The sequence below is a fragment of the Osmerus mordax genome, chromosome 3 (assembly GCF_038355195.1).
Source record: "Osmerus mordax isolate fOsmMor3 chromosome 3, fOsmMor3.pri, whole genome shotgun sequence".
Lineage (NCBI taxonomy): Eukaryota > Metazoa > Chordata > Actinopteri > Osmeriformes > Osmeridae > Osmerus > Osmerus mordax.
In genome coordinates, this window is record NC_090052.1 from 9,130,903 (window position 1) to 9,202,507 (window position 71,605).

Consider the following 71,605-nt stretch of genomic DNA (forward strand, 5'->3'; position numbering starts at 1 on the left):
CTCATGTTTCTTGGACCTATGGTCACCTAAACTAACATAAAACTTCCTTCCTGTGATATATGATTTCAGCCAGTTCAATACACTATCCGTGAACCCAATAAGCTTTTCCAGTCTATTGATTAGGATGTCGTGATCAATTGTATCGAATGCTGCACTGAGATCTAACAGGATAAGGATAGAGACTTTATTTGCATTAGAGTTTAGTCTGAGGTCGCTAATTATTTTGGTGAGAGCAGTTTCAGTACTGTGATATTTCCTGAAACCTGACTGCGAGACTTCCAGGATGTTATTTTCTTCAAGAAAATAATTTAATTGGACTAAAACTATCTTTTCCAGTACTTTACTAATAAATGGAAGGTTTGATATTGGTCTGTAATTTGCAAGTAGACTGTTATCCAATTTGGATTTCTTTAATAGGGGCTTTACAACAGCTGTTTTGAAGGCATCTGGGAAGACGCCAGTTCTAAGGGATGTGTTTATAATCTCTAGCACCGGACCTGAGACACTATCAAACACTCGCTTAAAGAATGTTGTGGGTATAGGATCAATATCTGAGGTTGTGGAGTTAGATTCGCTGACAATTTTGGAAAGTTCACTAAGTGTGATACAGGTAAATATGCTCATGGTTATGTTGCAGAATCTACTGATGTCAGTTTCGACCCCACTATTAATAATACTCGCTCTGATCAAAGTTATTTTGTTCTTGAAGAACAAAGCAAGCTCTTCACATTTAACTGCTGAGGATGGAGGTGGGGCAGGGACAGTGTTTAGCAGCTGGTCAATGGTGGAGAAAAGAACTCTGGAATTTCTGGCATTTTCTGTAATAATGTTGGAGAAATATTCTCTCCTTGCTAGACGGATGGTTTTGTTATAGGTGGTTAGTGTATCCTTGTAGATATTGTAGTGGATAGTGATCTTTGTTTTCCTCCATTTTGTCTCTGCTGCACGGCATTTTCTTTTCGTTTCACTAACATTTTTATTTCTCAGCCATGGGGAGGTTCTGTTTGTGCACTTCTTTTTGGTTTTCAGTGGTGCAACATAGTCTAACACAGATAATAGTGCATCATTGAGGTTCTCTACCATTTCATTCAGAGAGCAATCATGGTTAGTCGGCTCATATAGAGCAAATTGTTCAGAAAATGTCATCATAGCTGTATCGTCTAAATATCTTCTATGGACTAAGAATTATTTTTTGGTTTTTGTTAGGATAATTTCCACATTAAAAAGTATATAATGATGGTCTGAGAGGGGTAGATCAGTTATTGAAATATTATTGATATTTAGTCCAGTTGTTATCACTAGATCTAGTGTGTTTCCGTGCCGGTGTGTTGGGTCTGTTATGTGTTGAGTTAGATTGAAACTGTCAAGGAGATTTAAGAGCTCAATAGTTCTTGGGTCTGCTTTTTTATTTACTTGGATATTTAAGTCTCCGTTTAAAACTACTTTGTCATATCTAGTGACACATAGTGATAATAGTTCAGAGAATTCTTGTATGAATATTGACGAGTGCTTGGGTGGCCGATATATAATAACAAAAAGTATTGATTCGGTTTTGAGCTCTATAGCAAGATATTCATATGATGTGAATTCACCTAGCTCAGTGATTTTGAACAACAGTTTAGAGGAGAAAATAGCTGCGACTCCTCCACCTTTTTTTGATGTCCTTGAAACTTGGTGAAAGCTGTAATCAGGCGGACACGCTTCTATCAAAGTTGCTGTTGCCGTGTCATTGTTTAGCCAGGTTTCTGTTAGACAGATGCAGTCTAAGTTGTTTTCTTTGACCAGATCATTAACTAGGAATGTTTTGTTATTTAGTGATCTAACATTTAGAAGGGCCAGTTTCATCTGTGGGGTATTAACAGATAAAACAGGGGTAGATAAATCTGTTGGAAGAATATGGATAGTTCTGTGACTTCTAACACTAGTTTCAGGTTTGTAACCATGCATTTTACCATGCCATTTTCTGTTTGTGATGATGACCGGTATGTCCAATGAAATAGCATGGTGGCTGTCCTAGCGTAGCTTTTCTTTGGGAAAGTCTCTGTCACTGAGCTGTTCCATCACAAGGGAATTCATCCTGGGGGTGCAGATCTGTGCAGGGCCCATGTCCTTGCAGGAGGCTGTTTGAATGTTCTGTTCTGTTCCATGGGAGGTTGTTTGGGATGCGTCAGTCAGCTTAGACACAACAGGGATAGGGAGGGAAGCTTGATTTGTGGTCAGGAGCACGTGATTGATGTTTGCTGTTAGTAGTCGAGATCCTCTACGGTTTGGGTGGAGTCCGTCAGCTTGAAAACGGTCTGCACAGTTCCAGAACACATTGAAGTTATCGATAAATCTCAGTTTGTGTGTCAGACAGACAGATGCCAACCATGTGTTGAAAGATAGTAGTCGACTGAAGGCTTCTTTTCCTCTGCGAAAGCATGCAATCGGTCCACTGATGAATACATCTTGATATCTGTTAAGTGTGTTTAGTAGCTGGGTGAAATGTTTTTTAAGTATCTCAGTGCCAGTTTTCTTGTGTAGGATATCAAACGAGCCAGTGTGGATGATAATCTTAGGGTTGTTTGGTTTATTGTTGAGGATTGTTTGTACCTCTGAGGACAGTTCCTCGACAGATGTGTTGCTAAGACAAATATTTTCTGTCTTTGCCAGTTTAACATGTGCTGTCATGGCATCTCCAATCAAGATAGTGGCCATATGTGGTGTTGTGTTTGCATTTCTAACGTTTGCCTTATCAGTAGCTGCGGGGCCAGTTCTTATCTTATTTGGGTTAGCAATGATAGGACCTTGTGCTAGACCAAGGTTAGACACTGCGTTAGTGCTAGCAGTAGATTCTATAGTGCTAGCAGTGTTAGCTCCTCTAAGTGTTGATGGGCTGTGGGTAGTCTTAGCATACCTTGGATCTTAATAATCCTGTGATATTGTTGTCTGATTAGGCTTGATAGGGGGTCGAACAGCGCCCCGAGTGGTCCGAGAGGGGCTTGGAGTGAAATGGGGGACTCCCGGTCGCAGCAGACGATGATGTGTTGGATTCGCATGTGTGTAGTAGCTACCATCATGGTGTGTCGGCGATCTGGGCCCTTCATGTTTGTTAGCTGCGTGGCTAGCACTCCTGTGCCTCTTCGCCTTGGATTCCACACACAAGGGAGAGAAAGTTCCCAGTGGTTCGAAACTGTTTCTGAGTGTGACAGGAGGAGAGGTGATGCGGGAAGAGTTTCTGCCTCGCTTTTTTTGCTGTTTATCCTTGGTGACAGTCACATCTCTGATGAAGGTAGAAGCGGCGCTAGGCCTCTTTGGTTTAGCGCCGAGAGCAGGCCATGACTCATCCGGTCCAACGGCCGGTGAAGAGAAAGCTGGTTCCAAGGGTGGCTCATTGGCAGGTAGCTTAGCCTCCGGGCTAGGTAGCATGGAATCTATGAAGTCTTCAGTCTCTCTGATATCTAAGAGGGTTCTGACTCTTAGCTCCAGTTCGACTATCCTCTGAGTAAGTTGTTTGCAGTCATTACAAGCCATAGTTCTACAGGGAACAAGCTTTAGTTTGCTTGCCTGTGGTCAGTCTTGGAGGGCAGCCCAAAATACTTCTGTTCTCCTTGGGCTTCAGTCCTCTCAGGTTGTTCCTTTTTGTAGTATTTGATTTTGAGTAATATCTTCAAAAACTATCCAAATGATTGAAACTTCAGAGCATTTCTCCGTGAATAACTAGACAATACGATAGAAGCCAAGCAGGGAAGCAAGCAGGGAAGGTCAGGGGGAGGAGAGGGAAAGAAAATGCGACTGCCTTCGTTGAGAGCGTACTGAAGGTCTGAGAGAACAATGGTTGTGCTCGCCGAAGGCGTGAGCATACCCAATAAATAAATACAATATTGGGATGAGGTAGATATATGGGCTGTTAACGGGTGGGCTATGTACAGGTGCAGTGATCTGAGAGCTGCTCTGACAGCTGGTGCTTAAAGCTGGTGAGGGAGGTAAGAGTCTCCAGCTTCAGAGACTTTTGTAGTTCGTTCCAGTCATTGGCAGCAGAGAATTGGAAGGAAAGTCGACCAAATGTGGAATTGGCATTGGGGGTGACCAGTGAGATATACCTGCTGGAGCGCGTGCTACGGGTGGGTGCTGCTATGGTGACCAGTGAGCTGAGATAAGGCGGGGTTTTACCTAACAGGGATTTATAGATAACCTGTAGCCAGTGGGTTAAGCGACAATTATGAAGCGAGGGCCAACCAATGAGAGTGTACAGGTCGCAGTGGTAGGTAGTGTATGGAGCTTTGGTGACAAAACGGATGGCACTGTGATAGACTGCATCCAATTTGTTGAGTAGACTGTTGGAGGCTATTTTGGTTGGGGAGTCAGATGGCTAAGCGGTTAGGGAATCGGGCTAGTAATCTGAAAGTTGCCAGTTCGATTCCCGGTCATGCAAACTGACGTTGTGTCCTTGGGCAAGGCACTTCACCCTACTTGCCTCGGGGGAACGTCCCTGTACTTACTGTAAGTCGCTCTGTATAAGAGTGTCTGCTAAATGACTAAATGTAAATGTAATTTTATAGATGACATCGCCAAAGTCTAGGATCGGTAGGATGGTCAGTTTAACGAGGGTATGTTTGGCAGCATGAGTGAAGGATGCTTTGTTGCGATATAAGAAGCCGATTCGAGATTTAATTTTGGATTGGAGATGCATAATGTGACAGTAAGCGTCAGAGATTGAAACGGGATGTAGAGCAAGGAAAAAAAGTATAAGATTAGTGATCTAAGTGAGTGAGGGAAACGTCATCTGCGTAAAAAGTGGAGGAAGCAGAACAAGAAGATAAAAGAGAAAGCAGAGGCTAGAAAGCACAGTCTGGACACCTTTCCTTTGAGTCCAGATCCTGTCCAACAGTCAAAGCAACAGTTAGGATCTTCAAGGTCAGGGTTGTGCGCAGTTAGGAATAAATAAATGAATTAATTAACTAAGACGGGCAGAGTAAGCTTCAAAATCAGAAAACCACTCCTCTTTCATGAAGCCTTGATTGAAGACATAAAGAATAAGTACTATAAAGCAAGAAAAACTAAAACAACTAATAGCAAAGGTTACAACGGGGAGGATAGTGAAGAAGTACAGGCTACAAGGTTTTGCCGAAAATGTCCTTGGATTTTCATAGAAGCGTCGCCATGTTCTGAGTGAAGACCTCTGTTCCACCAACAGAAATCCCACAAACAGGTTCACTGCTGCTTTCAAGTCCAAAGACAAAACCTTCTTCACTCAAGATGACAACAGTTGGATAACGACTGGACGAAAACAAGCAATTACCAAAAACAAGGTGAAGAAGCAGAAAAGGTTTCTGGCTGACAAGGAAAAATCTTCACAAAAACATTCTTACTGAAAACACAAACACCATATCATACTCCCTTTTCTGTAAGCTTCGCCCATTCTGTGTTGTACATCCCACTCTCTCTGAACGGAACACGTGTCTGTGCAAGATCCATGAAAATCTCAGATTTGTCATTGAGAAGTTGCATAATTTGGGGGGTCAGATGGCTGAGCGGAGTTGGGATATTAATCAGAAGGTTGTTGGTTTGATTCTTGGCCGTGCCAAATGACATTGTGTCCTTGGGCAAAGCACTTAACCCTACTTGCCCTGGGGAGAATGTCCCTGTACTTACTGTAAGTCGCTCTGGATAAGAGCGTCTGCTAAATGACTAAATGTAATTTGAGGCTCATAGATACTTCAGATCTCGAGAGTTTGACAAAAATTATAACCTGTGACACCTCCAGGAAAATGTGCATGTATGATGAGTGCGAGGAATGCAAAGGCAAGACTGTTAAGCTCTCCAGATTTGATGGCTCAGCAAAGGTTGCATTCACTCAATGGGCCACAGCAGAGAAAGCAAGGGAAGATGCGAGGGAGGGTCCAACCACTGTCAAGATCACAGTGAAGAAAACAATGGAGGACACACAAGACAATCTTGGGAGTTATTCCACACTCTTCTCCATAAATTCTAGACACACATTCAACATAAATCAACAGTATTCCTACTGCAGAGAGTTGAAGAAGAACTTGTCAAAAGAGAAGGCAGTGATCCACATTGACTTCTCTGAAAACTACACATGCAAATACAGCTCAGAAATCCAAGCGCTCCACTTTGGCTCCTCGCACCAACACGCTACTCTGCACACTGGTGTTTTCTACATAGATGGTGAAAAAGAGCCCGTCTGTTTTAGCATTGTCACCCTCCAGACACAAAAGCCCACCAGCTATATGGGAACACATGAATCCGGTGCTGAATTATCTACAAGCCACATACCCAGATGTACAGTTAGGTCCATAAGTATTTGGACATTGACACAATTTTCATCATTTTGGCTCTGTATACCACCACAATGGATTTGAAATGAAACAAGATGTGCTTTAAGTGCAGACTTTCAGCTTTAATTTCAGGGTATTTACATCCAAATCAGGTGAACGGTGTAGGAATTACAATACATTTTATATGTGGCCCCCCCCTTTTTAAGGGACCAAAAGTAATTGGACAATTGGCTGCTCAGCTGTTCCATGGCCAGGTGTATGTTATTCCCTCATAAAGGGAGTTCGTTATTTCATTGACAAGGAGCAGATAAAAGGTCTAGAGTTCATTTCAAGTATGGTATTTGTGTTTGGAATCTGTTGCTGTCAACTCTCAATATGAAGTCCAAAGAGCTGTCACCATCAGTGAAGCAAGCCATCATTAGGCTGAAAAATCAAAACAAACCTATCAGAGAGATAGCAAAAACATTAGGTGTGGCCAAATCAACTGTTTGGTACATTCTTAAAAAGAAAGAACGCACTGGTGAGCTCAGCAACACCAAAAGACCCGGAAGACCACGGAAAACAACTGTGGTGGATGACAGAAGAATTCTTTCCCTGGTGAAGAAAAACCACTTCACAACAGTTGGCCAGATCAAGAACACTCTCCAGGAGGTAGGCGTATCTGTGTCAAAGTCAACAATTAAGAGAAGACTTCACCAGAGTAAATACAGAGGGTTCACCACAAGATGTAAACCATTGGTGAGTCTCAAAAACAGGAAGACCAGATTAGAGTTTGCCAAAAAACATCTAAAAGAGCCTGTACAGTTCTGGAACAACATCCTATGGACAGATGAGACCAAGATCAACTTGTACCAGAATGATGGGAAGAGAAGAGTATGGAGAAGGGAAGGAACTGCTCATGATCCAAAGCATACCACCTCATCAGTGAAGCATGGTGGAGGTAGTGTTATGGCGTGGGCATGTATGGCTGCCAATGGAACTGGTTCCCTTGTATTTATCGATGATGTGACTGCTGACAAAAGCAGTAGGATGAATTCTGAAGTGTTTCGGGCAATATTATCTGCTCAAATTCAGCCAAATGCTTCAGAACTCATAGGACGGCGCTTCACAGTGCAGATGGACAATGACCCGAAGCATACTGCGAAAGCAACCAAAGGCAAAGAAGTGGAATGTTCTGCAATGGCCAAGTCAATCACCTGACCTAAATCCAATTGAGCATGCATTTCACTTGCTAAAGACAAAACTGAAGGGAAAATGCCCCAAGAACAAGCAGGAACTGAAGACAGTTGCAGTAGAGGCCTGGCAGAGCATCACCAGGGACGAAACCCAGCGTCTGGTGATGTCTATGGGTTCCAGACTTCAGGCTGTCATTGACTGCAAAGGATTTGCAACCAAGTATTAAAAGTGACAATTAGATTTATGATTGTTAGTTTGTCCAATAATTTTTGGTCCCTTAAAAAGGGGGGGGGGGCACATATAAAATGTGTTGTAATTCCTACACCGTTCACCTGATTTGGATGTAAATACCCTGAAATTAAAGCTGAAAGTCTGCACTTAAAGCACATCTTGATTGTTTCATTTCAAATCCATTGTGGTGGTATACAGAGCCAAAATGATGAAAATTGTGTCAATGTCCAAATACTTATGGACCTAACTGTATGACAATGACCTTTATCCTTGGATCATCATGGATACAGATGAAACACCTGCCCGTGTTCTGGCCTCCAGAAGACAACTTCCTGTGGTATCTCTTTGATGATGTGCTCAAAATCATTCAAGCACCACAGCCTGTGACATCCCGCCACATGGAAATCCAGAGGGATGTGTGGATGCGACTCTCCCTGTCACTGATATGATGCTCTTTTTTTTGTTTTTCAGACCAATGTTTTCCATGACCAATGTTTTCCATGAAATATCCAATGTTAATGTTTTCATCCCCAGTTTTATGAAGTTTAAAACAAGCATATCATATAGATAAACACTTTGTCCATACCAACCTGTCACAGTGAACCACTCCATCACATCATGGGGTCATCTTGTTAAAAATGTATGTAACATAAATGAAATTTTACTGAAATTAATGTTGATGAAATAACAGACTTTCCATTGATGGTTTCCAAAAAAGGGACATTTTACTATTAGGAAAACATTACATTTAAAAAATACATTTCTTGATTTACTACTCTACTGGCATACATATTGTCTGTGACGGGGTGGTACAAGAACGACTCCCTTGCCTGAATAAAAAGGATATTATTATTAAGGCTTGTGCCTGAAGTGGGAAAATATGTTTTATTTGAGGATTAACATACCTTTAAAGTTGTAAGTAAAAAAATAAAAAAATAATTGTTCTTAATGAAAATTTGAAGGTGGAAATGGCACCCGTCTGGTAGGCTACTTACAGATGTCTACAACAGTGAATTTGTAGGTACAAAAGTGGATACTAACCATTTTTATTTGTCTTTGCTGGTGCACGTGGATGCTGCTGTACAAAGAGTAGTAGAAAAGACCGCTCTTTTACAAAACAAAGTATATGTATTAAACAACCCAGCGGCTGGGTTAAAGTGAACCATTTAACCCAGCGGCTGGGTTCGTACTTGGTGGCGTGGATGTGTGTAACATAGGACAACAATCTGCATCAGTTTGACAAATAAACACCAAATAAACGCAAATTGTTTTCAGCAGTACATTTATTTCTTACACAAACATGGGATTTTACAGTAGAAATGTGGCTAGCTGCCTAGCAACTAAATTGACATACAGGCCAAAGTGAGTTGACAGCTAAAAGCTAGCCTCAACCTAGGATAATCTCACCATTCACAGTTGCTGCAAGAAGTTACGCTATTTCTGCTGTCGCTAATTCCTAACTTGGTTGGATAGAAACCTTTTAACCCTTGTGTTATCTTCGGGTCATTCTGACTCATCAGTCATTGTGACCCACCATCGTATTGCAACAACTTTACCGCATACAAAAACAAAGTGAAGCATTTTCTTTTAACCGTTCGGCTGTCTCAGACCCCCCACATTGCGACGGTTAAAAGAAAATTATTTTTATTTGTTTTTGTATTGGGTAAAATTGGGTAAACACAACGATGGTTCGTTATGAACCTTTGGGTCATGTGACCCGAAGGCAGCACAAGGGTTAATAAATGAACAAAATGTGTCCTGGAGTTGAAAAGACTGTTGACAGAGTTAGTCCATGTTTATATGGCGCAGATAAACCAGCAGTTGGGTTGAAGTGTCCCAGCCACTAACCCAGCGGCTGGGCTGCACAAAAACTACCCAACGCCATGTAAATAACCCAACAAAATGACCCAACAGGCTCAACCCAGCATTTGTGTAGAAAAAATAACGAAGCATTTTTTTGAGTTAAGTGAAAGGAAAACTATACAGTACTTATATCATTGATTTTCGTAAAGTTCTCATGATGCTGCTTCTTGATCAGACTTGCAGGCTACCCTATTCTGCAAGTTTTCTGACTCTACTGCAATCCCTTAGCTCACACGCTCGCGACTGGTTGTCGCAAAAGTATGACGTGTCCATCAATCGTGCATTAGCTAGGAGCATGGGGAGCAACTGTTCTGCGCAAGACCAGACAAGCCGCAAATGGAAAGATGGCGCAGTCCGTTTCGCGGACGCCATCTTTAAAAACCTCCGTAGCTTGGCCTAGTTATATAGGTCTATGAGTTGGACCCTATTGGTCCGTTGTGTAGCCTTTTTCATTGCCAATGTGTTGCCGATTTTAAAGTCCTTAGTTTTGGATATATTCATGCAGTGCCCGTGTGTATTTTAGACTGTGACACCGGTTCCTATTTAAAAAGACAATGTGCGTTCTCTAGAGGCTACATTTCCTTTGAAAAGATAATGAACTCTGCCAAATATAACCTTGTCAGTTGGCTAAAGTGGGCTGGCTAGCATAACGAGTTCGTAGCCTATGTGGGTGGCTCGCTACGTTACCCGCACTGTGCGGTGATGATGGATTAAAGTTAACCCACACTTTCGACCCTCTCGACGGTCTCCTCGACAGCTTACCCTTGATCTCTTTGCCCCGTGTTGCCTTCTTTCATGTCGATGCCCAGTCTACTTCCTGTGCCATAACGCATTTATTTATCACCATTAAGACCATCAACGTGCACGTTGCTGATAGACAGAAACAAAAGACAAACAGATTCCTGCCTTCATCGTAAAACACTTTATCTAACAAGCTCGTCGTCCATATTGTCTTGCAGTCTAACGATTTGCGTTTTAGCAGCAAACTACGTGGACAATTAAGGCCTAGGCCTATAGCATAATGTTATTATGCTAATAATAATAATGACACAATTACAACTACATTTCTTTTGTACATAGTTATCCTATCCTATCTGCAATTTTGCTAAATTTAAGTATTGTCTATGTAGTCATTTGCTTATTAGACATAAGTATCCCTGCCCACCCGCACGTAAAATGTCAAGCTAATTGCGTGTGCACCCTATTCTTAAGTGTTCTTAAGTATTCTTAACGTGACTTCTTCCAGAAAGAACGTTCCCTTTAAGCTGGGTACTATCACAGCTCCCTCATCCACCGCTTCATAAAAATAAAATGACACGCCATGATTGACCTGAACGATAGGCTACGTAGGTCAAGGTCCTTTTTTAGACCTTGACATCATTGATTAATAAACAGACACCCTCTAAACACATCTAAATTGACGTTTTTGCCATTGTTTTAAATAAATAGCCTACTATTAATGAATACATTATCCAGTAGCCTAACTTTTTAATATGGTTTTTGTGTCGGGAAAATAGGGAGGATAGATGTATGGATTTAGGTTTGTTTTGCAATTGTAGGCTACAGTTAACAATTATATAGCTATGATAATTATACATGGATAATTTAGATTGAGATATAGGCCTATGCCTGATGCCTAAACATTTGAAATCACTACCTTCACACAACTACCATATAGCCATATGTTTACCGTGGCTATGGTGTGTATCAAATCATTGTTCATCATTGTTTAATGCATTAGGCTAAGTGTTGTGTAGCCTATGTAGGCTATTTAAGTTGATTTTCTATAAATGTAGCCAGGGCTTGACATCAGCACCTGCCCACCCCGCCAAATGCGGGTAGAATTTGGCTGTGGCCGGTAAAGCAGTCACTCTTACTAGCCACTTTGGCGGGTGGAATTCTATATATCTCTCTCTATATTTTTTTTATTGTAGTCTTCTCAAAACACATCTAAAACAGGGCTCTCAAGCCTCATGCATTGACTGTGAGACACGCATTTCAACCAGTTCATACACTCACACGCCACACCTTGTATTTCTCACGCTGAGAAGGCAACGCCAACCACGTATCGCTTTCCTGTGTTAAACTGTCTCGGCCACCGTGCGTTCGTTACTAGGCAACAGATGCGCGAACACACGGAACAGTCTCGGCCACCGTATGTTCGTTACTAGGTAAGCAACATAGACGCGCGAACACACGTGACGGAGAAGGTAAGTTGAAAGAAAGCTTGTCTAACATTTTTTATATTTACTCCAGAGAGGCTAGAACATTGGTTAATATAGCTCATTTTTGGCTAATGAAATTGCTCAGTGGCTAATAACTTTGGAAAACCACTAGCAACAGTGGCTGGTGAGCAAAAATTTTAATGTCAAGCGCTGAGTGTAGCCTACATATTGAACTGATGAGAATAAGAAAATTAGAATGTCCGTGGTAAATCATCGTTTTCCCGTTGGGTCAGTGTTACAGGAACGTCTGATTAAGCAACAATACGGTCTAAGCCTGACAATTAGCCTGCCCCGGACCAGGCTAGTTTCGAAGCATAAGTTACCATAGTAACTGAGTTCGAACTACGTTGAGCTAGCTTTATGGAACCGAATGAACTAGAAATGAGTCCGACTAACTGACATAAGTCTGGCTTATTCAGTAAACTCGCTTTATGGAACAGGCCTCAGGTTTATAACGACAGTCTTATTTACAAGATTCGACTGGCAACACTAATTAATTTAACACTGCAAAATCCAAATTATATAAAGTTCCCCCTACATGTACACAATCTGAACCATGGTGTTTGTCATGAAGTACTCTTAGACAGAGAAAGGAGGAAAAAAGGTCTAATTGTCTTTATGGGTAATAAAAATAAATAAAAGGCTTTACCAGGTTCAATGAAAAGCCATTAGACTGATAATATGTACCAGGAACAAAATGGTTGCTGAGGATGATATGTGATTTAATGACTCGATAACCCATCTCAATTACCCCCCCCCCCCCCCCCCCCCCTTACAGTGTACCAAGAGGGTTGGATCCAATTCCAGCTAGTTCTGAATCAGTAGGAACGAAGGATCCAGAACCTGTTGAGATGGCCCGAACGGGTGTGGCGATAACTTTCCACAATTCCTGCAAAAAACAGCAGCCGCAGCAATTAGTTGGAAGGTTATGCGTCTTACAAGCTTTCGTGAGATGCATAGGGATAAACTCTCAACAGAAGCACTTTACAAATATGGCTTATGGACACATTTGATAGAGATATGAGATCACAGAAGGACTAAAGAAAAGTAATCATAACAATTCTGTGTCAAGCTAATTCCGAGATTTGTTTCTAAACACATTAGAAATGATAGAAATGTATTGCTTCAACACATTACAATACAACATTACGCTGATTTTTTGAAGAGCCAGCTCACAATCACCACGACTCTGCAATGAACATTTTACACTGGGTAGATTACAAACCTTCATCCATTTTTATTGTAGCGGTATTTGACAGATGAGAGAGGTGTAGCTTTCCTACGAGTGGCCATGGTTTCAACGCTCTCAGCGGACCAGTGTTAGATAGCAGAGAATACTGCTTATTTTTGAAGATTTTGATAACTTATTTTATTTACTTGGCGATCCTTCAAATTTGGCTGGGTGGTTAGTAACAAATTTTTTCTGTGGTGTGACTAACTCTTAACACATTAACTACCGGTCAAAAGGTTTATAACGCCCCCAGAAGGGGCAGCCAAATGATAAATCTTCCTCAGCCTTTGCTAGAAAGGAACCCAGGACTAGGGCTGGGCGGTATGGCCTAAAATGTTTATCCCGGTATAATTCGTAAGCACTGCCGGTAACGGTATATATCACGATATATTAGTTATTCTTAAAATGTCATGACAATGCAATCTGCACCGCAGTGGCTAATCTACCGCACTCGGACGGATTTGAATTGGGTAACTCCGTAAGGCATAAGTTTAATTTTCCAACTTTTGCAGTGCTTTGCCACGGAAGAGTGACTTTAGCGTTCAACAGTAGCCTACGTTTATGGGATCGCAAGAAAACTCTGTTAGATATATTCGCGCACATGCATGTCTTTCAGGTGGTGAAAAAGATTGCTAGTGTTCCCACCTTTGGCTAGCACAATTCAACGACACAACTTACAGAGTAGGCTACTGTTGGTCGATGTCGGATAACTTAAAACCAAATCATTTCCAAACGACAGAAGAGGCCCCCTTTTTATACCAATTTTTCATTCGGCAAATCAACCCCACTGGCTTTATTTTCAAAAATTGTTAACGCTTGCTTACACATGCCAACAATAGCAGTTTACTCCAATGAATGTTCCTCTGGAGTTGCGCTAGCTTGTTTGTTGACTTTCATTAGCTGGCACAGTGCGTGCAGCGTCCATGCTTAAATGTTTTCTTTAGTAAAAGATACAAATTTGAACTAGCCCACTAGGCTGTATCACTTGACTTATATTTTATACCAAACAGAAACACTTAATACATGTATTAATATATTGTGATATCCATGATATGGCAAAATCAACTCCCAAGCCAATGAACTGACCAATGAACTGCCTTACCTGTACGAAGACAGTCCCCTTTCTTTAGATTATAAAAACTAGCGACAAACGGTCGCAGACACTTCTCCTATGAATTAACTTGGCTGGTGTATTAAAGAATATATTGTGCTTATTAAAGTTCTGTCTTATGATCTGAAAAGTGTGCTCAGGCTTAAACATGGTGTCTCACACAGGGTGTGGGAAGCAGGCTGTTCTTTGTGTCTCTATCTCTTCATTTTCAGAAACAACCTTGAAACCGGGTGGAAACGTCACCCGAGCAGGTGGGACGCGTAGGCAAGAACAACTCCCTGATGCACGAGAGAACCAGCTCAACCCTCTTTTCATCTTTCTGTTTTAATTGCACTGTATAAATATATGCTGGGGAGGGACAGATAGCTAGTTTGACTTCGTGAACCAACCCAAACTCAAAACGTTGCGGGTAGGGAAACGTAAACCCCAGAGCTCTGTACTTGTTGATTTCAACTGCTGCATTAAAGCTGATATTATCGGACCTCTGCGACTCCAACCACTCTTTCTAGAACACAGATTTGTGTCATTGAATACTATCATTACATATTGGAATAGACACAAAATAATTCAAATACTTCAGTACGTACAACACTGCCAAATAGATTTTAACAAAAGGAAGAACTTCAAGACTGACTGAATAACCAACTCAGTCTCACTGAATTCAAAGGAATTCTTTGAGGAAAGGACTTTTGATCAAATTACACGGACACGTTTAAATACGGACTCCGCTTTGGACCCACAGCTTCAACACACCGACAAAAGTAATTGCGACTAGCCATATTTCTTACTCGTGACATTGGCATGAAGTGATTTGTGTGTGTTTGACTAGACCACACGTACAACTGACTATTTTTACCACTAGACTCTTCCAGTTATTAGTATTCCTATTATTAGTCTAGACTGGCAGGCCTGATTCGTCTTCCCTATTCCCGCTCTTTTCACCTTTCCATTGTTCAAATTGTTCATTTTGTTATCCCACTCTAAAACTAACAATAACGATATTTAGTACTATTCATAATATTTCCATTCACTTCAATAAATCATTGTGTATAATTTGTTCCTTCATGATATCTAATCTACTCTACTCTCAAAACGAATGAATTCCTTCAGAATACTGATTATTACATAAGAACCTTAAGATTTCCTTGGTTGCTAAACCAAATATCAAGGTGGTGCCTGGTGGTGGTGGTGTTGGGGGGATCAAATGGCTGAGCGGTTAGAGAAGCAGGCTATTAATCAGAAGGTTGCCGGTTCGATTCCCAGTCGTGCAAAAAACGGATTGTCCCTGTACTTACTGTAAGTCGCTCTGGATAAGAGCGTCTGCTAAATGACTAAATTTAAATGTGTCTGCGTGATGAACTGAAGATTTCAAATGGATTCATAGATCCATAAGATCTTCTTCCAGTCTTCATGAGTCCACTGGTGGTGCTTCATGGCCCAGGCAAGCCTCTTTGTCTCATTTTGCCACTGTAGCAATGGCTTTCTTACTACCATTCAACCTGTCAAACCTGCAGCTCAAAGTCTTCTCTTCACAGTTGAAACTGAGACTTGCTTACTTTGACCAGTGTTAAGCTGTGCTTAAAGCTGTTGTGGCTTTGGGTCTGCCAGAGGTCTGCCAAACATCTTACTCTCAGTATCCTCTAGTTTCCAAGTGCCTTTTGATGATGGAGGAGACTGTACTCACCAATACCCTGCAATTTCTCAAAAGGAAAGACCTACACTTTTAAGGGTTATTATGGTCCGTCTGTCTTCCTTTGATAATTGCCTTTTTTGCCATTACGATAAAGCAATATACTACTTCTGCAGTACAATATTGTCCAATCAATTCTTTAGAGTCACAGTTTGTTCCAACACTGCTTTTATACAGACTAAGAGTTTGTAAGTAATCAACAAAAATTGGAACACCTTTAGGAATTGTTAACATCAACTTTCACGGCTTTAATTTACTTCCACTTCTGCAGAAGAGCTGCAAGTTGATAACTCCATTACTTGTTCCCCTTTTTCTTTTTCGCATGACTATAATGAACATAATTTTTCAGTTTCTGGTGACCTAAACGTCTTTTTTCTGTCAGTTTACCATGTACTTTTCTACCATTTCAGGTTATTCACTGGACTTGAACTGCTTAAATCTCAATAAAAACTGGAAGAATTGGGTTGGCCTAAAACGTTTGACCGGTAGTGTATGTATTTTATACTTTACACAGACTTTCAGGGAAGACATGCATTTCAAAAGGAATGCAATGGGCCCCCTATCAATTAGGTTGAGGAATGACTCCTTATAACAGCTCTCTTTTTATGTGATGAATAAAGCCAAGTGTTAGGGTGTGTGTGTCCATGCATTCCTTGGGTTTGGGGCTAGCTGTAGTGTAAGTAAGTAAGTATGTAAGTAAGTTCTGTGTGTGTGTTTTGTTTCCCTCACCAGCTGCTCTATGCGTTCATACTGCAGGTGCTGTGGAAAGGCGGGAGCAACCTGCTGCACTTTGAAACTCGTCCGTCCACCCATCATTTCCTGCATCTTTGACAGACAGTGACGGAAGTGGTCGTAGGCCTCGCATGACACGTCCATGTGCCTCAGTGTGAAATTCAGCCTGGGTAAAGCATACACAGACATGCACGCGCACACACACACAATTGTACACCCACACAGTTTATAAAAAGATGTAGACATTACCACAGGGGACATAACTCATTAATCTTTGTACCTTGTATCTGTAAATCCAAAAGAATTATCTGAAATCTGTGAATTGTAAAATCAGTTGCTTTCACATTCTCTCTGGACTATTGTGGCTACAGTGACTGGACAAGAACGTCTTCCCACTGTTAGGAACTAGTTTTGCCTGAGGTTAGTATTTCACTGTCTACTGCCGTCTGATGTATCTAAAAGGTTTAGATAAGTACTATCCATTCAGTCTCTCGCTTTATGAAAGAGTAGTCAACAAAAGACAAGGAATGGTAAAGAAGTCAACTACCTTTTTACAGTCCTACTGACCTTTTCTCTATAGCCACGTAGACTGTGCAGGCTTGGTGGAAGTTATCACAGAGTCTGTAAACAGTCTTGAAAAACCCATCGGTCAGGTCATCATCGTAACACACTGAGGACAGGCAAGTAAAAAAACTAATCAAGGATCCCACAATACAATGCAATTGCGTCCACGCTTTCGGCAAAGGCAATCTGGACATCCAGTCTCCCTGATACCACTAAAAGATACTCATCTAGCTAAAAAACAGGATCTCTTTAGGATCTCCTTGTTCTGGAGGCCGGAAGACTGGTGTGTCAACTTTTGTTGGGCCCAGACTCCATCTCACCATCGGCAGCAATTATGAAGGTAGTATTGTCATAGAGATCAGCTACTTCCTCCTCTGTCCATCCGAATTCAGTGTCGCCATCTGAGACATAAGGGATGGAAAGAGGTGTTAAGGACAAGAGGATGAAATGTGTGTGTTTCCGAAGTAAGGGAGAAATGAAGTAAAAGAGAAAATGACAGTGTGCAAGAGACAGCGAGACATGTCTCTGTGTGTGTGCGTGGTGTGCCTGCGTATGTGTGTGTAATGGAGACTCCTGCCCACCTGTGCACAGATCGTGCCGGAGCCAGTCCAGCTCCCTCACTCTCATATCTCCACCTTTTCCAGAGTCAAGAAAGAGAAAAACACTGTCTCATGGGGAAAAAACATCACATCATCAGCAACAGTAATGATTATTTCAGTTTTAAACCCACAGTCCCATAAAGTAGGCTATATCCTGTACATTATGCATATATTCACTATTATACTTCTTTGCATCACCGTGTTACCTCTTCCCGATATTGCGGTACAAAAAGTTCAGTAACACTCCTAATCACTGCTGAACATTGCATGAACTGTCCTTTGACATTCACTTACCTGTTGGCTCTAAAAGGTGTTGGTTCAATGTCATATTCCTCTGACACATGCTCAGCAGGTCATCCCCGATATCTGCCGCACAAGGTTTGATGTGAGACATTTGGCCAAACAAGGGCTATACAACTAAAATAGTTAGTTGTTTAGTTAGTTTAAAATTGTATTTTGTTCGACAGTTTACAGTGATGTTTATTCTAGGTCAATATAAAATAACAAAATTGGTAAAGTCTTGTGAAATGTTATTAAAAATTACGAGAGGTTGGAGGAACCGCTTTCAGGGCTACATTGCCTGGACATAGTTAACAGGGCTGCGTTTCCCGAAAGCGTCGTAAGCCTAAGTTGATCGTAGAATCCATCGTACGACAAATCTTAGTTTTACGGGCCGTTCCCAAAGCCATCGTAGCTAAAGTGTCTCTTGAATATTCGTAGCTTTTAAAAGCGCATAGATTAGCCTACTTCTTACGAGCATGTTTGGGAAACGCACGTAAGAAATATCAATGGTTTCGTTTTTTGCTCGATCGTTGCTACGATCCATCGTTATCGGGAAACGCAGCCCTGGTCATTGCTTTTTATTTTCCTTTTAAAAAGACCATCTAGATTGATATTATGGGAAAATGTCTTTACGTGACTGAAAAGCATCTTATTATTCAGATCACCACATTCGACCGCTCAGCCAACACTTGCCTCTTTTGCCACAGTTGTTCGCTGAGGTGAGAACGTTATGCAAGATGTTAAAATGCCAACATCTCACCCTCTAACAAGCAGTGCAAGTTTTGGAGCGGTACACAGTCCCCCTTGTTTCAGGGGATCAAATATAATTGGACAAATTTACATAATAACGGATACAAGTTCCAAGCCTCCTATGTACTTCTTTCTTCTCATCATTCTCGTACAGGTGATTAGTTTAATCTGTCCAAAGAATGCTGTCCCAGTACTGGGGTGCCTTTAAAAAAAAATTGGGGGCAATGACACGATTCTGGCCTTTCCATTCTTGAGGCTTATGACTTGTTTGCACCTTGAGGTGAGCCCTCTGTATTTGCTCTCGTGAAGTCTTCTCTTTATGGTAGACTTGGATAATGACCACCTCCGGGAGAGTGTTCTTCACTTGGTTGGGTGATGTGATTTTTTCTTTTCTTCCCAATGGACAGGATCCTGTGATCATCCACCACTGTTGTCTTCTGTGGACGTGCAAGCCTTTTTGTGTTGCCGAGCTCATCAGTGCATTATTTTTTTCCTCAATGTACCAAACTGTTTGGCTACTCCTCATATTCCTGCTATCTATCTAATGGGTTTTCTTTGGTTGTTTGTTTTTTTGCAGCCTAAGGATGGCCTGTTTCACTTGCTTTGAGAGACCCTTTAACAAAGGAATAACCCAAACCAGTCCATGAAACAGCTTTTGAGTCTATTGTACAATTGCTTTTGGTCATTTGAAAAAGGCTACATACTAAAATTCTGTAATTGCTAAACCTTTCCTCCAATTTGGATGTGGATACCCTCAAATCAAAGCTCAGAGACTGCACGTCCATATGCATTGTTAAACTGTAACTTGAATCTTGATTCCGATTCCAATCATTTTTGTAGAGAAGAAATTTAAGACTATAATGTTCTGATTTTCTGATTCTGATATATCCATATCATCAATATCCATTGATATTTCTGTGAAAAACTAAACATGTCCCACTTTCTGTATTTATTCAACAACATTTGTAGGCCTATTATCTTATCCAGTACTATAACACTATATATGCAAACCAGGGATGGAAATTATCACCCGCCACCAGCCAAATGCGGGTGATTTTGTGTAAACTCGCTTCACCTACCGGCCACCGTGGCGGGTAAATAAAAATAGCATACTGTTTCACCCGGACACTTTAGAGGCGGCGCACCTTCAAAAATGCGTTACATCGCAGGCGTTAAGAGGTCCGCTGAGAAAACATCTCAGGAGGAGCCAGTGGACAAAGAGGCGAAAGTCAAAAAAAGTTTTTTTAAAGAACGATGGAGAAAAGCAGACAATGGGGAGTCCCGCAATTCATAGTTTTCACGTGACGTCACGTTCCAAGGGACACGCCCCCCTGGAGTGCAAAAAATACTTTCCGCTGCCCGCCACCCATTATAAAGTCATACATTTACGTTGAGTCTGCTGTTTTTGTTTAGGCATAATGCCGGATAGTTGTTGTGCTATCGGATGCACTAATTGCAGAGGAGACAAGCCTGGGCTGGGTTTCTACAGAATTCCGTCCGATAAAGAAAATATAGACAGGAGAACATTGTGGATTTGTGGCATTAAACAACACTACCTCTGTCTCCGGTGAGGGCATACAATGGCAGCCGTCCAAATATACACGTATTTGCAGCGAACACTTCATCAAAGCTAAGCACAAGTAAAGTTAAACGCAAGTATATTAATGATCGTATTTTTAGACATAAAACACATCTTTATGTAATCGTTTTGAGATAGTTTGTTGTGTTTCGAGGCGACCAACTGCATTGGTCGTAGTGAGATAAAGTTAGCTAGTTAGCTAAATAGTTGGGTTGTTGTGTTAGACGCCAACACTTGCAGTTTGTGTCTATATCTTTCCTTTTTTTTTAGCTGAGAGGTGATCCAAAGAAACGTGGGAAGGTAAATTTGACGGCTTTTGCTGCGTCTCAACGGTGTGAGCCGCTATCGCCAGCAGCTTTCTATAGCAGCTATATTTATTCTTGTAATATATCTCATGAACTCATGGGTAAAAAGTTTTGAAATTTGGCACATTGATACAACATGCCACAACTAACGCCCACACCAAGAATGGCCCACATCAGACCATAGGGGGCGCCACAGGCCACGCCCAAATGTCCACTTTTCAAAGTGATGGCATTGAAACCCCATCGCTCAAATTCTTCTGAAATTTGGTGTACATGCCTCACTTCTCATGAGGAACAAAAAAGCCTCAAGGACCCATAAGGTCCGCCGTGATGGATTTTCTTGAACAGTGATAATTTGGGAGAACCTTCAAAGTTCCTCTTCTCTTGATCAAAAAATCTAATTGACTTGACATTTTGTACAGATGTGTATAATTGATGCATTTCAAAACGTTACTTGGGACAATTGAATCAAATACAACATTGCTGAAAGGGGTGTATTTATGTAAATGTCCACATTGCCTCAATATGTTTGTGTCATAAATCAAATGCAATTTTGAAGGATGTTTCTTCAAACCTAGGCTTTAAGGTGACACCCCACTGAAGTAACCATGGAAAGTTTCACCTTGATATGTGAAAATATGACTGAACTTGAGAGGGTACTATTTCTGGGGAAATTGTAGGGTGTGCTTGCTTGCGTCGGTTGCACAGGGGTCCGTTTTTGAATGACATTTTTACAACTGATATTTCTGTATATTTTATATAAAAAAGCGTACTTATTATTTATAAATATTACATAGATTTAATGTTTTTTGCTGCTCATTTACAACTCAAAATACGAGTGAGGTGTACAATGAAATAGATGTCTTCTCATTTCCTCTGCAAGAGGCAGCCTCATAGTTGAATCAAAACATACATTTGGCAAACCTGTGTAAAAATTGACCTAATCTCTATGACTTAAACATCCTTTTAAGTTTTTCCCTATATTCTTTAACTTTTACTGTGTAGCTTAGTAGGATGAGACGCAGTGCTGATGTGCAAAGGGTGGTGGGTTTTAACCCAGTCAGTGGTATAAATATTTTTTTATTCTGACAGAAATTTGAGTTTCAAGTCTTCTGGTTAATCCCAGTGTAACTATCTATTATGTCAATTTCACAACATTTTGCAATTTTTAGGGAGGAATCCGCCATTGCTGCTTGCAGCTATATTCTATATTTGATATTGTACAGTATTGTTTAGAATTATTTAGAATTTGTAAATGTTCTAAAATTTATATCTAAGATTCTTATGTTTATTGTAAGCACCTGCCTGCCATAGTAAATTCCTTGTTTGTGTACACTTAACACACACACATAGCTGATTCTGATGCCCCTGTCAGAAGGATCTTCAACTCTCACCTCCGGGAGAGCTTCAATCATGTCCCGGGGGGGGCGGGGACATTGAGTCCGAATGGGCCATGTTCCGGGCCTCCATTGTTGAGGCGGCTGACCGTAGCTGCGGCCGCAAGGTGGTCGGTGCATGTCGCGGAGGTAACCCTCGAACCCGGTGGTGGACGCCGGGGGGTGAGGGATGCCGTCAAGCTGAAGAAGGAGGCCTATCGGACTTTATTGGCTGGCAGGACTCCAGAGGAAGCTGATGTGTACTGGCAGGCCAAGCGGAATGCGGAGGCAAAAACCCGGGCGTGGGAGGAGTTCGGCGAGGCCATGGAGAACGACATACGAACGGCTTCGAAAGGGTTCTGGACGACCATCCGGCGACTCAGGAGGGGGAAGCAGTGCACTGTCAACGCTGTATATGGTGGGGATGGTGCGCTGCTGACCTCGATGGGGGACGTCCTGGATCTGTGGAAGGAATACTTTGAAGACCTCCTTAATTCCACCAACACGCTTTCTGAAGTGGAGGCAGAGTCTGGGACATCGGGGGGGGCCTTTCTATCTCTGGGGCTAAGGTCGCCGAGGTGGTTAAAAAGCTCCGCGGTGGCAGGGCCCCTGGGGTGGATGAGGTCCGCCCAGAGTTCCTTAAGGCTCTGGATGTTGTAGGGCTGTCTTGGTTGACACGACTGCAACATCGTGTGGACATCGGGGACAGTGCCTCTGGACTGGTAGACCGGGGTGGTGGTTCCCCTCTTTAAAAAGGGGGACCAGAGGGTGTGCTCCAACTTTAGGGGGATCACACTCCTCAGCCTCCCTGGGAAAGTCTATTCAGGGGTTCTGGAAAGGAGGGTCCATCGGATTGTCGAACCTCGGATTCAGGAGGAGCAATGTGGTTTTCGTCCTGGCCGTGGAACTGTGGACCAGCTCTACACCCTCTACACATGTTTTGTGGATTTGGAAAAGGCGTTCGACCGTGTCCCTCGGGGGCTCATGTGGGGGGTGCTCCGGGAGTACGGGGTACCGGATTCCCTGATCGGGGCTGTCCGGTCCCTGTACGACCGGTGCCAGAGTTTGGTCTGCATTTCCGGCAGTAAGTCGAACTTGTTCCCGGTGAGGGTTGGACTCCGCCAGGGCTGCCCTTTGTCACCGATTCTGTTCATAACTTATATGGACAGAATTTCTAGGCGCAGCCAGGGCGTTGAGGGGGTCCGGTTTGGTGACCTCAGGATCGGGTCGCTGCTTTTTGCGGATGATGTGGTCCTGATGGCTTCATCGGGCCGTGACCTTCAGCTGTCACTGGAGCGGTTCGCAACCGAATGCGAAGCGGCTGGGATGGGAATCAGCACCTGCAAATCTGAGGCCATGGTTATCGACCGGAAAAGGGTGGAGGGCAATCTCCGGGTCGGGGAGGAGATCTTGACCCAAGGGGAGGAGTTCAAGTATCTCGGGGTCTTGTTCACGAGTGAGGGAAGAATGGAGCGCGAGATCGACAGGCGGATCGGTGCGCCTGCATGCGGGCTCTGCATTGGTCCGTCGTGGTGAAGAAGGAGCTGAGTCAAAAGGCGAAGCTCTCTATTTACTAGTCGATCTACGTTCCTACCCTCACCTATTGTCACGAACTGTGGGTAGTGACCGAAAGAACGAGATCGCAAATACAAGCGGCCAAAATGAGTTTTCTCCGCAGGGTGACCGGGCTCTCCCTTAGAGATAGGGTGAGAAGCTCGGTCATCCGGGAGAGGCTCAAAGTAGAACCGCTGCTAATCCGCGTCGAGAGGAGCCAGTTGAGGTGGCTCGGGCATCTGATCAGGATGCCTCCTGGACGCCTCCCTGGTGAGGTGTTCTGGGCACGTCCCACTGGGAAGAGGCCCCGGGGAAGACCCAGGACACGCTGGAGGGACTATGTCTCTTGGCTGGCCTGGGAACGCCTCAGGGTCCCCCAGGAAGAGCTGGTGGAAGTGGCCGGGGAGAGGGAAGTCTGGGCCTCCCTGCTTAGGTTGCTGCCCCCGCGACCCGACCCCCGGACAAGTGGCAGATGACGACAACGAAAATGTTGTTAGCACACAATATGTGCAACTGCTCATAAGTTACCTGAGATCCACACTGGGGACTGGAGTCCCAATGTCACAGTAATAAATAAAGGGATTTCAGTAGAAACTTTTTGAATTTACAAAGTAGTTACACTTGCCTCTCATATTTGCAATACTTGGACTGTGCCCTGACAATAAATAAAGAACAACACATATTTTGCTAGGACAACTGGATCTGTCAGACCTTTGCATGTCTATGATGTCCCTGTGTGTTTATACTTTTAACTGGGGACAACGTGATCATTGTCAGCTGAGGGTTTCGGGGCAAGATGGCAGACTGAGCGGATGCACTTTTGAGAGCACACGCTAAAGTTCCTTGAAAGTTTCCCCACAACCAGTATTGCACAGATGGAGTAGAGCATCATTTTCATCATATTTACAAACAGACACATTTTTGCTACACTAGGCCAACTAACTCCTCTCAAACAAAATCATCTTTCACAAACCCCTTTAAATTCCCATTGACTAGGGCAGGCATAGTGTTAAGCATAACAGTTGTCTAAGAGAAAGTCTTCTGTTATCGAGACAGCCTCAAGAAGGCATTTACACCCATTTACTGGCCTTAAAATATTTTTTTCTATGAAAACCCTGATAACATGTGTACACCAGACATCAAAGACAAGGTTAGGGTGACCATAAATGTTAAAAGGGACAACCTGTGCAGTAAACTGTTTTAGCCATTATTGCCATGACAATGCTTGTCAGCCCGGTCCCTGACCCCAGCTCGAGAACGGTAGTTTCCCGGAAGGTGGCAGGCTCAGACAGAATGAGGTCGGCCAACAGGAATGCCGCTCTCCAAACCTGGCAGAGAAGGGGATGGAGGATAACCATTGTTTATAGTAGGGTGATGATGAAAATGATATACTGAATCTTTTAAATGACTGTATGCCATCATCCAGAATTATGGCATAATTTATTGTTATAGCAATAAGTTCTGTTAAATTATAGAAATCTGCAGCTGGAATACTTTGCAGTACATTTTCTTCTATCGTAGGGGGGGACATCATTTTATTTAAAAAATGTTTTAGGTATAGCAGATGTGTGGCATGATAAACATGCAATTTTTAAGAAATTGTATTCATTTAGTAGAGGCTTTTATCCAAAGTGACGTAGAAATATTGACTATAAAAAGTACAGCAGAAGATCAAGGATCAGAAGTGAATCGCTCTACAGTATTTCAGTGGTCAGTCAAGGAACAGTCTGTATTTTCTATCCACAATAACCACATCTCAGCTACCAGGCATGGTGGAAACAATATAATATAATATAATATATAATAATTTAATATTATAATAATTAAATATTATATAATCGTTAACCTGTCCAGACAACTGGAAATCATGTCAAGTATACTAAGGCGCATTTCCGTAACAAAGACTGTTACATGGCACTAACCACTGTAATTAGAACTGTGAACTTCTAGTCCTTGTTTGCTGCAGTTACTGTATGCACGCTGCTTTTGAGATGTGTCTGCAAAATGAACAAATGTAAACATTAAAGGTTATGAGGGACAATAGAAAACTGGAAAATAAAATAAAAGAGGATAGTACAAGAAAGAAAGAGACGGAAGGAAGATACAAATAAAACCTTCACTTTATTTGAGCGTTTTCACATTGACAGAGGATGTAAACCATGATGGGTGTAGCTACAAATGTTAGCCTATAGGGGAAGGTAGCATTCTTAGAATATGTATGATGTTGAGATAAAATGTGGCTATGATTAGAGCCCGACCTGATTAGAGCATTTTCCAAACTATCGTATTTATAATGGCCGATAAATGAATATGAATGTTTAAAAATATATATATATAATTATTTTTGTATTTATTTTTATTATTGTGTTTTTGTTCAAAGGACTTTAAGTTTCATATCTTAAGTTTGTATTTTTATACATTTTATTTATCAGAACTAATATATTTTGATGTTCCTCTGTTCTGGTGTGACAATAAAACAAACACGTTTATTTTTAAACTGCATTATCATATTATTTTAGTGAGGAAATAATAACAGGAGTCAGATGGCTGAGTGGTTAACCCTGTAAAGGCCGAATTATACTTCTCCGACTCTGTTACGGACAGACAGACGGAGTCGGACGAATTGGTTCAATTTATAGTACTCCGAAGGCTGTGGGTGCTGAAAACAATTCACCGCCAGAAGAGTAGGTGGCGCAACGTTTTTTTGTAAGAAAAGGCTCAAGACGCACTTGTTCCGGGAGTACAACGGTACTTAGGAACGGTTCGCTTGACCCGATGTTAGTTTCCTCAAGGATCACAATGACTCTTGCTTAGAGACTTGTTGCTCTTGTGGTTAGTGGTAACTGATTAAAATTTTTGTTCTCGCTGTGATATATTGTTTAATTACTGTTGCTTGCTTTTTTCCACAGGTACACTTGCACTTATAGCTGTTCATGTTGTTTAATTGTAACTTGTTTAACTACATGCTCTTATGGTTCTTCCCTTTGGCACTTACTTTGGTTGTTCACAATGTGTGCTTCATGTTTTGGCTACTCGCGATGTTTTTTGGCTATCTTGTTGTTATGATCAGTGACCTATGCACTTTGTAAAGCTTTCTCTTGGAAGTCGCTTTGGATAAAAGCGTCTGCTAAATGAATAAATGTAAATGTAAGTCGTCGTCGAGTGTTTATTTACCTAGGTTATCGAGAAGTCGGAGCAAATTTACAAATTTGCCGTTTCATCAATAAAATACGCACATTTTCAGCAACTACACTGCCCATTTCTCGTCACATTTTAATTCAGATGCTGATTTACATGTACTGTTTAGCTGAAATATGAATTGTAAAAACTTACAGCAATGGCGGTCAAAGGATTCTGTTCGTCCTGTTTATCACGGCAACCCCGCCCCCGCCGCAAGCGGTTCTTAATACGGACCAATCACAGCCAAGGGGCAGCCGTAAAATGACGGACGGACAGACGGATAGTCAGGAAAATCAGGAGGTGCACGTAGGGCACGGAGGGGGGAATTCCTTGTCCCTGTGTCCGTCGCCGTAAAAACTGAGAAGTATAAATCGGCCTTTAGACCCAAACATAAAAATAATGTTTTTTTTTTTGTCAGATGAGTCTTCTGATGAAGATAATTAAGGATTAATTCAAAAAATATGTTTTTGTACGTTTTTAGGGAAACGTTGTAATAATGCAACGTTGGGCCTAGTTGGGAGCAGAATTTCAGCATTTGCTCTCAAACTGTCAGAACAAATACACAAAACAACTAATGGTTAATTTGGAGTGTGGATTGCTTACATAGCCCTATAACAGTACATTTCATTAATAATAATCACCCAAGTCATATTTTGATGAATCAGAATTTATAAAAAAAAATAAAAAATAAAAATGGACAAATATTATAAAAACAGAATGAAAACTTCAAAGACCCCGGGGTCCATTGTTCACGTGCAATGGTAGTCCCAAAAGCGGTTCCTTTCCTCTAAAAAGCAGAGACGGAGATTGCGCTTTCTGCAGAGCGTATTAGAATATCCATTAATGCAGTGTCTGCAGTGTCCTCTCGTTGTCTTCACCGGAAATGTGCGACCATGTCCCTGTGCACATCCGTTGGTGGTTCACATGCCCCATGTCCCACTGGCTGAAGATGGCCGCCCTCTACTTGGTGTTTTGACAACTATGTTTGTCAGGATGAGAGAGGAAGCTAGTTGCGCCTGAAACAGTCTCCTGTTCAACATCTTTTTCTTCGGAATATTGAGAGCCTTGCAGTCCCGTTTGTAGAGTAGACAGGCGTTGATCACAGCAATGATAATAGTGTGCCAGAAGATGTAACTGTATCAGCGGCGCAATTTCATGAGGAACTTGTATTTGGCTCCAAATGAGTCCAGCAAATCCACACCGCTGTATTTGTTGTATGCACCCACAATATGAGGTCTCTCAACTTCAATATAGGATTTTTTTTTTTTCGAGCGTTGAATCTTTTGCACAGGATCAATGCCAGCAAAGGATGACACAAGTGTGACTGCCCTGTTGTCATACCTCTTGACAGCGCATATGTTGTGGTTTGGTTGGTATGTGTTGGTTTGCTCGATGTCCTTACCATCATCATCATTAGTTGGACAATCAGTGGGTCTCTGATTCTCTTTTTCCACTCTCCACTCTTTCCACCCTTCCTCAACATTTTCAACCACCTCCTCATCACTCGAATCACTAGTCTGATTCCATGTCAATATCACTTTCTCCATTTTGGATAGCATCAATGAAATCATGCACACTGACGTAAACTCTCCTTGCTGGTGTCATTCTGAAATGGAAATAATAGAGTATGTTCAAGTATACCTAATTCCAATGCAAATAAATCTTATTCATGCAATACATTCCACTGAAGGCACACAATACTGTCTGGCTAGCCTAATGTGCTCTCTACTTAACATTCTAAAAGGAAGATACAACCCCCAGACCTCTTACATCCCCATATTGCAGAACATTCACACCTGTCCCTGAACAATGCACCATACATGCAACCCCCACATTCCAAAACATTTACACTTTTCCCTGAACAACCATCCTCCAAAGCATTCCACAAACAGTATTTGCCTTGTGCAACAAGCAGATATTTGGGCAAACAAGCAAAGTCCAAATAAAAAAAAAACAGTTGACTATATTTCACTGCTAACATAGAAATAACATTGATTTAGAAATCTTCAAATCTGGTCTAAACTGAAAATTATAACAAATAACCCATTTGTAAAGTGTGAATCATCAAATACATTATATTTTTGTAAGTATTTATCCTGTATCTGAACATTCGAGAAGTGTAATGTCTCCATGTAGAGTGCAAGGTGCAATTTCTATTTTAGCTACCATTTTGACCCAACGTTGTAAAGTTACAACAAAGACAAAACAAGCTGAAAATCAAATGTGATGCATGAATTCTACAATAATTTAGTATTTACATGAACTACATATTCTAACAAGCACCCAAAAAATTATTTCATGGAATTTACTTACTTCAATGATGATATATCCAGTCAAATGAAACAAGGAGATTCGCTTCCAGGAAAGTTGGCTGGTGGAATGAGTTCATGGCCTTATAGCCAGATCTATATACACATTTAGTATCCAATGGCATTGCAAGGCAATACAAAAAATGGGGAAAATGTGTTTTTTGGAGAGCTAAAGGTGACGTTGTAGTATTACAACAAGGGGTCTTACAGGGTTAAGGAATCGGGATATTAATCAGAAGGTTGCCAGCGTTGACGTTGTGTCCTTGGGCAAGGCACTTACATTTACATTTACATTTATTCATTTAGCAGACGCTTTTATCCAAAGCGACTTCCAAGAGAGAGCTTTACAAAGTGCATAGGTCACTGATCATAACAACAAGATAGCCAAAAAACATCACGAGTAGCCAAAACATGAAGCACACATTGTGAACAACCAAAGTAAGTGCCAAAGGGAAGAACCATAAGAGCATGTAGTTAAACAAGTCACAACCAAACAACATGAACAGCTATAAGTGCAAGTGTACCTGTGGGAAAAAGCAAGCAACAGTAATAAAACAATATATCACAGCGAGAACCAAAAATTTAAATCAGTTACCACTAACCACAAGAGCAACAAGTCTCTAAGCAAGAGTCATTGTGATCCTTGAGGAAACTAACATCGGGTCAAGCGAACCGTTCCTAAGTACCGTTGTACTCCCGGAACAAGTGCGTCTTGAGCCTTTTCTTGAAGGTGGAGAGACAGTCAGTGTCTCTGATGGAGGTGGGGAGTTGATTCCACCACTGGGGGGCCAGACAGGAGAAGAGCTTGTGTTGGGACCGGGCGGTCTTGAGCGGTGGGACCACCAGGCGGTTGTCTGAAGAAGACCGTAGGTGGCGGGTGGGGGTGTAAGGCTGCAGGAGAGACTTGATGTAGACGGGTGCAGTCCCGTTCACTGCTCGGAAGGTCAATACCAGGGTCTTGAATCTGATACGGGCCATGATAGGTAGCCAGTGGAGAGAGATGAGGAGCGGGGTAACATGGGAGCGTCTGGGTAGATTGTAGACCAGGCGGGCCGCCGCGTTCTGAATCCTCTGAAGAGGGTGGGTTGCACATGCTGGGAGACCAGCGAGCAGAGAGTTGCAATAGTCCAACTTGGAGAGGACGAGTGCTTGGACTAGCAGCTGGGTGGAGTGCTCAGACAGGTATCTCCTGATCTTCCGGATGTTGTAGAGGGTGAATCTACACGACCGGGAGACCGCAGCAATGTGGGCCGTGAGGGAGAGCTCGTCGTCCATGGTAACCCCAAGGTTCCTGGCAGAGGATGAAGGGGTCACCGTCGCAGATCCCAGGGTGATTGAGAGATCGTGGGAGATGGAGGGTTTAGCCGGGATGATGAGAAGTTCTGTTTTGGCGAGGTTCAGCTGGAGGTGGTGCTCGGTCATCCAGGCGGAGATGTCTGTGAGGCAGGCCTCAATCCTAGCTGAGATCCCCGGATCGGTCGGGGGGAACGACAGGTACAGCTGCGTGTCGTCAGCGTAGCAGTGGTAGGAGAAGCCATGGGAGGTGATGATTGGTCCAAGTGAGGTGGTGTACAGAGAGAAGAGGAGGGGTCCAAGGACGGAGCCCTGTGGGACACCAGTGGAGAGCTGGCGAGGGCCCGACAGTTTGCCTCCCCAGGAAACCTGGTAGGATCTTCCCGACAGGTAGGATGAGATCCACTGGATCCACTTCACCCTACTTGCCTCTGGGAATGTCCCTGTACTTACTGTAAGTCGCTCTGGATAAGAATGTCTGCTAAAAATGACTACAAATAACTGTTAGGGGAAAAATCCTTTATCGGTCGGGCTCTAGCTATGATACAATAACAATGCTTGCAATTGGTCTTCATTGCCCACTCGTGACATTGCTTACAATTACATATAGAGGTTTCACACTGATTTGTCTTCTTGACCAGGGCAACAGTTGCTCTTTACACAAAACTAACTTATAATCTTCTTCCAATTGCACGTTCAAGTTGCCCTGCACACTACACAATGGTATTTTAATTTAAGAGACAGAATACAAATAGATCCCAATCGCTGTTAAAGAGTTTGTTGTAAGCTGGGAAAACCAAAAGCCACAGTAACGACTTTTCAACTCTTCAGGCATGATTTTCAACAACAGTGAAAATGATATAGCATTGAGCACGGAACACTGGCAGGGGCACCAATTAGCCTTCTCTATATCGCATACACAGGACGATACACCAATTAGGCAGTTTGGTGTAAAATTGCATCAGTAATCCCTGTTCGTGGTGTGAAATGTACCCCAAAAATAAATCAGGGGGAAAAAAGTAACTTTAAAAGAGCTTTGACTGACCTGTTTTCCAACATCTTCCAGTGGCGTGGCCATGGTGTGTTCTGAGGACATATGGGACGCACAGTTTAAACACAATGTCCCTAAACAGCGCTCAAACACACACAAACACAGGTTTACTCAAAAGAGTACACACAGACGGTTGAGGCTTGGACACATGACACACCATGACATGATTTAAATACACACACACTAGTTCTATGGTAGTAAGTGTAGTGACGGAGTACAGTTACTCATATCGATGAAGATGTAGTTCGACATATCACCTATCCTGATGACATCTCTGGGGCACTGATCTTCATCCTCATCCTCCTCTTCATCTTCAGCTGAAGCTTGGCTGAGGATGATTGGGAACACTCTGCCCTCTCTTCCCTCCATGGGTACACTCTCTCTGGGCCTTAAGTAGGATCAGAGGCCAACATTAGCTAGTAGCCCCTGCGTAGAGGTCTAACTAGCATGCTTGTCGTGCACACACACAAGTCCTACTGTATTCTATACCTAGAGGTTGTTGGGTGTTAAGAGGTTCACGTTATTCAATGTTCGCTCTGGATAAGAGTGTCTACTAAATGACTAAATGTAAATGTTATCTGTGTGAACGTTGAGGTAGTGCCAGTAAAATAGGAGAAAACTCATTAATTGATACTAATACAAACACCATAACAGTTTATCTAGTTTATAACAGTAATACTAGTTAAGATATGTCTGGTCACGAGGAAGGATGGATTAACAGCTGAGGCAAGGATCACCACCTGCGGGCCACCTCCAGGTCTCCATCATCATCCAGCACCGGCACGGGCTCCCCAGCTCCTCCTCCCTCGGCTTCTGTCTCATTCCCGCCTCCGTCGGGCCCCTTTGTATCTCCGCCGCTGGCATCTCTCTCCTGTGTGTCCTTCTCAAGATCTTCCCTGCTGGAAAGGGGTGCAGGGTTGCACGCTTCCTGCTTCTCTCCATCTTCCCAGATGATCTTGAACCAAGAAATGAAGACTGGAGGCAGAGACGAAACAAAACGGAAAAAAACACAAGTGCCCTAGCAGTTAACAGAATTTTAGACATAGAATTGAATGAAGGAGAGTGCAAAATTACATGGTAGAAACCTGATATCAAGTAAAAAACTTCTGAAATTTGAACACAGTTACAGTATTTTGGGGGGTTTGGATAAACAAGAAGGTAGGATGAATGGAAAACCATACATACAATGTGAACATAATATCAAAGAATCAATCGTACAGTGCATGTACAAATTTGAAATTACTTCAAGAGGGTCAATACAGCAAGTACATCCTTTAAAATTCAAACCCAACCAAACCATTCTACAAAAGGGGAAAACAAACACTTTAGATCCCCTGTTTTTTGAACCACAACAAAGGAATAGGGAGAAATCTATAGCTAAGACAAAGGCCAGGGTTAACCTTGTTGCTATGGATGATGTCAACAAGTTTACTAACTATGCCCACAGTGATTGGCTAATAGGGGATGGCTCTCTGTCAATGATTTCATCAGAACGAGGTATAATGTTTGCGATATGTGAAGTTTTTTAAATAAAAAGTGTTTCCATATTCAAATAAAGATGTTCAATTGTAGGTTGTGTCACTAATTTAAAAAGTAAATGTTTAGCTAATCGTCAGTCTCTTACATGTGAAACTCGTAAAGAAATAGCAAATATGCATAAAGGCCGCCGTCTGATCTAAGAAGCTCCAATTTAGTATAGAGCCATGAGCTCAAGGTTTCTTCTACTCTTTAAACATTGTTCGGACTATATCATGCCTGCCATCATCTGTTGGGCTCATTAGGGCTGTGAGTCATTGAGTGTGGCAACAAACCATTGTGCAGAGGGCATGTCGAATACCTGGCTGTCCCCCACGGTTGAGGCGTGTCATAAGATGGCGTGCGTTTGGAAGAAGCATGTGTACATCTGACAGCACTGTGTCATGGCGGTATGTGATCTGGTCCATTGCTGCCCTAGCATGGCTCTGGTACTCCAGAATACTGCTCCTAAATTATTGGATGACACACATACAAACACATACACAGGTCATTTTTACATAACAGATTGGAGGTCCACCTAAGTGTGTGCAGTATGGTGAGCTTTGGACCATTGTTTTGCAAAAATAAACCCCACATTGGAATCTTTGTCTGCTTTCTAGATTCTGCTTTAGAGGATGCAGTGAAAAGAGACCACAGATTTGTGCTATTTTTTAGTTGTTTTTTTTTACCTTTATTTAACCCTTGTGTTATCTTCGGGTCATTCTGACCTATCAATCATTGTGACCCACCGTCGTATTGCGACAACTTACCGCATACAAAAACAAAGTTAAGCATTTTCTTTTAACCGTCGGGCTGTCCCACATTGCGAAGGTTAAAAGAAAATGCTATTTATTTGTTTTTGTATTGGGTAAAATTAAAGCTCTGTAAACCTGTTGTGAGGACATCAAAACAGTGGACCAGTGAGGCTATGGAGGATCTGCGGGCGTGCTTGGACTGTACTGACTGGGATATGTTCACGACTGCTACCAATAGTCTGGATGAACTCGCAGAGGCTGTGACATCATACATCAGCTTCTGTGAGGACTGCTGTATTCCAACACGCACCAGGGTGAACTTCAACATCGACAAGCCCTGGTTCTCAGCAGAGCTCAGAAGATTGAGGTCAGAGAAGGAGGAAGCATTTCGGAGTGGGGATAGAGACAGATTCAAGGAGTCGAAGAACATGTTTAGCAAGGCGGTGAGAGAGGCTAAACGACTGTACTCAGAGAGACTGAAGCGTCAGTTCTCTGCTAACGACTCTGCTTCTGTCTGGAGAGGGCTCAGGCAGATTACCAACTACAAGCCCAGAGCCCCCCACTCCACTAACGACTCCCGCCTGGCCAATGACCTGAATGAGTTCTACTGTAGATTTGAAAGACAATTGGACAGTCCTGACCTACCCCTTCCCACCCACGAGGCCTCCTCCCTCACCCCCTCTACAGTGACGACTCTCTCCATTCAGGAGGGTGAAGTTAACAGACTTTTCAAGAGGCAGAACCCCCGCAAAGCAGCTGGGCCGGACTGTGTCTCTCCTGCCACCCTCAAGCACTGCGCTGACCAGCTGTCTCCGGTGTTCACCTACATCTTTAACACCTCCCTGGAGACATACCATGTGCCAGCCTGTCTCAAGTCCTCCACCATCATCCCTGTGCCCAAAAAGCCAAGGCCAACAGGACATAGTGACTACAGACCCGTCGCCCTGACCTCTGTGGTAATGAAGTCTTTTGAGCGCCTTGTGCTGGCACACCTCAAAGCCATCACGGACCCTTTCCTGGACCCACTGCAGTTTGCCTACAGAGCCAACAGATCTGTGGATGACGCCGTTAACATGGCCCTCCACTTCACCCTACAGCACCTGGACTCCCCAGCATCCTATGCCAGGATCCTGTTTGTGGACTTCAGCTCTGCCTTCAACACCATCATTCCCGCCCTGCTTCAGGACAAGCTCTCCCAGCTGAACGTGCCTGACTCCACCTGCAGATGGATCACAGACTTCTTGTCTGACATGAAGCAGTGCGTTAAGCTGGGAACACAAGTCTCTGACTCCCGGTCCATCAGCACCGGATCTCCTCAGGGCTGCGTCCTTTCCCCTCTGCTCTTCTCCCTGTACACCAACATCTGCACCTCCAGTCATCCGTCTGTCAAACTTCTGAAGTTTGCGGACGACACCACCCTCATTGGGCTCATCTCTGACGGGGATGAGTCTGACTATAAGTGGGAAGCTGACAACCTGGTGCAGCCAGAACAACTTAGAGCTCAATGCTATTAAGACAGTGGAGATGGTTGTGGACTTCAGGAAGAATACAGCCCCACTCACCCCCATCACCCTGTGCGACTCCCCAGTCAACACTGTTGAGTCCTTCCGCTTCCTGGGCACCATCCTCTCCCAGGACCTCAAGTGGGAACTGAACATCAGCTCCCTCACCAAAAAAGCACAACAGAGGATGTACTTCCTACGGCAGCTGAAGAAATTCAACCTGCCAAAGACAATGATGGTGCACTTCTACACAGCCATCATTGAGTCCATCCTCACCTCTTCCATCACCATCTGGTACGCTGCTGCCACTGCCAAGGACAAGAGCAGACTGCAGCGTACCATCCGCACTGCTGAGAAGGTGATTGGCTGCAATCTGCCTACCCTCGAGGACCTGCACACCTCGAGGACCCTGAGGCGTGCGAGGAAGATTGTGGCCGACCCCTCCCACCCTGGTCACTCCCTGTTCTAGCTACTCCCCTCTGGCAGAAGGCTGCGGTCCATCAGGACCAAAACCTCACGCCATAAGAACAGTTTCTTTCCATCTGCTACTGGCCTCTTCAACAAGGCCAAGGACTCCCATTGACATTCATTCACGTATATAACTATTACAAGTCCATCTAATGGCAATTACAGTATGCACAAGCCACCTTACCTCAGTATCCGTTTGCACTATGTTGACCACTCACGCTGCTCATTCTTATTATTTTTATATATATTTTATTTTATATTTAAATTGTTTTATTATTAGATTGTTTAGTTCTTAGAAATAGTTAAACTTTTGTACTTTTACTTAATTTAAGATTCGTATATGTTTAGTGTTTTGCACCTCCCTGCCACAGTAAATTCCGTGTTTGTATAACATACATGGCGAATAAACCGAATTCTGATTCTGATTCTGAATTGCATAGTAAACAAACCACAAATGTACCAAACTTACAAATTGATGTCTGACTGCACAGAATGACAACATGAGTCCAAGGTAATGTTTAGATTAGGCCTACATAAAGCACAAAAAACTCTATTTGCACTGAAATGAATACTGAAAAAAAACTGCATTAACTATTGATGCCCCTGCCAAAGCTAATATCAAACTTCGCCCTTGAAGTGTCGGAATAGTAGGATAAACAAGGGAAGCTTGTAGCACCAAAGACTTACGGTACGTGTCCACTACAGCGTTTTTTTAACGATCTGCACCGCTTGCCTTCCCACAGTACACCACGCTCGGGGGCGTGTTAGACAACTTAACCCTTGTGTTATCTTCGGGTCATTCTGACCCATCAGTCATTGTGACCCACCGTCGTATTGCGACAAATTTACCTCATACAAAAACAAAGTGAAGCATTTTCTTTTAACTGTCGGGCTGTCTCAGACCCCCCACATTGGAATGGTTAAAAGAAAATTATTTTTATTTGTTTTTGTATTGGGTAAAATTGGGTAAACACAACGATGGTTCGTTATGAACCTTTGGGTCATGTGACCCGAAGGCAGCACGAGGGTTAAGACAGAGTTGTAGTTCTCTAAGGTTACTGTTGTAGACATGGCCAAGCGTGCAAACGTGGGTTCTTGTACTCACAATATCGATCAAAATATAACTTTTACACAACATTTGTGTGCTAGATCACAGTAGACTACATGTTACGCCACCAGTCACTCAACCAGTCGTGTCAGCTGGACTAGCGAGCTAGCATGGCACAGAACATTCACGTACACTGACAACATCGGCAACCCTGCACCATGCATTATTATTTGAATGTAATGTTTAAATTCAGGCTCGTCACATTACGTAACTTTGTTCTGAACAGGACTGGGTGTGCAGCCACACGATAAGTTTCTCCTCCATCTTGAAACTGAGAAAGGTTTACCATGACCAACGGTTGCTACGTCACAAGAAACCAATCCGATTGGCCAACGCTAGCGGTTAACGCTCCTGTGGTGGAAATTTGGAATACAGTTATAATGTGTGTGTTTTATATATGATGAATGTGTTTTAGGAGAAGTTTACAGTTGGTTAAGAAGCTTGATACAATGAATGTTGAATCAACTCCATTTGGTAGAGATGCCATTTGCAGTTTATGACACCTGGGGAGGATGAGACAGCTGGTCTGGAGACAATGTGGATTCAATTGTATTGTTATTGTGATCTGAGGGAGCAGTTTAAGATAGATGAACTGATCAAGCTGCTCTGACCCTTCCTGTTGCATGGGTGTTGTTAATTAAATACTTGTTTGAAGATGTCCACACAAAGGACAGTTGACCATTTGACTGGTGAACTCCTGTGGCTTTAGTATCTACTGGTTTGGGGAGAGATGCCACATCAAAGAACTGTGGGACACTTGGTATGGAGTCAAACTGTCACTGAGCAGTGCTGACCAATCACAGAGTTTGCTACATTGATGGATTGACCATCAGAAGAACCATTTGATCTAAAGTTTATATAAGGCAGGGTTTTAGGGTTGTTCTTCATCACTCTTGCGAACGATCTGTGGCTAGCACCCCATTTGAAACATACTGCTACATTTTTATCCGCCTCAGAAGAACAGTGGTGGAGGAGTGTAGAGTTATGTTTCTTCAAGCTCCGCAGCCCGGCCAAGTGCCAGCGAAAACACCAAGAAGAACAAACATTACAAACAAACAACAACAGAACCTTATGAGTCAAAAAGGGAAAGGGCATTTGTAAAAAGCTGAAGTGATGAATTCGACTGGGTGCGTTGTGAAGAAGGAGTGATGTTCTGCGGCGTCTGCCGGGGACAACCCAACTTGGCTGACAAGTGGCGTTAGCTAGCTAGCGTCGGCAGCTGTGTACCTTGTATCGGTTAAATGTAGAGCTACAGTTATCAGCTAATATTCAACTGTAAAGTTGCTACACCTTTAAAGGATCCCTTGGTAAATCAATCTCTGCCAGGTAGAAAGTGAAATTGTAGAAAACAGTGGCAAAATGTATTGTTATGTCTACAAAATTAGTTTTTTCTATATAGTATAAGTTTAGCTAGCTTGCAAATACTGAGGATATATAGCCTAAGTTGAGTTAGCCAATGTCGTTAGTGATGCTAGCTAACGTTAGTTTGCTTGCTGTAGGCCTATAGAACATTTCACTGGGTCGTACAGCTGTTTGATTTACTGAAATTATTATGAAATGTTATGTTCTACTAGCCATTTGCCTACTTTAGAAAGTCACAGTATTTCCAAGCCCTGATAATGTAACCGAGACAACACAGTTAATAAGCCCCCGTTCAAGTGTTGAGCATTAAATTAGCTTCAAGGTCTTTAGAGTCTTGGGACAAAGCTGCAATACAGTACATAACAGAACATTTTTCATTCTGCAGAAATTGTGTACATGTATGTAACAAATAACACCTAAATTGTTAACTATATTATTTGTATAATATTACAGCTCATCTTCGTTGGTCAAAGAGACAAGTGCCTTCAGACATGACACACTGCTCTCCCACGGGACCAGCAAACGCCACCAGCACTGTGCTGTTGCTGAGAAGGCAAAAGATCCTCATGCAAAAGTGCCAGCTGTAGTCCAAGGAGTAAAAAAAAAAAAGGACCCGGCAATGTTTAATAAAATGAAGAATGTTATGCACACAGCCTATTACATTGCAAAGGAGGCGCAACCCTCCACTCAATTTCCTGAACTTCATGGGCTCATTAACAGGACCGGTGGGGCACTCCCAGACAGCTACAAATCAGACAAAGCTTGTGCTCGGTATGTCACACACAGACCAAATCCAGTAGCCGAACAATGCTTTCTTGTGTGCATTACCCAAAGTGTTAACATAATAATGTTGTTCTTTGCAGCTTCATTTGTAACATATATGATGTGGAGAGGGAAAAGCTCATGGAGAAGTTGAGGAAAGCCAAACACTTCTCCATCATGATTGCTGAGGCAACTGATGGTGGCACCGTTGAAAATGAAGCTGTCTATGTCCACTTCATGGCAGACGAAGGTCCAGTAAATGCTTTCCTCTCTATTCAGGCTGTTAAACAAGGAAATGCGTCTGGGATCCTGGATGCCATCTATGCAGGTAATGTGGAATGGTTGTATGGTAGATTAACTGTGCACAAGTGTTTTCACTTCAAATATCATTATGATATTGGAATAAACAACGCAATTGACAAGTGAACCTGATTTGGTTGCAACTCCTTTAATCCAGAGGGGTTTGTTTTTGCAATGCAATATCTATGTTTTCATGTTTACATTTTAATGAATGGTGCTCAACTTCTCTTTTATTGTTTTTCTTCAAAGCATTTGAAGAAGCTGGCATTGATGACTGGAAAGACCGGCTAGTGGGATTTGGCAGCGATGGAGCAGCAGTCAATGTCGGATGCAGCAATGGGGTGGCAGCGCAGCTTCTGAGGGACATCCCATACCTCATCTCCATACACTGCATAGCTCATCGCCTGGAGCTGGGTGTGAGTCAAGCAATTAAAGAAAATACCAACATGGTCCAGCTTCAGAATACACTGAAGAACCTATATTACCTGTACCACTACTCCCCCAAGGCTCTCAGGGAGCTTCACCAGGTTGCTGAGGCCCTGGAGGAGAAGGTACTGAAGCCGTCAAACCTCCATGGTGCCCGATGGCTACCATATGTGCATCGTGCAACAAAGGTCAGTGCTAAATTAACTACATCTTTTTCAGTAGATATTATTCACGATTAATGCGAAATGGATATTATGTAATCATGATTTTCTTTTTTTGTAGATTGTATGCCATAGTTACTCTGTCCTCCTGGCCCATTTTGAGGACATGGCAAGCATGGAAAGGAGCCCCAAACCATCATCAGCTGTTGTTGGAAGAGCGAAACATGTATCTCAAGAACCTGCACCATTTAATCTTCCTACACTTCATGTGTGACGCACTTGATCATCTTGCGCTTTTGAGCAAAGAGTTCCAGAAAGACAACAACACAGTGTGTCAAGCGGTTGAAAGCCTGGAGACATGTTACTGGAACCTGACAGCACTCAAGACAGAAATGGGTCCACAGATGGCCAAAGTCTACGAGGCAGTGAACAGTGACAAATGGAGAATATAGAGGAGTGCAGTTCCAGGTTCGACATGCTGTTCCGAGCTTGGAAGCAGAACGAGCTGCCGTGATTGGTAAGAAGAAATGTAGTGTTAGTTACATTATGTAGATTGGCACTCTAATTTAATGTAGTGGCAATGGTGTAACTCAAATGATTATGTTTTGATCCAAACAGATGCCATCATCTTTCACTTAGAGGAGAAGCTGAGGGACCTTCAAAGGGGCAGTCCAGTCAGTAAATTTAAGGCCTTTGATCCCTCTTGCTGGCCCAAATGGGATAGGTCAGACGTCAGTGCTCAATTCAGGAAGAGTGGTCAGGAATATCTGAGGGCACTGACTAGTCACTTCAGTGTCCTCCTGTGTAGGGAGGGCATAAGCACAGAAGATGTAATGTCCAACTTTCAAGACTACAAGGTGTTTGCCCAGGAGAGAACATCTGTTCCAATGAGGGACACATTCTTAAATATTCTGAAGTCAGGTGTGTGTGTGTACTACTATAAGAAATTGACACAAATTCTGAATGATTACTGTAGGAGTTCATTCTCGATAGCCTTTTCTATATGTAACACCTCCTGGTGGCAGAGTAGTGTTAACAGTTAAAGTATCCTAAAACAGGATAAGTGAGACAAGGAAAACGTGGTGCCATTCAGGACGGTTGCTGTCATCAAATGAGACCGATAAAATATAACCTTATCTTTTCTTATCTTTTCAGATGAGAGATGTGAACGGTTCAGGAGTTTGGTGACACTCCTGAAAGTTTACTTGTTCCTGCCAGTCAGCACAGCTGTGTGTGAAAGAGGGTTCTCAACCATGAAACGGATCAAATCTGACTGGAGGACCAGCCTCAGCTCAGTACAGCTTTAGAGGCTGATTTTTCTGTCGGTAGAGGGCCCAAAGTTGCAAGACTTTGATGCTGGATTGGTGGTGGAGAGGTGGTGGACCTGCAGCCAAAGGCAGCACCGCCCAGGATTTAACCCCTGGGAATCAAGGCGTCGGCCCGAAGACGAATAGTGTTCCAGTTATGTTGTCTTTCCCTGTCACATCACCCATTTCTTCTTTCTCCCCATTTTGTTCTACACCCTCGTTATTTCAACTTAAATGTACCTATAAAGGGAGAAGGGAATGAAAACATGTATATAAATGATAATAATAAAAATTATTAGTGGTGGGCCGTTATCGGCGTTAATGCGCGCAGCGCGTTATTTTTTATCGGCGCTAAAAAATATATCGCCGTTAATCTATTCTCAAAGTTGGGAGCTGGGTCAATAGACCAATTATTTGTTTGTAAACATTCGGGATGCGCGCGCAATGTGGTTGCAGAAAACCGGGAAAGGATAGCCTTTATAATGGCTAGAGAAGTACACGGATTATACATATAGTTCGATTTAAAAAGACCAAAAAGGTCGAGGAGGGCATCCTTTAAGAGAGAAAGTGATTCCCTATTGATCTGTCACATCAGAATTTTGATTTGGGTTACGAAAGTCTTGAAATTTGAGTGAGAATGTCGCATAGTCTTAGGCAGCCATGTCTTAACGTCATGTCACAAATTTAATCATTTTACAGTTTTACTGTCAATTCTACACCTAAAAAGTCGAGCAGGGCAGCTTTCAAGAGATATGGGAATTCTGCCAGATGGTCCGATTATTTTTGTGATGTGTAAAACTGGCAATCTGAGTGAGACTGCGTCCCCGTTACACTGTTTTGACGTTGTTAGCGTCAGTCAGACTCGGGTTGCTCAGAGTGTGCACAATGTTGTATTTCACTCCATTCTACACTATAAACGTCAGGGAGGACTGCCTTTTGTAGATACAAGCCTGCTGAAGATAGCCAGCATCTCGGATTTCTTTAACCAAGCCTGCTTCATTCATCATTTGCCTGAGAAAGTGACCTCCGTTAGCCAGGCTAGTTTTGCCCTATTACTTGGTCAGGCTATTTAAAGGTATCGGGGTCAAGTGACTTTTGTGCATGGACAAATGAAACGTAAATGTACTTGTCCAAAGGACAAGAGCCTCAAAAAGTTAATGTCAAGCCCTGAAATCCAGTGGCCAGAGATATATGATGACCTGATCGACACTCCAAGTGTATTACACCTGGGAGAAGTTCATCTTTTGCATCCGACATGCGCAGTGGAGCATGCTTGACAGTCGTGACGTAGGGTGATAATTGGTCTATACTTCGCAAGCTATGATGACTTTCACCTTGATATTTTAGCGCGGATGTATACCTAGCCGAATTGCACTGTAGGGGGGCGAGAACGAGTCTTCGAACCTGTGTGTATGCCTTGTGTATGAAATTATCACATCAAATGTGACGTGCTAACATGGATGCAGCTATGAAGCCGCCTGGTTTGCTTCAGGGAAAATGTATTTTTAACCCGTTAAGGAGTAGCGTCACACATGTGATCGTTCGAAAGCGGGCCCCACAGAGTACCGTCACACGTGTGATTCTGAACATTCCAACCGACTATTTTCCGATAGACAAAAACTATATGACAAACGCTATAGAATGGCTTCAAAATTTACAATTAGGAGGCTAACAAGTAACACTAGCAGGTAGTAGCATTGCTACGAGTATTATGCTAGGTTGCTAGGTAACGGAAGCTAACTAAAACTAGCTAGCTTCCGTTTTGGAAAAATAACTCACTCTGGTGGAAGCGTCGGTAATATTTAGAACTCACTCCTTAAAAGGTTAAGAAGCTTCCCAATGGAAACCTCGACAAGACTAAGGTTTTTTGCACCTTGTGCTATGCGGAATTAGTTTACTATAGGAGTTTTTCCGGTCTCAAATACCACCTAAACGCAAAGCATCCCTAAGCTAATGCGGAAGATGCCGGGCCAAGCACTGATGTAGCGCAGGGGAAGAGTCGTCGTCAAACTACTATGTTTGAGTGCAACCGAGGCAAGCCCGTCAGCACAGCTCTATCAGCCAAGCTAACTAATCTAATAAACAGTTAATAAACACAAGTATATCTTATTGAACATAATTTATTTTCATCACCAATTACCATAGTATAACAGCTTTCTCAAGCAGTTTGTGATGCATTTTGGAAACAGGAGATGAGCTCCTGGTCTAATGCGCCACCTGGCTTGAGAAACCCATTCACAAAGACTTACTTTTAGTCATTATTTGGGTAGCACACATATTCTGAATGCCTTGGGCGGATTTCAAATGAGTCATTTTAATCTAGATTAACGCCAAGATTACAGTGAGATTAATCTAGATTAAAAAAATAATCTATGCCCACCACAAAAAAATATACATTTTTACCCGGACAAGTGACTTTTGTGCATGGACAAGTGAAACATAAATGTACTTGTCCAAAGGACAAGTGCCTCAAAAAGTTAATGTCAAGCCCTGCATAAAGTTGAGATACTTCAACGCAACGCTTCGCTCGCCTTCCCACAATGCCCTAAGCAAGCGTTAACGCCTGGCTTCATTGAAAATGAATTGGAAGCCTGCGCTGCCCGCTCCGCTGTAGTGAACATGCACTGTTAGGGTGGGCTAATTATTTCAGCACAGCAGCCACCGCTACAATGAGTGCAGACTACTACTACATGATTAATGAATAGTCTCAAACTCAAATGCAGAATTTTTTCTAGATGTTAACCCCCTCACACAGGACATGTCTGCGGCGCGTTACGGCTAGGACGCAACTGTCGGAGCTGATCGCAGCCACTTTATTCAATGGTGCAGTTCGTGCCAGACGCCCCGCGGCGCGTTTTAGAAGCGTCCCAGACACGACCCTCCGCACAGCTCCGCCAGAGATAGGTAGCTTTTCTATTTATGACGGAGGATGCTTCCAAGCCATACGGTAAAATACAAATAAAAAAAATTAAATCGGAGGCCATCTCCATAATGCGAGTTTTTTAACCAAATAAACGGGAAAGTAACTGACATGCCAGGCTTAAATTTGCTTTAAGCTCCTGTCAACACAATGGCACTTTGGTTCAAGAGAAGCTCACTGGAGCTCAACATCACCAAGACCAAGGAACTGTGTTGCCATAGGGGCCGACTGCTTGATACTCCCCATCCACTATCCACACCATTGAGACTGGAAGGGCAAGTAGTGGAACAGGTTGATAGTTTCAAGTACCTTGGTACAAGAGTTGAGTAGTGAGTGACGAGTGGTTGTCAAATTGTAATTCTCTAATCTCAATAACATTTTTAACAACTGACACTGAAGTGAAGATGGCAGCAAAGGAGAGCTACAAGCTCAAACGGAAGCGACTTTTTGAATGTAACTAAGATGCACTATGTCGTCTGTCGTATGTTCCCGTCTAAAGCATACAAAAGTGGATCTTTTTACACAGGCACCAACAATTTTCAAAAACAATCCCTGACCAGCCATGCTAATAGCAGACAGCACCTGGTTTGCGTGACAGCTAAGCGGGTGGTGGACAATCCATCTTCCAGGCCGTTGACCATGCTGGTCAGGAATTTAAATGCAGATGTCCATCGTGTTATTGCACGACTTATAACAACGGCATATCACATAATTAAGACGGGCCAGCCGTTCGCCTCGTTCCTCCGGGCTATTGAACTGCAGCAGAAGAATGGTGTCGACTTGGGTACTCAGTATCATACTGATGAAATGCTATGGACGCTTTTATATATTAGGGTTGAGGAACCAGAGATTTCACAGTTAAAGCCAGACAGAGTTGTGCAGAGATGGCTGTCAGCAGGGGAGAGAGCACGTCATGTTTGAGGTTAAAAGTCAATTGTTTTGCTGACTATTACCTTTTTTATCACTCGAAATGTGATTTCATTTTTGTTCTTTTTATATCCAGGATGTGTTTAATAAATGGTTAAACATGTTAACAGAATAACATAACTTATAAGTCTTTGGTTTTGTTGTAACAATTATAAATTACAGCTTTTGGAGGGGGGGGCCAGTAAAAATTGTCTTGGGGCCAGTAAGTTTCAAACCCACCAGCCCAGTGGGGCAAGTGGCAAAAAATGTTACCGTTGAGCCCTATACAAGCAGTGAAAAGAAAATCCAACTTCCTCATCCAGGATGCCTCCCACCCCCTCCACCAAAGCTTTGAGCTATTACCATCAGGAAGAAGGTTCAAAGTGCCTCTGGCTAAAAAGTAATTACACAAAACATCCTTAATTCCCAATGCAATACATATACAAAGCTCATGCTACTGACACATCACACACACTCTGCCTTCAATCAAAATAACATTTTCTACATTTCTTGAATCTTTGTGGAACATGCCGCCGGTCACTTCAAAGTGCATTCAAACGCTGTGTGCATTCAAGCACCGTGTGAAGATTCCCGATCGTAATTCACTTCACTACATCGGCGAAAGGAGGCCAGAAGTCGAAGGATTTTAAATTATGGACGAGAGATTCTTCCTCGAAGTTGAGCAACACTAGTTGTATGAAACAAGAAATCCACTAAAGCCCACACAAATTTGTATCTAGCGAACTCGCCAATACAGCTACCTCGAGGCTTCTCTTCTGAGACTGGAGGGACTGCCTTTAAACTGAACACAAGCGCACTTGCTTATGTTTTATTCTAAATGGACCTTTGTTAGCTATCCAATTCACAAGCAGACAAGCTAGCATCTGGGCAGATGTAGGCTAGTGAATGAATGAAGGGGCGTGGACAGGTAGCTAGCTATATTAGCACTAGCGTTCTTGTCACAACTAAGCGGGCAAAGGAATAATTAAACTACAAGGAATACTACCTTGGCATACAATCGTGTCATTAAGGTGTGATAAGCGCTATGCAAACAAATCTGAGACTGCGAAAAAGAAACAAATAGATGTGCGTACTTCCAATGTCACCAACCACGTCCGTCGAAGTCCTGGGGTTGAGTGCAACATAGTAATACGCCATGCAAACAAACAGAAACGGACAACATCCCGGAACCAAAATGACTAGATTTTGTATTTTTCACAAAGCTAGGGTTTGGAAGTATGAGGTGGATATGAACTATGCAAAATATTTAATGCGAGAAAATCATTTACAATTCACATGTTTTACACATTTAGTGAAACCACGACATTAGGCAAATTATCGTCGTTGTTTATTCTAATTGAAAATGGTCGCTTATGACTTTATGAATTAAATACATTGTGTCACATTGACATCCCTTGCAAAAATAAGTATACTTCAAGTTTATTTTGTAAGTATACTTAGTATAAAAAGTATACTATTATCATGTTACTTAAAGTATACTAGCAGTGTACTTATTAGGGTTCCTCCGGTAGGAGGGTTGACCCGATTTTTTCAAATTTGGCCCAATGATATAACAGGTCACTCACTACTCCCAGACCGCTAATGGCCCATGTACGCCCATAGGTGGCGCTATAAAACACCCCCAAAGTCTACGTGATTTCTCCAGCGCCCCATAAGCCCAAAATGCCTGTAAATTGGTAGACATGCCTTAATTCTCATGGGGAACAAAAAATCCTCAAGGGCCCATATTGTCAGACTTATGAATTTTCTTGTACAGTCCAAATTTGGTACAACCTTCAAAACTCTTCTCCTCATGAACCATAGATCCAATCGACTTGAAATTTGTTATGGAATTGTAGAATACATGTCTTTCTATAGGGTCAAATTTCAGAATCAGGTTTATTCGCCATGTATGTTATACAAACACGGAATTTACTGTGGCAGGGAGGTGCAAAACACTAAACATATACAGATCTTAAATTAAGTAAAAGTACAAAAGTTTAACTATTTCTAAGAACTAAACAATCTAAGAATACAACAATTTAAATATAAAATAAAATATATATAAAAATAATAGAATGAGCAGCGTGAATGGTCAACATGATACTGATACTGAGATAAAGTGGCTTATGCATACTGAATTGCCATTAGATGGACTTATAATAGTTAAATAAGTGAATGAATGTCAATGGGAGTCCTTGGCCTTGTTGAAGAGGCCAGTAGCAGATGGAAAGAAACTGTTCTTAAATTGAATAAGGAATGCAGTACAAAATGGCTGAAAGAAGTGTATTTATGTAAATGTCCACATTGCCACAATATCTGTGTTAATAAATCAAATATAATTTTGACTGATGGTTTTTCAAACCTTTGTGCCTTCAAGATATGGAAGCAAATCGTCACCAAAATTCAAATGAAAATGCATTTCCAGAAATGCATTTGAATTTTAAGAATGTGGCTGCATTATTTGACTCATAAATGAAATTAGTAATCAATCATCCTATTTGCATTTTAATTTTCTTCTTCAAGAGTGCTCAATCTTTCACTTAATTAAAATGAAAAAGAAATAGACATTTGAGATTTAATTTTCAAAACATGCCCCAGCAAATAGATACCAAAATTCAATTTGAAATGTAAAATTTGAAATGTAAAATGCATTTCCAGAAATGCATTTTCATTTTAAGAACGTGGCTGCAAAATCGTGACCACAATTCAAATTCAAATGCATTTCCAGAAATGCATTTTCTTTTTAAGAACGTGGTTGCAAAATCGTGACCACAATTTAAATTCAAATGCATTTCCAGAAATGCATTTTCATTTTAAGAACGTGTCTGCAAAATCGTGACCACAATTCAAATTCAAATGCATTTCCAGAAATGCATTTTCTTTTTAAGAACGTGGTTGCAAAATCGTGACCACAATTCAAATTCAAATGCATTTCCAGAAATGCATTTTCATTTTAAGAACGTGGCTGCAAAATCGTGACCACAATTCAAATTCAAATGCATTTGCAGAAATGCAAAATGAACGAAAAAGCATTCTGAGCGGCGCAGAGTAAGTAAGTAAGTAAGACTTTATTTATATAGCACATTTCATACAAGAATTGTAGCTCAAGGTGCTTTACATAAAATCAATAAAACCAATAATACAAGTGATAAACAATTCAAACAAAAATAAAAATCCCAATAAGATCTCTGTTCAAGAGAGAAAACAACTTTAAACATGCATCTTAAAAGTAACATATACATTTGGTTCACCCCTGGTCTGTATATATAAAACCATACACTCTGTTAACAGATCCTTTCCCCAGGTCAAGAATACAGATTGTTTTACATATTTGTTTAAATACTTCACACGACCAGAGTTCTTGTACGCTATCAGAGTTCGCCAACTCTGACCTAGACAAAGTAAAAATAGCAAGTCAAATAATGACCCAAATTTACTAAACCAAGATTCTACAATAAAATAACTAATAAAAGTAGGATTACAAGTAACACACATACATTTGGTTCACCCCTGGTCTGTATATATAAAACCATACACTCTGTTAACAGATCCTTTCCCCAGGTCAAGAGTATGGGCCGTATTCTCTGTTAACAGATCCTTTGCCTCAGATCAAGAATACAGATTGTTTTACATATTTGTTTAAATACTTCACGCGACCAGAGTGACGTCAGTAGCTACTCTTCTTCAGCTCCCTGCTGACCGAGCTACCCATCTTGTTCGGTAGGGGGCGGTGTGCACATCTGCATTGCATTACATTGCAAATGTGCCGGGAAATTGATTGAATTGCCGGGTCTTTAGAGCAGCGTTCCCCAACCGGTGCCCACCGGTCCGCGGACTGGTACCGGTCCGTGGGTCATTTCGTACCGGGCCGCACAAAAAAGGATTAATAACATTATTTCCTTTTAATTGATTATCAGTCTGAAAGACGTTTTATTCTGAAAAATGACCTGATTCTCTGACCCATCTCCTAACGTAGATTGGTCAAAATGACGTAGATGGGCACATTTTTGGCTCCGCCCAATACTGAGAGCATCACAGACCCCTTGCTGAACTATCCCTCTCTAGCTGGACAGCTTCATTCAGCTGGCCTGCCCTGCCCTGCCCTGCCCTGCCCTGCCTGCCTGCCTGCCTGACTGACTGCCTGCCATTGATGAAAAAGGACAAGCCAGCATTTTTTACTTTGATGAAAGTCTAAATGTTTAATCCTTTCCATGTCCCAGGATGCCAAGCTGCTGACTTTGAGTGTCTTAAGTGATGAAACCAGTTCGAGTGATAGACTTGACCTGAATCCAATGATTATTCATCTGAATAAAAACCACTCAAGAGAAGTACTGCTTCTTGGATCATTTGTGCTCCACATCAGTACATCTCACACATTTGCCTTTGTTTCCATGGGATTCATGGAATTGTTAGTTTCTGCGCCACCATTTCCACCCTAGTGTAATAATAAGTATAATTTAGGACAGCATTAAATTTTTGTGTTATCCTTTCGCATTACACACATTTAGTCAATGTTCTTAAACTCAACCGATTATTGTCATTTTACCATACTGTTCATATTGAACAGACATCAGTGTTTACTTGGAAAGATTACTGTATATTTCCACTTTTTATTTGTATTTCCATTGTAAGTTTGGTCTTTAATTTCATTTGGAAGTGGTATTAAAAGGTCTTACATTTAACTTGTTTATACCTGTAGACACCCTGTGAAGCCCCCATCCCCCACTCCAGAGACAGTTGGTGACAGAGAGGTGCAGACATTAAGTTAAACATGCCTTAAGAGTAGAGTAACAAATAGAGACTAAATGTGTAAATGGCTGTTGAAACTCAGTTCTCTGAGTTGGTGCATGTCAGTTTAGGCAAAGGTAGCCTTTTAAACCTCTAGGTTTAAAACAAATTCAGATTTGATTGGAACTCTCTCTTTTATACATTTATTACATTTACATTACATTTATTCATTTAGCAGACGCTTTTATCCAAAGCGACTTCCAAGAGAGAGCTTTACAAAGTGCATAGGTCACTGATCATAACAACAAGATAGCCAAAAAACATCGCGAGTAGCCAAAACATGACGCACACATTGTGAACAACCAAAGTAAGTGCCAAAGGGAAGAACCATAAGAGCATGTAGTTAAACAAGTTCCAATTAAACAACATGAACCGCTATACGTGCGAGTGTACCTGTGGAAAAAAGCAAGCAACAGTAATAAAAACAATATATCACAGCGAGAACAAACATTTAAAACAGTTACCACTAACCACAAGAGCAACAAGTCTCTAAGCAAGAGTCATTGTGATCCTTGAGGAAACTAACATCGGGTCAAGCGAACCATTCCTAAGTACCGTTGTACTCCCGGAACAAGTGCGTCTTGAGCCTTTTCTTGAAGGTGGAGAGACAGTCAGTATCTCTGATGGAGGTGGGGAGTTGATTCCACCACTGGGGGGCCAGACAGGAGAAGAGCTTGTGTTGGGACCGGGCGGTCTTGAGCGGTGGGACCACCAGGCGGTTGTCTGAAGAAGACCGTAGGTGACGGGTGGGGGTGTAAGGCTGCAAGAGAGACTTGATGTAGACGGGTGCAGTCCCGTTCACTGCTCGGAAGGTCAATACCAGGGTCTTGAATCTGATACGGGCCATGATAGGTAGCCAGTGGAGAGAGATGAGGAGCGGGGTAACATGGGAGCGTCTGGGTAGATTGTAGACCAGGCGGGCCGCTGCGTTCTGAATCCTATGAAGAGGGCAGGTTGCACATGCTGGGAGACCAGCGAGCAGCGAGTTGCAATAGTCCAACTTGGAGAGGACAAGTGCTTGGACTAGCAGCTGGGGGGAGTGCTCAGACAAGTATCTCCTGATCTTCCAGATGTTGTAGAGGGTGAATCTACACGACCGGGAGACCGCAGCAATGTGGGCCGTGAGGGAGAGCTCGTCGTCCATGGTAACCCCAAGGTTCCTGGCAGAGTTGGATTTGACATATAGTTGGATTTGACATTTAACATACATTTAATTCATTTAGCAAGTTGTTTAACTCAAACAACCATAACACGGTACATATGGTATACAAAGCTGCAGTCAGATTTGGCGAAATTGTTAGCTTGGATGTTATCTTTACATATAGATGGGGTCTTGTTGATGCGCACGCAGCTTCAAGGCAGAAAGACGCGTTCCATTTCACTTTTACTGTACCTACACCTTTAACGTTCCCGCCATCCCCCCATTTCTGAATAAAGTTCGACTGATCTGATTTGTTGATTTCTGTTGCTATGAAAACCAGTTTAGCCAAGCTAACTAACATTGTTTTTAGCTAGCTTGCATTACCATTCAATTGCTAACAAAACATTAGTAAAAATAGCTTGCTAATCGGGCAGAACTTGAACTCGGACAGGAGACTCTGAGACCTTAGCGCGCCACTAGCATCTCGTCATATCACGCAGTCGGAGCACAGCTAGATAATCAGCGTCAGCGCTCTTGGGTACCCAGCATGCAGTGCGGCATGTAAAAAAACAACAGCTACGCAAGGGATTTCAGTTGTTGTGTTCATTCAGTTAGATGTTTGTAATTTTATTGTTTGTTAGTTAATATAATCTTGTTGGTCACCTTGAGTGTGCATGCTGTGTAGTTTAATGGGAACAGAGAGTCGGCCGATTTACTATCACAGGCTATACTTGCAAGGAGCTGAACGTGGGCTGTGCCCTAGACCAGACCAATTGCCTATGAGGCTAATCTTGATTCTGGATTGACTGAGATTCTGGAAAGAGATCTACTCAAGAAGAGAGTCAATATCTGTGGTTTTCAAGCCATCGTTGAGAAAGTTTGAAAACAATGTTGCGGTTAATATGTTTTGATTGTGGGAGGCAACTTTTGGACTACACCTAAACCTCATGCGGCTACTGCACCACCTGCACTGGGAAAGAGGGAAACAGCATGGATGGGGAAAGTGTGTGGGCAGAGCAAGCAGTAGTAGTACATAACCTACACACTTCCTTTAGTGAAGTGTATCCTCACTTTCATAAAGTTATTGTTGTAATCAAAGCTTTTAAAGAATGGATCTCTGCATGATGGGCCTGACCAGAGCACAGATGGCCTGACAGAACACGCTTCAAAGTTGTCACTTTCAAAAGGGTGGCATTTTGACCCCATCAGGCCAAGATGTCAGAAAGTTGGTATGCATGCCTTATTGCCAATGGGGAACAAAAAAGTCTCAAGAACCCATAATGTCAACAGCATGGCTATTTCTCTACAGTGCCAATTTGTGAAGAATTTCAAAAAATGACTTCAAATCAGCCATTGATCCAATTGTCTTGAAATGTTGTGTACATGTATGATATACATGTCTGTGTCATGTCAATTTTGTAATGGTTTGCAATGTTGAGGAGGAACCCGCCATTGCTGCCTGCAGCTATATTTATTATTATCTTTTTTTTTTTTTACCCATGGGAGTCAATGGCAGCCCCTAGACCAGTACCGTAAAAAGTTGTGAAATTTGGCATGTTGAAACTGCAGACCATTAGTAACTACCATACCAAACATGGGCCATGTGAGACAATAGGTGGCGCTACAGGCCATGCCCCAATATGTCAATTTTCAAATTGATGCCATTTGCACGCCATAAGTCCCAAAATTCTGAAATTCATTACATATGCCTTATTTCTCATGAGAAACAAAAAAGCCTCTAGAAGCTATTACGGCCGCCATATTGGATTTGCTGTACAATAAAGATTATGGAAACGCGTTTTTTCGCTACTCCTCCTACATTTTTGGTCGAATTTTCTTCAAAATTGCCATAGATGATCTCCGGACTGAGCCTCACAAACGTTATTGTAGGGATTTCTGATTTTCAAAACCGTTTGTCCAGTAGAGCCAATCAAAATCTGCAACAAAGCAACCAAACAGGACGTTTGGTCAAATCTCAGCAAATCTTTGAGATATCAACACCAAACTTGGTATGTCACGTGGAAGACACTACAACATGTTACTATGTGCAAATGCAACTTCATACCTCTAAAAATGATTGATATAAAGCAAATCGAATTTATCGCTAACGCTAAAATAATGCTTTACACATCCGCCAGCCAACAACTGATACTCTGATCCAATCACAAGTTCATATGAAGACTCTTGAGAATGTTTAGTATACAAATCTGAGAAAAAGTTGACTGTAAGATGAAAAGTCGATTTGTGGTGAATATTTACACATATATATATATATACACATTTTAAACTAGAATTAATGATTGGGTTTGTGAAAGTACACTACTCTTGAATTATGGTGAAGGTTTTAGCACTTTTAGTCCTTTTACATCGTGATTCTGAAGTGACTGAAAACCGAACTCGAAAAGTAGCTACTGTAGCTCTAGCTTTTTTCCTCTGTGTTTTTAATTAGTGAGTCATTTTGCATCTCGGCGAATTGTTCATCAAAAAGGTCGAGGAGAGCAGCCTTTAGGAGAAAAAGCAATTCCCCACAGACCTGTCGGCTCATAATTTTGATTTGGGGCGTGAAGTCTTTGTAATAAGCCTATGCGGCAGGGAGACCGCATAGGCGCTTAGGCGGCAGCCATGCTTTCGTCGCGTCATGTTCATAAGTTCACTATTTTACAGTAACGTCTACACGAAAAAGGTCGAGGAGGGAAGCCTTTAGGAGATGTGGGAATTGTGCTTTTAGCCAGATGCTCCGATTATTTTTGTGTTTTGTGGACTTGCAATTGGAGTGATACTGCGTCCCGGGGGTACATTGTTTTGACGTTAGCCTCAGAGTCAGGCTCGGCTCGCCCACTGGCAGTGTGTAAACAATTTTGTATTTCACTCAATTCTACTCCAGAAACGTCAGGGAGGACTGCTTTTTGTAGACAAGGGCCTGCTAAAGATAGCCAGTATATCTGATTTTTCAATGCGAGCCTGTTTCATTCGTCATATGCCCTGAGAAAGCGACCTACGTTAGCCAGGCTAGTTTTGCCAATTTCAGTAAGTCAGGCTATTTAAAGGTCTCTGACAGTCAGAATCACTGTTTACAGGCAAAGGTCGAGCTGGTCTTTTGTCAGATGTGTATATATTGACCAGTTTAGAGGTAAATACTCTTGCCAGAGCCTGGAATCGAACCCGTGTTTTGAGTGACTTTGCATGGGTCTCCATGAGGTCAACACATTTGGATTCAAGTTCAAGTAATGACACTGCATTTCACAGTCAAAACTGAAGTCTGTATCAAGTGTAGATGGGAAAAGCGTCATTTTTCACAACTGACATGGACCCTTTCTTCACTTTGACAGGTCTGGAGGGTCATGCAGAGGCCTGCTCAACAGAGTTCAACAGAGGATGCAACAGACTCGAGGATGGTGAGATCCACACAGACCCCTTGCTGGACTACCCCTCTCTAGCTGGACAGCTTCTCTTCAGCCCTGACCCCAGGACAGCTTCATCCAGCTGGCCTGCCTGCCTGCCTGCCTGCCTGCCTGCAGGCCCTGCTTGCCAGCCCTCCAGAGACAGTCACCCCACAGACACAGTAGCTCTGCAGCCTGCTTTTTTGAGGAAATTGATGAAAAAGGACAAGCCAGCATTACTTTGATGAAAGTCTAAATGTTTAATCCTTTCCATGTGCCAGTATGCCAAGCTGCTGACTTTGTGTCTTAAGTATTGAAACTAGTTCAAGTGATAGACTTTTGACCTGAATCCAATGATTATTCATCTGAATAAAAACCACTCAAGAGAAGTACTGCTTCTTGGATCATTTGTGCTCCACATCAGTACATCTCACACATTTGCCTTTGTTTCCATGGGATTCATGGAATTGTTAGTTTCTGCTCCACCATTTCCACCCTAGTGTAATAATAAGTATAATTTAGGACAGCAATTAAATTTTTGTGTTATCCTTCCGCATTACACACATTTAGTCAATGTTCTTAAACTCAACCGATTATTGTCATTTTACCATACTGTTCATATTGAACAGACATCAGTGTTTACTTGGAAAGATTACTGTATATTTCCACTTTTGATTTGTATTTCCATCGTAAGTTTGGTCTTTAATTTCATTTGGAAGTGGTATTAAAAGGTCTTACATTTAACTTGATTATACCTGTAGACACCCTGTGAAGCCCCCACCCCCCACTCCAGAGACAGTTGGTGACAGAGAGGTGCAGACATTAAGTTAAACATGCCTTAAGAGTAGAGTAACAAATAGAGACTAAATGTGTAAATGGCTGTTGAAACTCAGTTCTCTGAGTTGGTGCATGTCAGTTTAGGCAAAGGTAACCTTTTAAACCTCTAGGTTTAAAACAAATTCAGATTTGATTGGAACTCTCTTTTATACATTTATAGTTGGATTTGACATTTAACAGACATTTAATTCATTTAGCAAGTGGTTTAACTCAAACAACCATAACACGATACATATGGTATTGTCACGGCCACAGCCGTGCCCCCCTGTTTTTGGTTTTGCCCTGTCCTAGTGTTTCCCTGTCATTGTCTTCACCTGTGTCTCGTTCTCGTTAGCGTCATTGTGTCCACCTGTGTGTCGTTTGGTTCTGTGTATTTAGGTTTCTGTTTTGTGTCCAGTCTTTGTCTTGTCATTACCTTACCTGTCTATGTGAGTACCCTATCCGTGTCCCTGGCTTTTTTCAGGAATAAACCCTTTTGTTTCCAGTATGGCTGTGTACTCTCGTGCGTTTGGGTCCTACCCCTCCTCACACCCTGACAGGTATACAAAGCTGCAGTCAGATTTGGCGAAATTGTTAGCTTGGATGTTATCTTTACATATAGATGGGGTCTTGTTGATGCGCACGCAGCTTCAAGGCAGAAAGACGCGTTCCATTTCACTTTTACTGTACCTACACCTTTAATGTTCCCGCCATCCCCCCATTTCTGAATAAAGTTCGACTGATCTGATTTGTTGATTTCTGTTGCTATGAAAACCAGTTTAGCCAAGCTAACTAACATTGTTTTTAGCTAGCTTGCATTACCATTCAATTGCTAACAAAACATTTGTAAAAATATAGCTGCAAGCAGCAATGGCGGATTCCTCCAAAACATTGCGACCATTGAAAAATGTATATTCTTCACAAATTGTCACTGTATAGAAAAATCCATGCTGCAGACTTACCAATGGGATACCAAATCTGACCAAATCCAAATATAGCGGCCGCATCAATTCGGCTATTATCACAAATTATTATGAGTCACACACGGGATGTCCCAAGATATCATGAGACAAAGGAATCCCTTAATAAAAGGCAAACAAATCAATAGTTATTGGCCAAAACACATTTTTGCTTGCTGCGGCCACGCCCAGTGATCACATGACACCAAATTGTGTGGACATCCTCAGAAGAGGGTTCCGAGTCATCATACCAAGTTTGGTGTTGACATCTCAAAAGATGTACTGAGATTTGATCCAACTTCCTGTTTGGTTGCTTTGTTGCCGATTTTGATTTCCTGTACCGGACAAACGGTTTTGAAAATCCAATATAAAAGTAATACCTGAGTGAGGGCTGCTGTGACGATGATGTGTGTCAATTCTGGGGAAGATTGGAAAACAATTGTAGGAGGAGTAGGCTTTCAAAGGTTTTTGATACAACGGGATATGGCGGAAAATCTATATAACCGGAAATGGAACTCGTCTTGATCCAGGGAATCCAATGGTCGCTTTTAAAAATCAGTCACACGGTTCAAAAGTTGCGTGTGTAAAAACAAGTCCAACTTTGACCCATTGGTGGCGCTAGAGTGGTCTAATGGGATAAATGAAACTTTCACAAATTCTCACTGTAGAAAAAAATCCATGCTGTTGACATTATGGGTCAACAGCATGGATTTTTTGGATTATGGGATATTGGAACTCATCCTGAATTGACCTCTCTCTAGAATCTCAGTCAAACACAACTGACAAGAGTCATGCGGGCAACTGGACCACGGTAGAGCTAATGTCTATCTATATGTAAAGATAACATCAACTCTGGAGTTGGGAGTGGGGGCTTCTTATCCAACAAATTACACCCCTGAACATATTAATGGCCTACTACAATTGTAAATATCATTTGGACCTCTTTTGCAATTGGGCCTTGATACAATCTAATGTAAAATCTAATATTTTCTGGCCATTCTGCAGTTTGTGGGGACTTTCCAAACCAGCACACTTTTCCCATTTCCTGTATTCTGCATTATTATACTTTTTCTTTGAAACTTTCATGTAGGCCCATACTATAGCAGTTACGGATATACATAGAGGAAACTCAGGAGAGTGAATTTGAGATAATGGTAGTGGGAGGATGTTGTACCTTTGTGCTTCTCTTTTTCGCCAGTCCTATGAAACGTATCTGGGCACCACTGCTTTTGCCTGTTAGTGTTTGCAATTCTGGGAAGAAAACTACAGTTTTTATTTGATTATACGTTGCCCTGGAATAAACGCTGCACCAAAAATGAACATTGTGTAATAAATGGCACCCTCGATTAAACGCCTCCCCCCAAAAATCAGAAAACGGTTATTTAATTGGTTTAAATTCCATCCATCCATCATCTTCCGCTTGTCCGGGGGTCGGGTCGCGGGGGCAGCAACCTAAGCAGGGAGGCCCAGACTTTCCTCTCCCCGGCCACTTCCACCAGCTCTTCCTGGGGGACCCCGAGGCGTTCCCAGGCCAGCCGAGAGACATAGTCCCTCCAGCGTGTCCTGGGTCTTCCCCGGGGCCTCTTCCCAGTGGGACGTGCCCAGAACACCTCACCAGGGAGGCGTCCAGGAGGCATCCTTATCAGATGCCCGAGCCACCTCAACTGGCCCCTCTCGACGCGGAGGAGCAGCGGTTCTACTCTGAGCCCCTCCCGGATGACCGAGCTTCTCACCCTATCTCTAAGGGAGAGCCCGGACACCCTGCGGAGAAAACTCATTTCGGCCGCTTGTATTCGCGATCTCGTTCTTTCGGTCACTACCCACAGTTCGTGACCATAGGTGAGGGTAGGAACGTAGATCAACTGGTAAATAGAGAGCTTCGCCTTTCGACTCAGCTCCTTCTTCACCACAACGGACCGATGCAGAGCCCGCATCACTACGGACGCCGCACCGATCCGCCTGTCGATCTCGCGCTCCATCCTTCCCTCACTCGTGAACAAGACCCCGAGATACTTGAACTCCTCCGCTTGGGACAAGATCTCCTCCCCGACCTGGAGATTGCACTCCACCTTTCTCCGGTCGATAACCATGGCCTCAGATTTGGAGGTGCTGATTCCCATCCCAGCCGCTTCGCATTTGGTTGCGAACCACTCCAGTGAGAGCTGGAGGTCACGGCCCGATGAAGCCAACAGGACCACATCATCCGCAAAAAGCAGCGACCCGATCCTGAGGTCCCCAAACCGGACCCCCTCAACGCCCTGGCTGCGCCTAGAAATTCTGTCCATATAAGTTATGAACAGAATCGGTGTCAAAAGGCAGCCCTGGCGGAGTCCAACCCTCACCGGGAACAAGTTCGACTTACTACCGGCAATGCGGACCAAACTCTGGCACCGGTCGTACAGGGACCGAACAGCCCCGATCAGGGAGTCCGGTACCCCGTACTCCCGGAGCACCCCCCACATGAGCCCCCGAGGGACACGGTCGAACGCCTTTTCCAAATCCACAAAACATGTGTAGACTGGTTGGGCGAACTCCCATGCACCCTCCAGAACCCTGCCGAGGGTATAGAGCTGGTCCACAGTTCCACAGCCAGGACGAAAACCACATTGCTCCTCCTGAATCCAAGGTTCGACAATCCGACGGACCCTCCTCTCCAGCACCCCTGAATAGACTTTCCCAGGGAGGCTGAGGAGTGTGATCCCCCTAAAGTTGGAGCACACCCTCCAGTCCCCCTTTTTAAAGAGGGGAACCACCACCCCGGCCTGCCAGTCCAGAGGCACTGTCCCTGATGTCCACGCGATGTTGCAGAGTCATGCCAACCAAGACAGCCCTACAACATCCAGAGCCTTAAGGAACTCCGGGCGGACCTCATCCACCCCAGGGGCCTTGCCACCGCGGAGCTTTTCAACCACCTCGGCGACCTCTGCCCCAGAGATAGAAGGGCCCCCCCCAATGTCCCCAGACTCTGCCTCCACATCGGAATGCGTGTTGGTGGGATTAAGGAGGTCTTCAAAGTATTCCTTCCACCGATCCAGGACGTCCCCCATCGAGGTCAGCAGCGCACCATCCCCACCATATACAGCGTTGACAGTGCACTGCTTCCCCCTCCTGAGTCGCCGGATGGTGGTCCAGAACCTTTTCGAAGCCGTTCGGAAGTCATTCTCCATGGCCTCGCCGAACTCCTCCCACGCCCGGGTTTTTGCCTCCGCGACCGCCAAAGCCGCATTCCGCTTGGCCTGCCGGTACACATCAGCTGCCTCTGGAGTCCTACCAGCCAACAAAGTCCGATAGGCCTCCTTCTTCAGCTTGACGGCTTCCCTCACCTCCGGCGTCCATCACCGAGGGTTACCGCCGCGACATGCACCGACCGCCTTGCGTCCGCAGCTCCGGTCAGCCGCCTCAACAATGGACGCCCGGAACATGGCCCATTCGGACTCAATGTCCCCGGCCTCCCCCGAGACATGGTCGAAGCTCTCCCGGAGGTTGGAGTTGAAGCTCCTTCTGACAGGGGATTCTGCCAGCCGTTCCCAGCAGTCCCTCACATTACGTTTGGGCCTGCCAGGCCTGACCGGCGTCTTCCCCCACCATCGTAGCCAACTCACCATCAGGTGGTGATCAGTTGACAGCTCCGCCCCTCTCCTCACCCGAGTGTCCAAGACATTCGGCCTCAGATCCGACGACACGACTACAAAGTCTATCATCGAACTGAGACCTCGGGTGTCCTGGTGCCAAGTGCACATATGGACACCCTTATGCTTGAACATGGTGTTCGTTATGGACAAGCCGTGTCTAGCACAGAAGTCCAACAACAAAACACCGCTCGGGTTCAGATTGGGGGGGCCGTTCCTCCCAATCACGCCCCTCCAGGTCTTACTGTCATTGCCCACATGAGCATTGAAGTCCCCCAGGAGGATGAGGGAATCTCCGGGAGGAGCGCTTTCCAGCATCCCTCCCAGAGACTCCAAAAAGGGTGGGTACTCTGCACTGCCACTTGGTGCATAAGCACAAACAACAGTGAGGACCCGTCCCCCCACCTGAAGGCGGAGGGAGGCTACCCTCTCGTCCACCGGGGTGAACCCCAACGTACAGGCGAACAGAGGGGAAACAAGTATTCCCACCCCAGCTCGACGCCTCTCACCGAGGGCAACTCCAGAGTGGAAGAGTCCAGCCCCTCTCAAGGAGACTGGTTCCGGAGCCGATGCTGTGCGTCGAGGCGAGGCCGACTATATCTAGCCGGAACTTCTCTACCTCGCGCACCAGCTCCGGCTCCTTTACCGCCAGCGAGGTGACGTTCCACGTCCCTAGAGCTAGCTTCTGCAGCCGAGGATCGGACCGCCAAGGCCCCCGCCTTCGGCCGCCGCCCGTCTCGCACTGCACCCGACCCCCATGACCCCTCCTGCGGATGGTGAGCCCACTGGAAGGGGGTCCCACGTTGTCTCTTCGGGCTGTGCCCGACCGGGCCCCATGGGAAAAGGCCCGGCCACCAGGCGCTCGCCATCGAGCCCCACCCCCGGGCCTGGCTCCAGGGGGGGGCCCCGGTGACCCGCTTCCGGGCAGGGGCAACTGAGAACCATTGTTAGTTTTCTTCATGGTAGTTTTTTGAGCCACGCTTTGTCTGGTCCTTCGCCTGGAACCTGTTTGCCTTTGGTGACCCTACCAGGGGCATAAATCCCCCGACAACATAGCTTCCAGGATCATTAGGACACGCAAACCCCTCCACCGCGGTAAGGTGGTGACTCAGGGAGGGGTTATATAATTGTATTCAGTATTATTACGTGTCTTTATTTTGAAGGCCTTTTGGGACGCTCATGAGTGAGAGAGTCGACAACCTAACAGCAAGCGAAGCACAGACAATTTAATGCTCTGATAAAAGTTTCGAGTTTATTATCATAAACTCATAAACATCATTTATAAGTAATGAAATTCTTTGTGCTCAATGTCCGTTCAACTTAGATAATAACAAATTTTCATACTGGAGAATGGAGAAAAAGGGTAGAAAAAATAAGAAAAATTGTAGTGCAAAAAGATATTTCAAGGACAGTTCAGCATCCAGATGGAATGTGGGTAAAAACGATCCTTGTATCTGCTGGTACAAGTCCTTATGCTCTTCTATCGCCTTCCAGAAGGCAGGAGGGAGAAAAGACTGTGGCAGGGATGACTAGGGTCAAAAAATGATTCACTTGGCCTTTCTCCTGCAGTGCAGGCTGTAAAGGTCCTGAATGCAGTCCTTGTAATACGCTGTGCAGATTTGACCACTCTTGTGGTGTCTTCCTGTCCTAGGCAGTGCTGTTGCCAAACCATGTTGTAATGCCACCAGTCAGTATGCTCTCAATGGTCCAGTGGTAAAAATTGGTCAGTATAGTGCAGTCCGTGCCAAATTTCCGCTGTCACCGCAGAAAAAAGAGCCTCTGTTTCGCTGTCCTTGTAACCACACCAATATGGTGGTCCAGCTCAGGTCCTCGCTGAAGTTGATACCAAAAAATCTGAAACTTTTGACTCTCTCCACAGCTGTGCCCTCAATATGAATGGGTGCATGTTCTCCCTGCAGCCGCCTGTAGTCCACTATCAACTCCTTGGTTTTTGCTACATTAAGCAACTGGCTGTTATGCTGACACCAGGATGTCATTGTTGCCACCTCTGCTCTGTAGGCAGACTCATCACCATTCTTGATGCAGCCGATAAAGGTGGTGTCATCGGCAAACTTAATGATGGTGTTGGAGCTGTTAGTGGCTGCACAATCATAGGTGAACAGAGAGTACAACAGTGGGCTTAACACACAACCCTGTGGGGCATCAGTGCTGAGTGTTAGACTGGTTGAGGTGATGTTACCTAGCCGTACTGCCTGTGGCCTGTCTGTCAGGAAGTTCAATATCCAGCTGCACATGGAAGGACTGATGTTCAGGTCCTGTAGTTTCATAATGAGCCTGGATGGTACTATGGTGTTGAAGGCGGAGCTGAAGTCGATGAAGAGCATCCGCACGTATATGTTGTTCTGAACCAGGTGAAAGAGAGCAGTGTTCAAGGCCAAAGCTACAGCATCATCTGTAGACCTGTTCGGCCTATATGCAAACTGGAGTAGGTCTAATGCAGGTGACAGGCAGGATGTAATGTGGTCTTTGACTAACCTCTCAAAGCATTGACAACAGAAGTGAGTACAACAGGGCGGTAATCATTGAGACAGCTCTCTGATGGTTTCTTAGGGACTGGGATGATGGTGGCCACCTTGAAGCTATTGGGGACGACATACTGCGACAGGGAGAGGTTAAAGATGTCAGTGAACACCCCTGCCAGATCAGGAGCACAGGCCTTGAGAACACAGCCAGGGATGTTGTCAGGTCTTGGAGCTTTATGCACATTCACTCTAAGTGATAAGTTTAAGGTTGTTATAGAGGTTGTTAGCAATCTAAGGAAACCTCTATTCCCTTGTGTACACTACAGCATCCAGCAAACAAAGTATGTTGTTTTGTGTCTGTATTTTACTTTGGTGAACGTTATTTACATGCTGCACATGTCATTGTATGTTCATATTAAGCTAATGTGGTCTTTATTTTCTCATTACAGCGTGAGTTTAGTTTTAACGTTGGATTTGGAGAAGAAGCTTCAAATAAACCTGTAGCAAGTAAGACACTTGTGCCTGCCAGTGCTTCATGGGAATTATAGTACACTACACTTGTGAATTACTTGTGTAATAAATACTGTGTTTTAATTTAAACCAATTAAATAACCGTTTTCTGATTTTTGGGGGGAGGCGTTTTATCGAGGGTGCCATTTATTACATAATGTTCATTTTTGGTGCAGCGTTTATTCCAGGGCAACGTATAATCAAATAAAAACTGTAGTTTTCTTCCCAGCATTGCAAACACTAACAGGCAAAAGCAGTGGTGCCCAGATATGTTTCATAGGACTGGCAAAAAAGAGAAGCACAAAGGTACAACATCCTCCCACTACCATTATCTCAAATTCACTCTCCTGAGTTTCCTCTATGTATATCCGTAACTGCTATAGTATGGGCCTACATAAAAGTTTCAAAGAAAAAGTGTAATAATGCAGAATACAGGAAATGGGAACAGTGTGCTGGTGTGGAAAGTCCCCACAAACTGCAGAATGGCCAGAAAATATTCGATTTTACATTAGATTGTATCAAGGCCCAATTGCAAAAGAGGTCCAAATGATATTTACAATTGTAGTAGGCCATTAATATGTTCAGGGGTGTAATTTGTTGGATAAGAAGCCCCACCCCCAACTCCAGAGTTGATGTTATCTTTACATATAGATAGACATTAGCTCTACCGTGGTCCAGTTGCCCGCATGACTCTTGTCAGTTATGGAAGCCCAATACATGGTTTTTTAATTTTCGAAACCGTTTGCCCGGTACAGACAATCAAAATGTGCCATTAAGCCAGCAAACAGGAAGTTGGGTCGTATCTCAGCAAATCTTTGATGGATTCACACCAAACTTGCTGCGTGTACTCGTTGCTCTCTTCTGAGGATGTCTAAAATGTTTTCTGGGTCATTTGACTGCTTGGCCACCTCATTGCTGCTTGCAGCTATATTTGGATTTGGTCAGATTTGGTATCCCATTGGTAAGTCTGCAGCATGGATTTTTCTATACAGTGACAATTTGTGAATAATATACATTTTTCAATGGTTCGCAATGTTTTGGAGGAATCCGCCATTGCTGCTTGCAGCTATTTATTATTGGGTGTGCTTTGCCTTCGGCAAGGGCACAACCTTTGTTCTCTCACATATATATTATTATTATTTTATTTTTATTTTTTTGCCCCCCTAAAACTCAGTCAATATTTGGCCTACATAGACAACGTAGGTGTCAAAAGTTTCGTCTTGGTAGCGATTGAGTTGCTTCTATTGGAATTTACATTCCGTTGCATGGTTTAGGCTTAAGTTAAGTTTTTTTGGCGAAAAGTAAAGCTAACGGTGGCTAATTTGCTAGCCACAGTCACTGACGTTACTAACGTCACTGCGTCACTAACGTCACGAAAACACGCGTGACTACCTTTGGCAGAACATTCGTTTCGCATCTGTTAACTTGGGGGATAGCTAGGCTAACTATAGCTTTACTGCAAGGCAGCTGCAGAAACGCCACAAGAAAAGAGGCCAGGGTGATAACTATTTACTCATTTTACTTTGTGATATGACACACAATTGTGATGTGTAATGTACAAGCTGATATTATTAAGGAAGTACATCTACTTTCGGAAACAGTAGTCTACTATTTCACTGAAGTATTAGCATCATGACATTAGCCTGTGTTGCCCGGGCAACACATATTACAGTGGTCTATGATGTAGCGTTATCTGTTTTCAATCGTTAAAATAAACATTCCTCACATATACATTTTCGTTGTAGGATTTATTCTGACATTAGAAAACGATTTGTTGGTGAAATTACCATTACCTGTGGTTTCAAACCAGTGTAGCTCACTGCAACGCTGTAGCTTACGCGAGACACACTACAAAAACATCTACACTACACAGCTGTTTAGGAAGTCAAACGGCGACAGAACATGTTCGGCACTCCCCATACTTAAATCAAAAGTCTATCTAACTACTAACTTGAACTTCATTGCCACAGCCTAAACGTTGTCAATCTGTTCATGAAAATAATTAATTTCAGCTTAAACCGTACAACGGAACGTTAAATCCAATTCAACCAACGCAATCGCTACCAAGACGAACACAGCAGTAGTCTAGTACTGTACCGTAGTAGTACAATTTACCGGGACAGCTTCTCCACACAGGGCTATATCGCATTTTGCGTTGTTACTGACAATGATCGCTACCAGTGAGCTTTTTATGAATGAGCGATTTTCCACTAAATAAATGTCAAGCTTATTTACGTTTTGGAGGGCATATTTTCAGTTAGCAGATAGTACTGTTTGAATCGCAATTCCATCTTCTACTACCGGGTAACGTCGTAGAATAATCTTCAAAGGGGGTTCTTTATTAATGAATGAATGCAATGAGTAGGCTAAATGCCTGAAAATATCACGAGAAGGGAAAAACTTAAAATGCCGTTTAAATCATAGAGATTAGGTCAATTTTTATACCGGTCTGCCAAATTTATTCGTTTTGATTCAACGATGAGGCTGCCTCTTGCAGGGGAAATGAGAAGACATCTATTTCATTCTACACTTCACTCGTATTTTCAGTTGTAAATGAGCAGCAAAAAAAATGCTTTAAAATCTATGTAATCTTTATAAATAATAAGTATGCATTTTTATATAAAATATACAGAAATATCAGTTGTAAAAATGTCATTCAAAAACGGACCCCTGTGCAACCGACGCAAGCAAGCACACCCTACAATTTCCCCAGAAATTGTACCCTCTCTAGTTATTATTCTAGTTCCATGGGAGTCAATGGCAGCCCCTAGAACCCTTGGATAACTTTTTGTTAAATTTGGCACACTCATTAAGGACAGTTCCTTCTATACCTACACCAAGTTTCATGTATCCCATTAGACCACTCTAGCGCCACCAATGGGTCAAAGTTGGACTTGTGTTTACACACGCAACTTTTGAACCGTATGACTTATTTTCAAAACTGAGGTACCATCGGATTCCCTGGATCAAGACGAGTTCAACGTCAATTTCCGGTTATATAGATTTTCTGCCATTTCCGGTTTTATCAAAAACCTTTGAAAGCCTACTCCTCCTACAATTTTTTTCCAATCTTCCCCAGAATTGACACACATCATCGTCACAGCAGCCCTCACTCAGGTATTACTTTTATATTGGATTTTCAAAACCGTTTGTCCGGTACAGCCAATCAAAATCAAAGCAACCAAACAGGAATTTGGGTCAAATCTCAGCAAATCTTTGAGATATCAACACCAAAGTTGGTATATCGGTGGAATGCACTACAACATGTTACCATGTGCAAAGGCAACTTCATACCTCCAAAAATGATTGATATAAAGCAAATCGAATATATCGCTAACGCTAAAATAATGCTTTACACATCCGCCGGCCAAAAACTGATACTCTGATTCAATCACAAGTTCATATGAAGACTCTTGAGAATGTTGAGTACACAAATCTGAGAAAAAGTTGACTGTAACATGAAAAGTCGATTTTTGGTGAATATTTGAAACATGCATGCTTGGCTAATTGCTAACGAAATTTCCAATGAAATGTCTCCCCTGCTCTTCAGCGCGCGCGTGCTCCACATTCTCACACACTCAGCCTTTCCCTTGACACACGCGCGGACTTGGCGAGACGCATACACAACATTTCAGGTTTTTGGCTGACCAAGCCCCCACTCATTGCTTGGTCTTTAGAAAAGGCCCATGTGGATCTTGATGGTATTGCATTTCCGATTTTGTATGCAATGGTAAAAAGTTCTCAAAATCCTGAAACATTGATAGTATAGGCCAAGAGTAACTACCACACCACAAATGGCCCAATATCACCCATAAGTGACGCTACAGGCCACGCCCTGATACACAAATATACAAGGCTTTCTGGAATGGGTCGGCTCACCAAGCCCCCTCCCTTCACTCCTTGGCTTGAAATAAAAGCCCTTGTGGATCTTGATGGTATTGCATTTCAGATTTGGTATCCCATTGGTAAGTCTACAGCATGGATGTTTCTATACAGTGACAATTTGTGAAGAATATAAATTTTTCAATGGTTCGCAATGTTAGGAGGAATCCTCCATTGCTGCTTGCAGCTATATTTGGTGGCCAAGCCGCGAAGCGGCGCAACCCTCTAGCGCCACTAATGGGTCAAAGTTGAAGGTGTGTTTACACACTTTACTTTTGAACCACATGTCTCATTTTCAAAAATGAGGCATTGTTGTATTCCCTGGATCAAGACGAGTCCAAGGCACTCTATGACGTCATACGCAGTTATCCTTTTGCTGCCTAAGCCAACATTCCAAACATTCCATATGCTGTTGAAATATGATATTCATATTAATATGCAAATTTTATGAATTTTCATATTAAATCATACACCTTAACTGTTGACACCATATTGAAGAACAGAACTAGGGGATTTTTATGATGTGAATAAATATATGATTACTTAAGGCAAATCATATTTTATCAAGGTGATTTCAGGCAGCCATTTTTTACAAAAACTTCTCCATCCACCATACCTCATCAGACAACTTCATTTTTAACCACTTTAATTACAAGATGGAGGAAAACTTTTAGCAGGTGGAATATCCACACATCTGTGGGCAATGTGGAACAGAAGACAGATTAGAAATATCATATTTTGATTAAAAGTTATGACCATTCTAGTGACTACATGGAAACACGTGGAAACATGGGGGAAACCTACATTTCTCTGCCCCAAAAGTAGCTAGCGCTATGGCTGCATACTCCTCTCGATAACTAAAAAACGTTGGAGTTTCTTCCACAATCGACCGAATTGGCCAAACAAGGCATGTACATTTAGCTTACAGTGTATATAATCTAGCTAGTTAATGTTGTTTTTCTAAGTTTTTTAGAAATCTGCTCAAATCGAGGCTAAACAGTGCTACTAACGTCATTACTGCCTGTCCTGCCGGACACGGCAGAACGCGAGTTTTTTTCTGGAAAAAACTCGCATCACTCCCACAAACAAATTCTTCGTAAGTAAAAAGTTTAGACTTTTAATTGACAATATTGACAACACATATTAATAAACTTGTCTTTACTCAGAATATCGTCTCAGATTTCAATTCGAAGCTGTAAATCTAACACTGTAGGCAATCTCCCATGGTCTCCGCTCTGGCTCCGCCTCGAAAAACAATGGCTGCCGTTGCAGACGATACATTTATTTTCCCCTCCCAGTAACCCCTTAACCAATGATATGTACTTTGAGCTTAACTTGTCATGAGTATCTGGCAGTTTTCAGAAATAAAATCGGTGATTGGACGGCAAAGATATTAAGGCGGGTCTTATGGGTCTTTTTCGACCCATATTTGAATGGGCCGGCTAGATAGGGTTAAATAGATTCTCCGCCATTTTGAATGTTAAAGAAAAGCGTTTTTTCGTAACTCCTCCTACAATTTTTGTCGAATCTTCTTCAAAAATGCCACAGTTGATCTTCAGACCAAATCACAAATATATCTATGGATTTTTTATTTTCGAAATCGTTTGTTAGTTACAGCCAATCAAATTGATGTGGCCGAATTGATGTGGCCGCCATTTTTAATACGTTTTTTCGCTAACTCTCCTATAAAGTTTGTCCAATCTTCACCAAATTTGGCACAGATCATCTTCAGACCAAGCCTCACAAAAGACATCAAATGTTTTTTTGATTTTCTAAACCTTTTGACTGGAACAGCCAATCAAAGTCATCAACCAAGCCACCATAAAAGAAGTGAGGTCATATCAGCACCTCTTTACTGCATTGACACCAGACTTGGTATAAGGACTAGGGACCCTGTTCTAAAGAGGTCCAATAGGTCATGCCATTTCACCTCTAGGTGGCGCTGCAATAAGCAAAAATTTGGCACCAATTATCTTCAGATCAAGCTTCACAAACGTTTTCACATGGTTTTTGATTTTCAAAACTGTTTTTCTGGTAAAGCTGATCAAAGTCGGCAATGAAGCCGCCAAAACAAGAAGTGAGATCATATCTCTGACACAAGTTAACTTGTGATACCAACTGAATTGATGCGGCCGCCATTTAACGTTTTCTAAAAGTTTTTTCCCTATTCCTCCAACAAAATGTATCCAATATTCACCAAATTTGGCACAGATTATCTTCAGAACACAATCACCTTGACATGTCAAAATAAGACTGAATTACAACTGTTTAAACTTGGGCCAAACCGTTTGCCAGTTGAAAAACTGCTTATATTTTTACTCAGTAACTGAACACAGTAATTTCCAGCACTGAGAATAATTCACTAGGATAAATTGGTGTCCTGGCAAGGGCAACGTAGCCAAAGAGCCTGCCATGTCACAGGTTTTCTGTCTAGCACAAACTTATCAAAATTATTTTCGATTTTCGAAACGGTTTGATCAGTACAGCCAATCAAAATCTGCGGCAAAGACGGCAAACAGGAAGTTGGGTCGTATCTCAGCAAATCTTTGATGGATTCAAAGCTGCATTTATTGTTATGACGATATGACTATTGTGAAGACAGCCAGGTGTTTAATGTAGGTTGCTGTAAAAACTTTGATTTGTTTGCTACGTGAGAGCCCCGTCAGCCTCCATTGACGATTGCGACAGCTGTTGACGATCTGCGTCTGATGACTATTTTCTTAATTTCGTACCAGGGTCAATTCTACATCAAAAGGGAGGGCAGTGTTTTAAAGATATGGCGATTGCGAAGACAGCCAGCGGGTCAGCATATTTTTGTGATTTGTGTAAAACTTGGAATTTGAGTGAGACCGCGTCTTGTTTTGACGTTAGCCTCACAGTGCGTTCACACTGCAGCGACGCGATGCGAGCGACAACATATTTTCCATTCATTTTCTATGGAACCAGGCGAATCGCTTGCGTGGTGCATTGTGGGTAGCGACACGACCGAGTTGAGATTTTCTCAACTTTATGTAAACGAGAAGCGATTTTCGCTAGCGATGGCCAATCAGTGTTTTCTTTTTTCTCGTAACATAGCAACCATGGTAAAAATTTCTAGCTTTCTAGGTTTCAAGGTGGAGGAGAAACTAATTGTTTGTGTGGCTGCTTACCCAGTCCTGTACGATACATAGCTGTATTCGTACAGATGTTAATTTTCTTTAAACGATGCATGGCGCAAGGTTGCCGAAGTTGTTGGTGCTTGTACTTTCAAATTCAGTCTAGTCACATTATGTAACTTCGTTCTGTGGTAACTATCTAGCTAGCCCGGCTGGAACTCCCTACTGTATCGTATCGACAGATTAGCAGAGACTTCGAGTAATATAATAAAACGTTTTTTACACATGTCAACGTGTATGTCTATTAAACAGTTTTGTATTTTGTATACAAGTCGTATTTTGATCGATGTTGCGAGTACGTAAACCCAAGTCTGCACACTTGGCCATGACAACTACAACAGTGACTTTAGAGAACTACATTCTACATTAATCTGTTAGAAACGCACCCGAGCGTGGTGAACTGTGGGAAGGCGAGCGATGGCAAGCGATTCGCGTCGCTGCAGTGTGAACGCACTGTCAGAGTCAGACTCGGCTCGCCCACTGGCAGTGTGTAGTACTGTCTTCAATGCCAAAGCTATGGCTAAACTTTATTATGTCAAAAGAAACATTCTCATTTCCGGCGCTTTCAAACCACCAGTGAAGTGTTGCTAGCAACAGCAGCTAGCTTGCCTCTAGCAAACTTCTTTTGAATTAGCCATGTCCCCCTAAATTAATGTCAAACTTGTTTACGTTTTGGGGGGCATATTTTCAGTTAGCAGACGGTACTGTTTGAATCGCAATTCCATCTGAAGTACTGCCAGTGACAACGTTGTTACAGTATCTTGTTTCAAAGGGGGTTTCCTTGTTTCAAAGGGGGTTTGCTTGTTTCAAAGGGGGTTTGCTTGTTTCAAAGGGGGTTCGCTTGTTTCAAAGGGTGTTCTTATTGAATTATGCAATATGAGAAGGCTAAATGCTTGAAAATATCACTAGAAGGGAAAACGGACCCACCTGCAACCGACGCAAGCAAGCACACCCTACAATTTCCCCGGAAATTGTACCCTCTCTAGTTTTTTTTAGCTTTCCCACTTTGAAGAAAGTCAGGAGTCAGGTGGCTGAGCGTTTAAGGAATCGGGCTAGTAATCAGAAGGTTGCTGGTTCGATCCCCGGCTCTGCCAAATGACGTTGTGTCCTTGGGTAAGGCACTTCACCCTACTTGCCTCCGGGGAATGTCCCTGTACTTACTGTAAGTCGCTCTGGATAAGAGCGTCTGCTAAATGACTAAATGTAAATTTAAATGTAAGAAAGGACAGAGACAGCATGTAGCGGACGTAACGCAGCTGCGTCGGATCGCTGGGGTTGCAGGTGCGGCGCAAAAACATCCCCTTTGCAAACATATCTCGTTTTATGTATGTTTGCTCTCGACATTTTCATAAAGGTAAGAGATTTAAGTGATGTTGACAAATGTGAAATATCTAACGTTACATCCACGTGTCATTTTGGACGAATTATGTGTGGCACAGATAAATCAAAACAATGCATGGTTGTAACAGCAATTATGTTCAAGTCTTTTATTATGGGCGAAACATACATGGCTGAATACACAGTTATGACGATAATAACCATAGGCAAACAAAGTTTGACAGAGGCTCAAAAAAGGCTTTTAACATCAGGCAGGGCTCGACAATAACGATGGCCCGGGGCCAGTAAAAAGTTACGTCGGGACAGTTAACCCTCGTGCTGCCTTCGGGTCACATGACCCAAAGGTTCATAACGAACCATCGTTGTGTTTACCCAATTTTACTCAATACAAAAACAAATAAAATTTTTTTTCTTTCAACCAATCCAATGTGGGGGGTCTGAGACAGCCCGATAGTTAAAAGAAAATGCTTCACTTTGTTTTTCTATGAGGTAAATTTGTCGCAATACGACAGTGGGTCACAATGACTGATGGGTCAGAATGACCCGAAGATAACACAAGGGTTAAACTAGCAACTCACTGGCCACTGCAAATTATTGATTGAAAAATAAATCGCATTGTAAAAGTTAACATCCTTCATATGTTTTGCTAT

The 71,605-nt window shown here is 42.8% G+C and overlaps 1 protein-coding gene across 1 annotated transcript; it reads right to left on the minus strand.

The window, feature by feature from the left end:
* Nucleotides 1-8,961: 8,961 nt before the first annotated feature.
* Nucleotides 8,962-46,027, minus strand: mettl22 (methyltransferase 22, Kin17 lysine). Its single transcript, XM_067233462.1, has 12 exons — nucleotides 45,966-46,027; nucleotides 33,217-33,362; nucleotides 32,120-32,354; nucleotides 31,637-31,767; nucleotides 31,374-31,414; nucleotides 24,730-24,874; nucleotides 17,995-18,066; nucleotides 17,683-17,736; nucleotides 17,422-17,502; nucleotides 17,105-17,207; nucleotides 16,535-16,703; nucleotides 8,962-12,662 (listed from the first exon to the last, which is right to left on the minus strand). Exons 2-12 carry the CDS (start codon nucleotides 33,320-33,322, stop codon nucleotides 12,546-12,548), a joined length of 1,254 nt encoding a protein of 417 aa, XP_067089563.1. The 5' UTR covers nucleotides 33,323-33,362; nucleotides 45,966-46,027; the 3' UTR covers nucleotides 8,962-12,545.
* Between the last annotated feature and the right edge of the window lie 25,578 nt (nucleotides 46,028-71,605).

Coding starts and splice junctions, on each gene's coding strand:
- mettl22 (XM_067233462.1), bottom strand. CDS start 33,322: ATGGACCAGATCACATACCGCCATGACACAGTGCTGTCAGATGTACAC. Junction 16,704..17,104: donor TACGTGGCTATAGAGAAAAG/GTCAGTAGGACT, acceptor TGCTTTACCCAG/GCTGAATTTCACACTGAGGC. Junction 12,663..16,534: donor ATGAACGCATAGAGCAGCTG/GTGAGGGAAACA, acceptor TGTTTTTTGCAG/GAATTGTGGAAAGTTATCGC.